The sequence below is a fragment of the Coregonus clupeaformis genome, unplaced genomic scaffold (genome assembly GCF_020615455.1).
Source record: "Coregonus clupeaformis isolate EN_2021a unplaced genomic scaffold, ASM2061545v1 scaf0393, whole genome shotgun sequence".
Taxonomy (NCBI): Eukaryota; Metazoa; Chordata; class Actinopteri; order Salmoniformes; family Salmonidae; genus Coregonus; species Coregonus clupeaformis.
This window is the reverse complement of record NW_025533848.1, coordinates 164421-236509: the sequence shown is the minus strand read 5'-3', so window position 1 is coordinate 236509 and position 72089 is coordinate 164421. Positions and strand designations below refer to the sequence as shown.

The following is a 72089-nucleotide window of genomic DNA, read 5'->3' as shown; positions in this document are numbered from 1 at the left end:
GCAGGCCTCCCTTCACCACCACCAGCAGCACCACTACTCCCCAGCCAGGCGAGACCCACGCTACCAGACCCAGCCAATCTCTGGACCAGTCCTCCCTCCAGATGCCCCCGACCCCAGTGACCCCGACCCAGGAGAGACGCCAGCTGGAGATGCATGTGAGGAGGACGTGTCTGGAGGCAAAGCTCAAACCCCTCCCTGGCATGGTGGCAACCAGCCAGACAACCCTTGCCTCGGCAACTAGCCAGCCAACTAGCCAGCCAACCAGCCAGCCAACTAGCCAGCCAACCAGCCAGCCAACCAGCCAGCCAACTAGCCAGCCAACCAGCCAGCCAACCAGCCAGCCAACTAGCCAGCCAACTAGCCAGCCAACCAGCCAGCCAACCAGCCAGCCAACTAGCCAGCCAACTAGCCAGCCAACCAGCCAGCCAACCAGCCAGCCAACTAGCCAGCCAACTAGCCAGCCAACCAGCCAGCCAACCAGCCAGCCAACCAGCCAGCCAACCAGCCAGCCAACCAGCCAGCCAGTTCTGGAGACCTCGACCGGCACCGACGCTGTCTCAGGACCCCACTCTGCCCCCAGCCCCATACGGCTGTTGTGTTATGACACTGACACTGACAGGCTTTTTGTGTTTACATCATAGATCTACATGGAGTATTTGTTTTGGTACCAGACTATTCAGAACTGATACATTTTCATTAACTAATAAAACATTTTGCATTTCACATGGTTGACTTTGACTTGTTCTCGTAATCCGTCAGATGTGTCTGTTGATCTATGAATTTAAGGTGCAATTATATTACGTTAAGGTATTTATTGGCATCTTAAGCCAATTCCATATTAAGCTACTAAGCTAACATATGGAATTGTTTTAAGATGGTTATACCATGGATCATTTAGCTATTTGATTTTGAATTTTAGGACTCCTGTAGGTATAAAATATATATATATACATACAAAGTACTTTAAACATATACAGTGTTATATAAAATATATACAGTGCTATAAAAAAGTATTTGCCCCCTTTCTAATTTTCTCTACTTTTGCATATTTGTGATACTGAATGTTATCAGATCTTCAACCAAAACCTAATATTAGATAAAGGGAACATAAGTGAACAAATAACACAACAATTACATATTTATTTCATAAACAAAGTTATGCAACACCCAATTCCCCTGTGTGAAAAAGTAATTGCCCCCTTACACTCAATAACTGGTTGTGCCACCTTTAGCTGCAATGACTCCAACCAAATGCTTCCTGTAGTTGTTGATCAGTCTCTCACGTCGCTGTGGAGAAATTTTGGCCCACTCTTCCATGCAGAACTGCTTTAACTCAGTGACGTGTGGGTTTTCAAGCATGCTCGCTCGTCGCCACAACATCTCAATTGGGATTAGGTCTGGACTTTGACTAGGCCATTCCAAAACGTCCAATTTGTTGCTTTTTAGCAATTTTCATGTAGACTTGATTGTGTGTTTTGGATCATTGTCTTGCTGCATGACCCAGCTGCGCTTCAGCTTCAGCTCACAGACGGATGGTCTGACATTCTCCTGTAGAATTCTCTGATACAGAGCAGAATTCATGGTTCCTCCTATTAAGGCAAGTCGTCCAGGTCCTGAGGCAGCAAAGCATCCCCAACAGGGACGGCTTGTTCAATAGGGCGATATGGGCGACGCACTGCCAAACGGGAAAAGGAAGGGATTTTTTTTCTAATCAATTATAAAAAAAATTATTAAAAAAAATTATAAAAAAAATATATAAATTTATAAAAAATTATATCACGGCAACAGCAGTTATCAGTGTTCACGTCTGATCTGCCAGCCACTAAATGTCAAATCAGGCTAAAGTCGTGCTTCAAATGGCCCCCGCCCGTTTTTTGGGCGATTTCAGTCAGGTTGAAAATCGCCCAGAAGTCTCTCATAGCCTGTCATGTAAAATCTATTTGTTTCACATTTCAAAGCTTTCAATACATTCTCTATGGGTGTCTGTGGGCTTGCACTTACGCGCTTTCGTCATACATAACGTAACCACGAATGAACGTAACTAAGAAAAGACCAGGTAGCAGCCTCAATCAATTCACTACTACTATCAAAATGGCTAGGCTTCAGTCCAACTCGATTGTGTCTTTGAAAGAAGTTCCTTTTTGTCGGCGAACAAATGAAGATAAATTGGCAACGAAACAATTAGGACCTCCCAGACCAAATTTAATAATTCAACAGGTTTCTACTAAAGGCGGAAAGTCCTACACCCGAGGATTTTCCAAAAATTGGTACTGAACGAAAAAGACATTGCCACTCACTCAACTGGATGACGAGGGATACAGGCTAGCTGTCCGCCGCCACAACGATGAGGTTAGTGTTGATAATCACAAGTTTACTGGATGTGGATATGGTGTAATAAAGGCAGTTTATTCAGAGGTAAATATATCTGGAATCGCGTTCACGGACCGTTCGTCAAACTCTTAGGGAGTTATAAATTAAGCCCCATTACTTACCATATCAGATAAGAGAAATTGCTGCAGCTACATATATTTTACATCCTGGCCCTACATAGTTCACTATTTGCATCACTTACCAAAATATTACATGTGGTCATATATGCTTGGAAAGTGGAGATGCCATAGAACGTCAAAAAAGTAAACATTGCTGGAGACACATTGTCGTTTTGGAGAAGACATCGCGTTTGCTAGCGAAGAGATTTGTTGTGGCAAATGAACTTGGGCTGGGAATTGCCAGGAACCTCACGATAAGATATATGCATCAGCATTGCGAGTCTCATGATTCTATACGTATTGCGATTCGATACTGTGATTTTATTGCGCACCATATGTCTGTTGCAGAGGGATCAGAAAGCCATGAGAACGAGTTTTGATCAGTCATGGAAATAAAAGTGCTGAAAACTAATTGGCTCCCAATGTGAAAAGATTGAGAACAAGCTATGAAGGAACAATAATGGTGTTTTGGTGCAGGTACAGCCAACTAGCGCTAAAATATTGCGATATTGTCAATACAGTATATCGTAAAGTATCACTATGTAACTCGATTTCTTTCACCCCAATCCCTCAAATTAACGGTAAATAACTGAATTGTTTGCCCCACATTTAGCTAAGATGATTAGCTAGCCAGCTAAAATGTTTTATTTAGTTAGCAGTCGCATCTACAATAGTTTACTGTCAATAACATGTCTCCAAAAATGACGTGGTGTCTCCAATTGTGTTGACATTTTACAATTGCAATGCGCATCCATGAGTATCCACTTTCTGTAGCTCAGCTGGTAGAGCATGGTGCTTGTAACGCCAAGGTAGTGGGTTCGATCCCCAGGACCACCCATACACAAAAATGTATGCACGCATGACTGTAAGTCGCTTTGGATAAAAGCGTCTGCTAAATGGCATATTATTATTATTATTATTATTATTATCTGAAGAGAGCCCCGAAACATTGTGTGCAGACATTTTATGCAATAAATGAAGTAGGTTCAATCTAGTAGTTCTGATCTTCTGATTGGTCCTGATGAGTTGGGCGAGGTCACCTCCAGGCTACTGTCACTGTTGCATTGGCTCTGAGTCGGGTTCTCTGTCTTCAAATGTTCAGCCTAAGAGAGGGGATTTTTGTGTGTGTGTGTGTGTGTGTTTAACAGTGATGATGTGTGTGTGTGTGTGTGTTTAACAGTGATGATGTGTGTGTGTGTGTTTAACAGTGATGATGTGTGTGTGTGTGTGTTTGTGTGTGTGTGTGTCCTCAGAGCAAGAACTCGTGAGTTGGAAGAACTGAGAGGCCTATGGCGTGGGTGTTGTCCTTGGCCACCTGCTGACAAGGCTGACAAGATAGGACCCTTTTGTCCATTGTTATTGGATAGGAACAGAACTTATAACCAGCTCCTGACCTAAATAGATCTTAGCACAACATTTTACTCAACATATCATATTCCATATTCACTATAACAAATATATTTACTACGACATTAGCAAGAACCGCCACATCCTCAGCCGGCTAATCCAGTGTGTGAAGTTTTGCGGAGTGTTTGAGTTAGCTTTGCGAGGCAAAGATGAAACTGAGGGCTCCACCAACCCTGGTAAGCCAACACTTTTGAGATCAGTCAATAAATGCTTCTGGTATTGACTTATATGCTGCCCCTGTCTTCATGTTGTTGCTGGACATATCTTTTTTTTAAATGTGTGTAGGTCACCTAAATCATCAGAAAAATTGCCCCTCCTGAGAATTTTTTCAGGAGCCGCCACTGATCCCCAAACCATCACACCACCACCACCATGCTTGACCTTTGGTATGAGGTTCTTACTGTGGAATGCAGTGTTTGGTTTTTGAGTGTAAGGGGGCAATTACACTGTACATTGTACAGATGAACGTGGTACCTTCAGGCGTTTGGAAATTGCTCCCAAGGATGAACCAGACTTGTAGAGGTCTACAATTTTTGTTCTGAGGTCTTGGCTGATTTCTTTTGATTTTCCCATGATGTCAAGCAAAGAGGCACTGAGTTTGAAGGTAGGCCTTGAAATACATCCACAGGTACACCTCCAATTGACTCAAATTATGTCAATTAGCCTATCAGAAGCTTCTAAAGCCATGACATCATTTCCTGGAATTTTCCAAGCTTTTAAAGGCACAGTCAACTTAGTGTATGTAAACTTCTGACCCACTGGAATTGTGATACAGTGAATTATAAGTGAAATAATCTGTCTGTAAACAATTGTTGGAAAAATGACTTGTGTCATTGTCACGATCGTTGAATGGAGTAGACCAAGGCGCAGCGTTATGAGCGAACATACTTTATTATCTTTAGTGATAATACGAACAAAACAATAAACGATGACGTGACGTCCTAGGTTAAACACAACCAACACGGAACAAACCAAACGGAACAAGATCCCACAACACCTGTGGGAACACAGCCTGTCTAAATATGGCTCCCAATCAGAGACAACCAGCAACAGCTGACACTCGTTGCCTCTGATTGAGAACCACTCTGGCCAACATAGAAATACAAAGCTAGACTGTGAACATAGAACAAAAACACATAGAATCTACACACCCTGGCTCAACATATAGAGTCCCAGAGCCAGGGTGTGACAGTACCCCCCCCCAAAGGCGCGGACTGCGACCGCGCCTCAACATAAACCAAACAGGGGAGTGCTGGGTGGGCATTCCTCCTCGGAGGCGGTTCCGGCTCCGGGCTTGCCCACCACCCTCCAATAATCACCCCGTAGCGCCCCTGGTCCGGTCTGGCCCCGCTGGCTGGAGCTGGACTGGACATCGTAGGAGCGGATTGCTTAAGCTCCGGTGTGGAGCAGCTGACCGGTACCTGACCAGGCACCGGTGACCCAGGCACGGGTTGTGCCGGACTGACGACGCACACCCCTGGCTTGGTGCGTGGAGCAGGAACGGGCCGGACCGGGCTGACGATGCGCACCCCTGGCTTGGTGCGTGGAGCAGCAACGGGCCGGACCAGGCTGACGATGTGCACCCCTGGCTTGGTGCGTGGAGCAGGAACGGGCCGGACCGGGCTGACGACGCGCACCCCTGGCTTGGTGCGTGGAGCAGCTACGGGCCGGACCGGGCTGACGATGCGCACCCCTGGCTTGGTGCGTGGAGCCGGAACGGGCCGTACCGGGCTGACGAGGCGCACCCCTGGCTTGGTGCGTGGAGCAGGAACGGGCCGGACCGGGCTGACGATGCGCACCCCTGGCTTGGTGCGTGGAGCAGCAACGGGCCGGACCGGGCTGACGATGCGCACCCCTGGCTTGGTGCGTGGAGCAGGAACGGGCCTTACCGGGCTGACGACTCGCACCCCTGGCTTGGTGCGTGGAGCAGGAACGGGCCTTACCGGGCTGACGACTCGCACCCCTGGCTTGGTGCGTGAAGCAGGAACGGGCCTTACCGGGCTGACGACTCGCACCCCTGGCTTGGTGCGAGTGGCAGGAACAGGCCGGGCCGGGCTGGCGACGCGCACCGTAGGCTTGGTGCGAGTGGCAGGAACAGGCCGGGCCGGGCTGGCGACGCGCACCGTAGGCTTGGTGCGAGTGGCAGGAACAGGCCGGGCCGGGCTGGCGACGCGCACCGTAGGCTTGGTGCGAGTGGCAGGAACAGGCCGGGCCGGGCTGGCAACGCACACCGTAGGCTTGGTGCGAGTGGCAAGAACAGGCCGGGCCGGGCTGGCAACGCGCACCATCAACTTAGTGCGGGGAGCAGGAACGGGCCGGACCGGACTGGTGACGCACACCACTTGCTTGGTGTGAGGAGCGGGACTGGGTTTCGTCATAACCCTCTGCTCCCTCAGCTGCCTACACAGTTCCTCTCGCCGTGCCTCTACTCTCACTCTCTCCCTTATCGCCTCCAGTAGCTCCACCCTCTGAACCACTAACTCCTGCTCCCTCTGGACCACTAGCCCCCTTAACCTGGTGGCCTCCTCACCCAACCTCCCAATACGCCCTGTAGCTGCCTCCTGCTGCCCCGTCGCCCATGCCGTGTGCCCCCCCCTAAAAATATTTTGGGGTTGCCTCTCGTCCGACCGACGACGACACTGTTTACGCCGTTGCTCCTCTCTCCGTCGCGCCTCTACCGTCTCCTTCCATGGACGGCGATCCATCCCGGCCTGGATTTCCTCCCAGGTCCAGGACCCCTGCCCGTCCATTATCTGCTCCCACGTCCAGGCTGCCTGCTCCTGGACACGCTGCTTGGTCCTGGTATGGTGGGATCTTCTGTCACGATCGTTGAATGGAGTAGACCAAGGCGCAGCGTTATGAGCGAACATACTTTATTATCTTTAGTGATAATACGAACAAAACAATAAACGATGACGTGACGTCCTAGGTTAAACACAACCAACACGGAACAAACCAAACGGAACAAGATCCCGCAACACCTGTGGGAACACAGCCTGTCTAAATATGGCTCCCAATCAGAGACAACCAGCAACAGCTGACACTCGTTGCCTCTGATTGGGAACCACTCTGGCCAACATAGAAATACAAAGCTAGACTGTGAACATAGAACAAAAACACATAGAATCTACACACCCTGGCTCAACATATAGAGTCCCCAGAGCCAGGGTGTGACAGTCATGCACCAAGTAGATGTCCTAACCAACTTGCCAAAACTATAGTTTGTTAACAAGACATTTGCGGAGTGGTTGAAAAAACTAGTTTTAATGACTCCAACCAAAGAGGATGTAAACATCCGACTTCAACTGTATATACCCTCAGCCATGGTTCTTTCCCTTTTTCCACAACTTGTTAAGTAACAGCCTTATTCTAAAATGGATTACAGTTTTAATCAATCTACACACAATACCCCGTAATGACAAAGCGAAAACAGGTTTTGAGAAATGTTTGCTAATTTATAAAAAATAAAAAATAAAAATAAATACCTTATTTACATAAGTATTCAGACCGTTTGCTATGAGACTCGAAATTGAGCTCAGGTGCATCCTGTTTCCATTGATCATCCTTGAGATGTTTCTACAACTTGATTGAAGTCCACCTGTGGTAAATTCAGTTGATTGGACATGATTTGGAAAAACACACACCTGTCTTTATATAGTCCCCTGTAGCTCAGTTGGTAGAGCATGGCGCTTGCAACGCCAGGGTTGTGGGTTCGTTTCCCACGGGGGCCAGTATGAAAATGTATGCACTCACTAACTGTAAGTCACTCTGGATAAGAGCGTCTGCTAAATGACTAAAATGTAAATGTAAAATAAGGTCACCCAGTTGACAGTGCATGTCAGAGCAAAAACCAAGCCATGAGGTCGAAGGAATTGTCTGTAGAGCTCCGAGACAGGATTGTGTCGAGGCACAGATATGGGGAAGGGTACCAAAACATTTCTGTAGCATTGAAGGTCCCCAAGAACACAGTGGCCTCCATCATTCTTAAATGGAAGAAGATTGGAACCACCAAGACTCTTCCTAGAGCTGGCCGCCCGGCCAAACTGAGCAATCGGGGGAGAAGGGCCTTGGTCAGGGAGGTGACCAAGAACCAGATGGTCACTCTGACAGAGCTCCAGAGTTCCTCTGTGGAGATGGGAGAATCTTCCAGAAGGACAACCATCTCTGCAGCTCTCCACCAATCAGGCCTTTATGGTAGAGTGGCAAGACGCAAGCCACTCCTCAGTAAAAGGCACATGACAGCCTGCTTGAAGTTTGCCAAAAGGCACCTAAAGGACTCTCAGACCATGAGAACAAGATTCTCTGGTCTGATGAAACCCAGATTGAACTCTTTGGCCTGAATGCCAAGCGTCACGTCTGGAGGAAACCTGGCACCATCCTTACGGTGAAGCATGGGGGTGGCAGCATCATACTGTGGGGATGTTTTTCAGCGGCAAGGACTGGGAGACTAGTCAGGATTGAGGGAAAGATTAACGGAGCAAATTACAGAGAGATCCTTGATGAAAACCTGCTCCAGAGAGCTCAGGACCTCAGACTTAGCCCAGCCAGAGCCCGGACTTGAACCCGATCAAACATCTCTGGAGAGACCTGAAAATAGCTGTGCAGCGATGCTCTCCATCCAGCCTGACAGAGCTTGAGAGGATCTGCAGAGAAGAATGGGAGAAACCCACCAAATACAGGTGTGCCAAGCTTGTAGCGTCATACCCAAGAAGACTGGAGGCTGTAATCCACTGCCAAAGGTGCTTCAACAAAGTACTGAGTATAGGGTCTCAATACTTATGTAAATGTGATATTTCAGTGTCTTATTTGTAAAACATTTTCAAACATTTCTAAAAACCTGTTTTTGCTTTGTCATTATGGGGTATTGTGTGTAGTTTGATGAGAAAAGACAAACAATTCTATCAATTTTAGAATAAGGCTGTAACGTAACAAAATGTGGAAAAGGTCAAATGTATGTGGACATCCCTTCAAATTAGTGGATTCGGCTATTTCAGCAACACCCGTTGCTGACAGGTGTATAAAATGGAGCACACCGCCATGCAATCTCCATAGACAAACATTGAATGGCCTTGTGGCAACATCATAGATAAATTAAGAAAAACCCTGGAATGAGTAGGTGTGTCCAAACTTTTGACTGGTAGTGTAGATATAAACATAAATTAACGTTGCACTTGGAGAAGGGAGGGAGGGTGCTTTTAACCATGACTCTTGCTCTATCCTAAATGGACACCTACCCCCTTAAAGTAGATATTCTCTAGTCCACTCATACAGTCACCTCTGAAATTACTGGCACCCTTGATAAATATTATTATAAAGTAGTGGTTAATTGACCACAAAATCAACATTTAGCAATGGCCATCTCAGTCTCCTGACTTTTATCCCCATTTCAGACCGGTGTGTGTAATAATCCACAGTCCACAGTAATAATAGGACAAAACAAGTATTTTTCCCCGTCTTGTAGCAGGCATAATATGGGCATCTTATGCTTTCCAATGTTAATGACAATAGATTGTTGATCTACCAGTGGCATGCATGTCACAGTGTTTACCTTCCGTTTTTTGTCACGATTCAGACAGACGACCAGAGGACCACAATTGCGTCACACCAGAAAGTTTATTAAACTTAAGGGAAAAGGGAAGTAGGGAGTGAATGAAGGCTCCAGGGGTAACAGGGATCCCGTCCAATGCGCTGGGTCTGTGCCCCCCAGTGGCAGCGATGCGTCCTATGAAGCCGGTGGTGGGTGGTCCAGAAGTCCTGGGGGAGACACAGACACAACAGGGCGGAATGAAACCAGGCAGCAGTACAGTTCAAGGGAAATCCAAAATACGTAGTAGCAAGGCAGAAGGCTGGTCAGAGTTACCGGGATTGAAGAGTAGTCAGGAGTCGTAATGGCAGAAGCAGGTCTGGATCTCCTGAGGCAGAAGAGTATCCAATAAACAGGCAGGTCCGGGGGTCACAAAACCAGGGTGAGCCAGAAGCGCGAGCAAACAGGTTCCGGGTGTGAGCTTTGCAGACGATCTGACACCGGAGAGCTGAAAGACAGGGCCTTAAATACTGGGAGAGGTAGTGGGTAATGCAGCGCAGCTGGCAGAGTAATTAGAGCAGAGCAGAGCAGGGACAGGTGGAGCTAGTTAGGCTGAGTAGAGAGAGTGGTGAGCAGAGTGGAAGAAAATTAAGGTGGTAACCCGGTGGAGTGAGAGGCCCATGACAGAACCCCCCCCAAGGGACGGCCCCAGAAGTCCCAAGAGCAACACCACGCCGGGCGGGAGGAGGGGAGCCGGAGGAGGGCTAGGAACTCCTCCGAACGGTCCGAGTGAACGTCCTCATCCTCGGAGGAAGCCGGAGGGCCGTGGTCGGGAGATGGGACAGGTCCCGAGACAGGATCAGGCACAGGACAGGAAGCCGAGCGGGCCGGACGGTTAGGGACCCCTCTGGGGCGGCCCCCTACGGATTGCAGGTTGATCAGGATGCCGTTGGTGGAAAGCGGTGATGAGAGTCCTATCCACAATCCGACTAGCTGGCACCCAGGTCCTTTCTTCAGGTCCATAGCCCTCCCAGTCAATGAGGTACTGGAGACCCCTACCCCTCCGTCTGGACCGAAGCAGGCGGCGGACGGTGTAAACCAGACCACCATCGACGAGCCGTGGAGGAGGAGGACCAGGCGCAGCAGGGACCAGCGGACTCTCATGGATGGGCTTAATCTTAGACACATGGAAAGTGGGGTGCACCCTCAGGGAATTAGGCAGTTGGAGCCGGACAGCAGTTGGGCTAATCACTCTTATGATAGGGAATGGGCCAATGAACCGAGGTGCCAGCTTCTGCGACTCCACCCTGAGTGGCAGGTTCTTCGATGACAACCACACCCTTTGACCAACATGGTAGGTGGGAGCAGGAATTCTCCGACCGGTTGGCCCGGTAGTGTAGCTGGCAACGGACCTGAGGAGTGTGGCTCGGGCTTGTGACCAGGTGCGGCGACATCGACGGGCAAAAGCAAGTGCAGATGGGCAAGTAACCTCCTCCTCCTGGCTGGCAAACAGAGGAGGCTGGTATCCATAAACACATTGGAAAGGGGACATACCGATGGCAGAGCAGGTCAGAGAATTGTGTGCGTACTCCACCCATGTCAATTGCTGCGACCAGGAGTGGGGGGTTGCGTGAAGTCATGCATCGCAGTGCCTTCTCGAGCTCCTGATTAGCCCGCTCTGACTGCCCATTGGATTGGGGATGGAATCCGGAAGTCAGACTGACTGTGGCTCCCAGCAGGTGACAGAACTCCTTCCAAAAAGCGGAGGAGAATTGTGGACCACGGTCAGAAACAACATCCCTTGGCAGTCCGTGGATCCGGAAGACGTGTTCCAGGACCACCTGGGCGGTCTCCTTGGCGGTTGGGAGCTTGGGGAGGGGAATGAAGTGTGCCATCTTGCTGAAACGGTCAACGATGGTGAGAATGACGGTCATGCCACTTGAAGGGGGCAGCCCCGTGACAAAGTCAAGGGCGATGTGAGACCAGGGACGTCTGGGCACAGGCAGGGGCTGCAGCAATCCGGCTGGGGGCTGGCAGGACGACTTGTGTTGGTTGCAGATGGGGCAGGCTTGGACGAATTCCCGTACATCCTTCCTCAGAGAGGGCCACCAGAACCTCTGGGCGAGCAGGTTGTAAGTGCGGGTGGAGCCAGGGTGACAAGCTAGGCGGGAGTCATGTCCCCACTGAATGACCTGGGACCTCAGGTCTTCGGGGACAAAAGGCGGTCAGCTGGGCAAGTGCTGGGACCTGGCTGGTTACGGAGAGCCTCCAGCACCTGTTCCTCAACAGCCCAGGTCAGAGCTGCAACGATGCAGGGACTTGGCAGAATCGACACAGGGTCCTTGGAGGGGGTGTCATCCTTCTGGAATTGACGGGAGAGGGCGTCTGGCTTGGTGTTGCGTGATCCAGGCCGGTATGACAGAGTGAAATTAAACCTGGTGAAGAACAGGGCCCAGCGGGACTGCCTGGAGTTCAACCGTTTGGCCGTGCGGATGTACTCCAAGTTCTTATGATCGGTCCAAACGAAAATGGAATGGTGGACCCCTCCAGCCAGTGACGCCACTCCTCCAAGGCAAGCTTCACAGCCAGCAGCTCACGGTTCCCTATGTCGTAATTGCACTCAGAGGGGGACAACCGACGTGAGAAAAAGGCACAGGGATGGAGCTTCCTATCCTCCGCAGCCCACTGAGAAATCACAGCACCAACTCCCACATCCGAGGCGTCCACCTCCACAATGAATTGCCGGTCCACATCAGGCATCTGGAGGATGGGAGCGGAGGTGAACCTCACCTTGAGGGTACTGAAGGCTTTGTCGGCTGCTGGGGTCCAGGTGAAGGGTTGCTTGGTGCTGGTTAGAGCAGTGAGAGGGGCAGCAACGGTACTGTAGTTCCCGGATAAACTTCCTATAGAAGTTAGCAAACCCCAGAAACTGTTGCAGCTTCTTTCTGTTCTCCGGAACTGGCCATGAAGTGACTGCTGATACTTTGGCAGGATCCATTTGGATACTTCCCTCTGCCACTATGTACCCCAGGAAGGCCACTGTCTTGACGTGAAACTCACATTTCTCTGCCTTGGCGTAGAGGGAATTCTCCAGAAGACGATGAAGGACTTGCTGGACATGGCGGGTGTGTTCAGACAGGTTTCTGGAGTAAATTAAGATGTCATCCAGGTAAACGAAGACAAACTTGTTTAACATGTCCCGCAGTACATCATTCACTAGAGCCTGGAACACAGCAGGAGCATTGGTGAGGCCAAAAGGCATAACCAGATACTCGTAGTGGCCTGTTGGTGTATTGAATGCGGTTTTCCATTCATCTCCCTCCCGGATCCGCACTAGGTGGTAAGCGTTTCTGAGATCCAACTTGGTAAAAACAGTGGCTCCCTGGAGCAACTCAAAAGCAGAGGTGAGCAGAGGCAGAGGGTAACGGTTTTTCACTGTGATGTCGTTGAGTCCCCTGTAGTCGATGCAGGGGCGAAGAGATCCGTCCTTCTTCCCCACAAAGAAGAAGCCAGCACCAGCAGGAGATGAAGATGAACGGATTAATCCTGCGGACAGCGAGCCATTGATGTAGTCCTCCATGGACTTTCTTTCAGGAGCAGACAACGAATAAAGACGACCCCCTTGGAGGAGCTGTTCCAGGGAGGAGGTCGATGGCACAGTCGTACGGTCGGTGAGGGGGCAGAGATGTGGCTCTTGCTTTGTTAAACACCTCCCTGAGACCATGGTAGCATTCTGGGACATTGGAGAGGTCAGGAGCGGAGTTAGTAGGTACTGGCCGAGGGGGTAGTGCGGCAGCAAGCAGGCAGGTTCGGTGGCAGTCCTCTCCCCACTCCTGATCACCCCCGGTCACCCAGTCGAGCTGAGGGTTGTGCCGGGCGGAGCCATGGGTAACCCAGGATGAGGGGTTGGCCTGGAGAGGGGAGCAGGTGAAACTGGATAGTTTCTTGATGGTTTCCGGACAGACCCATCGAGACCGGGGCCGTGACATGAGTGACCGATCCGAGTAAGTGTCCGTCCAGTGCCCGGGCAGGAATAGGAGGTGTCAAACGGAGGTTCTCCAGTCCCAGTTGGCGTGCCAGCTTGATGTCCATTATGTTGGCTTCGGCGCCAGAATCCACCAGAGCAGCCAGGGTGTGAGTTGAGTCAGAGAGGCGGAGGTGAACTTGCAGCAGGGGTTTGCGGTCGGAGGACTGGATGGTCATTGAACTCAACCGGACTCCCCCTACGCCCGGTGAGCTTCGGCCCTTTAAAGGGCAGGTTACCACACGATGTCCATCACCTCCACAATAGAGGCAGAGGTTTGAGGTGAGCGGCGCTGGCGCTCTGCAGGAGTGAGGGAGGCTCGCCCAATCTCCATAGGCTCAGACTGATCAAGCTGACCTGGGTGAGTGGCAGTAGATGACAGGAGCCCAGTCGGATCTCTCCGAATGCCGGTAGTAGGTGGACCTTGGCGCCCCCTCTCACGACGACGGGTCTGTATCCTTCTGTCGATCCTGACAGTCAGTGCGATGGCTTCATCAAGAGTGGAAGGCAGTTCATGGGAGACCAACTCGTCCTTGATATAGTCAGCCAAACTATGGAAGAACGCGTCCACCAACGATGGTGTGTTCCAAGAACTTCGTCTAGCCAGGGTTCGGAAGTCGATGGAATGGTCTGCGACTGTACGTCTGCCTTGTCGAATACTGAACAGTTCACGAGACGCCTCTGCGGTGGGTGAATCCAGGTCAAACACCTTCAGCATCTCCTCAGCAAACAGGTCGAAGGTTGCACATGCGGGGGTTTGACGTTCGAACTCTGCTGTTCCCCAGAGTCGAGCTCGGCCCGTCAGGTGAGTGATGGCATACCCAACTTTAGCCCCCTCCGTGGCGAAGGTCCTTGGCTGCAAGGAGAACTGAAGTCGGCAGCTAGTCAGGAATGGCCGGACCTGGGTTGAATCGCCGTTGAACCGCTCGGGGTTTCCAATCTTGGGTTCCGGAGCAGCGGCTGCAATGACCGGGGCAGGTAACTCGGGGGCTGGGCTGGTGGGCAGACTGGCTGGGGTAAGGTTGGTGAGGAGTTGAATGATCATGGCGAGTTGTTGTTGCTGCTGCTGGAACTGCTGCTCATGCTCATCGGTTTCCATGTCGGGAAAGTGTGCGCTGAGTCCATAATGGTCAGATCGTACTGTCACGATTCAGACAGACGACCAGAGGACCACAATTGCGTCACACCAGAAAGTTTATTAAACTTAAGGGAAAAGGGAAGTAGGGAGTGAATGAAGGCTCCAGGGGTAACAGGGATCCCGTCCAATGCGCTGGGTCTGTGCCCCCCCAGTGGCAGCGATGCGTCCTATGAAGCCGGTGGTGGGTGGTCCAGAAGTCCTGGGGGGAGACACAGACACAACAGGGCGGAATGAAACCAGGCAGCAGTACAGTTCAAGGGAAATCCAAAATACGTAGTAGCAAGGCAGAAGGCTGGTCAGAGTTACCGGGATTGAAGAGTAGTCAGGAGTCGTAATGGCAGAAGCAGGTCTGGATCTCCTGAGGCAGAAGAGTATCCAATAAACAGGCAGGTCCGGGGTCACAAAACCAGGGTGAGCCAGAAGCGCGAGCAAACAGGTTCCGGGTGTGAGCTTTGCAGACGATCTGACACCGGAGAGCTGAAAGACAGGGCCTTAAATACTGGGAGAGGTAGTGGGTAATGCAGCGCAGCTGGCAGAGTAATTAGAGCAGAGCAGAGCAGGGACAGGTGGAGCTAGTTAGGCTGAGTAGAGAGAGTGGTGAGCAGAGTGGAAGAAAATTAAGGTGGTAACCCGGTGGAGTGAGAGGCCCATGACAGTTTTTACTGTGTTAAAATTGAATAAGAATCCCTCAAAGTTCACTATAATAGGACGAAACTATTATTTTCCCCATCTTCGAGCTGGCATAATATGGGCATGTTATGCTTTACAACCTTCATGACAATGGAGTATCGATCTACTAGTGTTGCACATATGTCACAAAACATCTTTAATCTGTCATAAAATGGGCACCCTCAAAGTTCACTGTAATATAGAAAACAATTTTATTACCCCATATTTTAAGATGCTCATCACACTGGATTAATGATCTACTACATTGTAGTCATTTAGCAGACGCTCTTATCCAGAGCGATTTACGAGTGCATACATAATTGTTTTCATACTGTCCACCCGTGGGAATCGAACCCACAACCCTGGCGTTGCAAGCGCCATGCTCTACCAACTGAGCTACACGTCTGCCAGACATTTTCACTGTCAATTCTTTTGACATGGGGTCATCAAAGTTCAGTGTAATATAACTATTTAAAACGATGAAGACAAAGAATGTGGGGATAGACCAAGTAAAAGGTAGTTATTCAACACTCTTAAATGTATAATCTCTAATGAAATACAAAAAAGAAAAACCTATCAAGCTCACTTAGATCCTGCTGTGAAGCTGTGTGTGTTTGTATGTCATGACCGTAAACACATCTTGCTTTCGCAATTTAACATGTGCTAAACAGCACCCACGGTAGGCTACTGCAGCCTCACTCTACCCTTGATATTGCTAAACAGCACCCACGGTAGGCTACTGCAGCCTCACTCTACCCTTGATATTGCTAAACAGCACCCACGGTAGGCTACTGCAGCCTCACTCTACCCTTGATATTGCTAAACAGCACCCACGGTAGGCTACTGCAGCCTCACTCTACCCTTGATATTGCTAAACAGCACCCACGGTAGGCTACTGCAGCCTCACTCTACCCTTGATAGTGCTAAACAGCACCCACGGTAGGCTACTGCAGCCTCACTCTACCCTTGATATTGCTAAACAGCACCACGGTAGGCTACTGCAGCCTCACTCTACCCTTGATATTGCTAAACAGCACCCACGGTAGGCTACTGCAGCCTCACTCTACCCTTGATATCGAAGTAATTTTTGATGAGACACGAAAATAAAATAAATGATTTGGTATAATTTTGATTATGGAAGATTGAATAAGTGTGCTTCAAACTGTTTCAATGATTTGTAGCCATCGTCTCTATCTGCATGAGAGCATCAGACTCAGTTACCCAGAAAACACATGATACCTTAAAGAGTTGTGTATTCAGGAGGGAAACTGAAGAGCGGATGGCTTGACCGCAGTAAAACTGGTGCCTGCTCATTTGGAACTTGTTAGCAAACGTGTAACATTGGCAACTGTAAATCGTTTTACTAGCTAGCTGTGTAACGAGGGTTGACATTGGTTATGATTATGACAGTGGCTGCATTTCAGGCATGACGCAAGATAGGATTCCAAACAGATGTAAATAACAATGATTGGCTATCCAGCAAGCTAACTTTACTAACAACAATACAACCATTTACTGTTGTACGGGCCTCCCGAGTGGCGCCGCAGTCTAACTTTTTCACCGCCCTCTCCGCTTCTCACCGCTTTCCTTCCATTGAAAATGAATGGGAAGCGGTGTTTCACCGCGCGGTACCGCGTGCTTCCCTTCAAAATAAAAGTCCCGCAATGAAGATTGTTAAATTCGTTACATTTTATTAGGAAATGTTAGCAGACTTAGAATTTTGTTTAACAAAATCAAAAAGGAAAATAGTTATAGCCTTAATAGCACAAATAATATTATAGCATTGACAATATTGTTAACAGCATTAAAAGTAATTATTACTAGATAGTTATTATGGTAACAACAGTAATACAAATAACAAAACATTATTTACATTTACATTTACATTTTAGTCATTTAGCAGAAGGATTCCTTTATCCTATCCCAGGTATTCCTTAAAGAGGTGGGGTTTCAAATGTCTCCGGAAGGTGGTGAGTGACTCCGCTGTCCTGGCGTCGTGAGGGAGCTTGTTCCACCATTGGGGTGCCAGAGCAGCGAACAGTTTTGACTGGGCTGAGCGGGAACTATGCTTCCGCAGAGGTAGGGGGGCCAGCAGGCCAGAGGTGGATGAGCGCAATGCCCTCGTTTGGGTGTAGGGACTGATCAGAGCCTGAAGGTACAGAGGTGCCGTTCCCCTCACTGCTCCATAGGCAAGCACCATGGTCTTGTAGCGGATGCGAGCTTCAACTGGAAGCCAGTGGAGTGTGCGGAGGAGGGGGGTGACGTGAGAGAACTTGGGAAGGTTGAACACCAGACGGGCTGCGGCATTCTGGATGAGTTGTAGGGGTTTAATGGCACAGGCAGGGAGGCCAGCCAACAGCGAGTTGCAGTAGTCCAGACGGGAGATGACAAGTGCCTGGATTAGGACCTGTGCCGCTTCCTGTGTAAGGCAGGGTCGTACTCTCCGAATTTATAATGCTACTATTAATAATAATAGTAATAACAATAGTATTATTATTATTACTAGATAGTTATTATGGTAACAACAGTATGACAAATAACAAAACATTATTTATAACGCTACTATTAATAATATTAGTAATAACAATATTAATAATAATATCATTATAATTATAATAATCAACTTTAGAAAACACATTTAAAACCCATAGTTTTTTTTGCCTGTTCATATTGCATGTTCCGTACGTTTTCATATTGGACATACGTGTTGCACTGTACACAATTTCCTAAAGTATGTGTCGAAGTAAAATAATTTACACCCCAAGCAGCGTCCCTGCACATTTTGCATCCCTTAAATAGCAAGTTTTGCAGATATAGAGTACCACAGTACGAGTCATAATACCCATAAAACCTAGCGGTCAAACAGGGAAATGGTTCCGATCGTTTTTCCACCATTCATCCCCTATGGAAAAAATGAATGGTGGAAAAACGATTGGAACCATTTCCCTGTTTGACCGCTAGGTTTTTGGGTGTTATGACACCTCGACTGTGGGGCTCTATAGCGCCATACACTATTTCCTGTGTCTCAATGTGTCGCAATGAAAGTGGAGTCCAATGCAAATGTCACTTAAATATTAACAAATATGGATCATTATTAATGTTTAGACCATTTTTCATATATCATGAATAAATATAGGTCAATGACACTAACCTAGCATGCCTAGCTAACTACATGTCCGTTACAATGTTTTTTCCCCTCAAAGTAAGAATTTTGTTTTGAACGGGTTCCGCAATTCCGTGACCCGGAAGTACTTTTTTGTATGTTGCTGACGAGAAGCTGGTAAAGAAACCTATCTTAACGTTTTCCTCTCTTGCTCGCTAAATGGTCAACGATTTAAATTGATAATCCTAATTACAAATGTGCTATGGTAAGAGTTATTTGTCTGCTTACATAGCTAGCTAATCATTTCCTTAGCGAAAATTTTTTTTGTTCTGTTTATCTAATACGCTAGCTACCGAAAAGTGTCTGCGACTGTTCTGAATGGATAGCTGGCCAAGGAATGAATATAGCTAACTAACCTAGCATGCCTAGCTAACTACATGTCCGTTACATTGATATGACAGCGTGGATTCATTTGTTTTAGGTAGTCTGAACTAGTGAGACTGCTGTCGACTTCTCCCATACCGCCAGTTGACCGCTCTTCCCCCACCAACACCACCATGTCTACGGGGATGGCCTCAGCACCACTACCGCAGCCTACAAGCAACACAACACAAGGTTTTATGCAACAACAACACCGTTTTTACTAATAGCTAACTGTACTCATTAGTGATGGGACGATTGATAACGGAGCTCCGGCGCTAGTCATGGGAAGTTAGGCTATTTTTACTGACTCGGATCTTTTTGAGTCGTTCAGTCAAAAGAACGAATCGTTTGACTCGTTTCGTTAATTTGTTGTCCAGAGTACATCTCCCCTACCGGCGAACTGTAAAGAGTCATGGATATACAAGCCTCTCGTTCACATGTCCTTCGCAATAGGGGAGATATTGGAGCTGTCATTTGCGACTAAGACTTAAGCAATGTTTACCATTTTCTACATTTGTTGAATGCTAGGCATACAAATTAGATTATTTCATGATACATTTGAAAGGAGCCCTGGGGGGTGGCAGGTAGCTTAGTGGTTAAGAGCGTTGTGGCAGTAACCGAAAGGTCGCTGGTTCTAATCCCCGAGCCAACTAGGTGAAAAATCTGTCGATGTGCCCTTGAGCAAGGCACTTAACCCTAATTGCTCCAGAAAGTCGCTCTGGATAAGAGCGTCTGCTAAATGACGTAAATGTAAATGTCTAGTTGTGGCCATAGCCGTGGAAAGTATGGGGGCTGAGGGTGCAGCACCATCCCCTGATAAATCAACATTTTAAAAATTATTAAAATGTAACATTATTTTAAAAAATTGACCCCCCCCCTCCCCCCCAAATTAAAAATATAAAATAATTATAACAATATACCTTTATTACTCCTGTATGAGCGGAGCAAAACACTTGTCAGCAGAGCCGGGAGTCTGTGTATTGGTTGGACTCCCGGAGTTGTGAATCGTTCTGGTGGGTGGCAACGGAAAATAACCCTGCCACAATATAGCCGGCTACACCCAAAAAAAAACGTTTCACTTTACATCTGGTAAGAAGAGTTCCGATTAGACATATGCCTTTGTTGACAGGAAACGTTTGATTTGGTGTAGCCGGCTATATTGTGGTAGGGTTATTTTCCGTCGCCGGCCACCAGAACGATTCACAATTCAGGGAGTCTAACCCATACACACACTCCCGATGTTGTGTCCCAAAGCTAGATTCATCCTGCTGTAGAATTATTTGCTGCCAGCAGGTCAAACTTTTGACTGGTAGTGTATATCACCAGTAGTACATTTACCATTAATTCCTATAATTTGTAATCTACGATGTTTGTTACTTTGGTTACGGTAATTTCTGTTAATGCATCAATATTATTATTATTATTATTATTATAATTATTACAGTTTTACCTTTCTCATTGTCGGAGTGGACACATTGTTTGCAGAGTGCACAACCTATGCTACACTTGTGAGAAACAAGTTTTGGTTTATTTCATTCCATCTACGAGTTTTGTCAATTTAGTCAATGTCTTTTGTTTGGAGCGCTCCTGTGAATGTTGAGTAAGGACACGCACCTGATTACGCTTAGAAGTCGGCCTATAGGCTACCTGGCCTGATTATTCATAGAAGTCGGCCTATAGGCTACCTGGCCTGATTATTCATAGAAGTCGTCCTATAGGCTACCTGGCCTGTGCCCAAATGTAGGCATATAAATGTGCCCATTTGGGGATCTGATAGTATTTATGATTGGCTTAACGCACCACCACTAATGAGCTGTGGAGCTTCTCAAAGTAATGTTTTCTTCACCTCAAACAGCAAGCAAACAAAGTCTGTTTCTACATCCATTGAGAATTACAATAGTTCCTCAATGTATTTGAAAAATCTTCCCAGCTCTCGTTCAATAACCACTCAGCGTGAAAGGAAAAAATGTCATGCTCTGATCCAGTGGAAACGTCATAAAATAGGCCTACCTGATTACTTCTTATCAGTGCTTGACTTGGACTGAAATAGGTTCCGGTTCTCATTTTGGGTGCTGGTACTGTTTATATTTAGGTGCAGGAGCTCCACAATACTGTTGAGCTGATATTCTATAAGAGGAACAGGAGCTCAAGCAGTAGAACATTTGAGGTGCCGGTACTCCGCTACGGTGAGCTCCTGCCCAAGTCAAGCACTGCTTATACCTTGCGCAAATAGGATGTGTCTGTCCCGAGCTCACTGGCACAGGAAACTCTGAGGACCCAGAATATTTTATACAATGTTGCAAATTCGCTGGGCCAGACCCAAGTTAATAGTTGATACAATGTTTCTTGTTCGTTGCAGACAGGCCATGCATAGCCAATGTGATTTATAGGATATTTATTTTTATCAGGATCATTTCTACCTGCAGACTGCGATGTTTGTGTTTGTTGGCTTTATGTAGGCAATTTTTACATATAGTTGGCAATGGCAATCAAAGTTACTTTTTAGGTTTGTATCATTTTCATTTAGATTTGGATACAATTTTGATTTTATCGGCAACTTCAGGAGAGTAACGGCAGAATCTGCGAAAGCCAGCAGGAGAGGGAGGAGAATGGTTGGTTATCTAGATCTCTGGCTCCCTCTTGAGTCATTTGTGTCTTATTTTATCAAACAGTAAGCTTAAAGCATCAGACAAGCTCAATGTATATAGTTGATTGTATTAAAACGGATAGGGTGTGTCTATGGAAAAATACACGTTTAAAAATGTCAACCAATTGATTGGTCGAAAGAACAGACGACTTTAGGTCGACTAAGATCTTTATTGACAGGGACAGCCCTAAAGTGCTGTTATTGTGAAGTGGAAACGTCTAGGAGCAACAACGGCTCAGCCGCGAAGTGGTAGGCCACACAAGCTCACAGAACGGGACCGCCGAGTGCTGTAGCCCGTAGCGCGTAAACATTGTCTGTCCTTGGTTGCAACACTCACTACCGAGTTCCAAACTGCTTCTGGAAGCAACTTCAGCACAATAACTTTTAGTCGGGAGCTTCATGAAATGGGTTTCCATGGCCAAGCAGCCGCACACAAGCCTAAGATCACCATGTGCAATGCCAAGCGTCGGCTGGAGTGGTTTAAAGCTCGCCGCCATTGGTCTCTTGAGCAGTGGAAACACGTTCTCTGGAGTGATGAATCACGCTTCACCATCTGGCAGTCCGACGGACTAATCTTGGTTTGGTGGATGCCAGTAGAACGCTACCTGCCCAAATGCATTGTGCCAACTGTAAAGTTTGGTGCAAGGAGGAATAATGGTCTGGGGCTGTTGTTCATGGTTCGGGCTAGGCCCCTTAGTTCCAGTGAAGGGGAATCTGAATGCTACAGCATACAATGACATTCTAGACGATTCTGTGCTTCCAACTTTGTGGCAACAGTTTGGGGAAGGCCATTTCCTGTTTCAGCATGACAATGCCCTCGTGCACAAACTGAGGTCCATATAGAAATGGTTTGTCGAGATCGGTGTGGAAAAACTTGACTGGCCTGCACAGAGCCCTGACCTCAACCCCATCGAACAACTTTGGGATGAATTGGAACGCCGACTGCGAGCCAGGCCTAATTGTCGCTGAACAATATTATCGGCTGCAACTGTGTTAAAACAGTATACAGTAAGTGTGTATTTAGCGTTTTGTGAAATTATTTTGATGTGGTATGAAAGTAGAGGGCTTTGTGTTTCTAGAGCCGTACCTTAATTGAGAATCGATTCACGTTTTAGATGGGAGTATTTGGCTGTTTTGGCTTTCAGAGCCAGTTCGCCTCGACAGAACAAGGTCCTTGGACTGTAAGGAGTAACGTTAAGACTCCTTCAGTCCATTATTGGGCTACCACACTATATGAGCAGGTGGCAACAGATTGTCTCACTCCTGTAGCTACATAGTATCCATAGGTGGACTGGTTGCCTCCTACATTAACAATGTTCCTAGGTCTGGGATTTCTGAGACTAGTAGCTACAGGATGACTTGTGTTGTGTGTTTCCTCTCTCCATAGGTCAGAGATTAACCTGCACATTATATGGCTGCCAACGAGTCTACACGGACCCAGACAGCCTGGCCAGACACATCAAGGACCATCAGAATCACATTCCCACTCAGTCCCTCCCAGGTAAGCTCATAGAGTACAACACACCTGTGTCTTACAAAACACCTCCTGGATCCTGGAGGAGACACGTTTTTATTGGATCCTGGAGGAGACATGTTTTTTTTAGGGAGTGGAAGAAGGGAGTGGAAGAGGAGTGGAAACTAGGAATCGGGGAAGGTCTTGTGAGATCCGTCGCCCCATATTATAAAACTGCTGCGTGTGTAAAGAGGATCACAGTTACTATTATAAGTCAGATTAAAGCTGCACTATGCAGAAATCGCTCCGCCGTTTCCTGGTTGCTGAAATTCTAATAGTTAGCCTAATTTCAGTTAATGTGACAGAACAACCAAGTATAGTGTGTAGAATCATTGTACCATCTAAACCGCTGTGAAATATATTTTCAATAACCAACAATATTGTATTTTCATCTGTTTGAAGCTGGTGTACAAAACCTAAAGTAAAAGACGCAAAAACAAAACTTGAACGGGAAGCATAGAAATAGATCAGATAGAACAGATCTACCGCTTCCTAGACTTCCTTTCAGTTAGAATGACAGATCTAGAACACACATTTCTATGTTAATTTCGTTGGGTCGCCCAAAAAGTAACATATTGCAGCTTTTAATATAATAGTTTGTTTAAAAAGTTTACATGCTTTGCAAGATGCACGATTTCCCTAATAATCCTGTTTACATGGACACATCTGAAATCAGGCTACCTGGTGAGGCTTAAATTAATGCAGAAAAAAAAGCCTATGAAAATGAATAATGTTCTATCACAGTGACCATGTTATTTTTGCGAAGCCTGTTTGATTCTGAGTTTGGACATATAACGTTTTTATTATTATTTTTTTTTTATTGAACATTTATTTTGACAGGGAAGAGATCTTGAGACCTACGTCTCTTTTCCAAATTTTTTATTTTATTTTATTTAACCTTTATTTAAAAAAAGTTTTATTTACAATGACGGCCTACCCCGGCCAAACCCGGACGACGTTGGGCCAATTGTGCGCCGCCCTGTGGGACTCCCAATCACGGCCGGATTGTGATACAGCCTGGAATTGAACCAGGGGATCTGTAGTGACGCCTCAAGCACTGAGATGCAGTGCCTTAGACCGCTGCGCCACTCAGGAGCCCAAATGAGGTCCCCAAGAACAGAGTGGCCTCCATCATATTTGGTAGGCCGTCATTGTAAATAAGAATTAGTTCTTAACTGACTTGCCAAGTTAAATAATACATGGAAGAAGTTTGTAACCACCAAGACTCTTCCTAGAGCTGGCCGCCCGGCCAAACTGAGCAATCGGGGGAGAAGGGCCTTGGTCAGAGAAGTAATAGTAGTAATATGCCATTTAGCAGACGCTTTTATCCAAAGCGACTTACAGTCATGTGCGCATACATTTTTTTTTGGTGTATGGGTGGTCCCGGGGATCGAACCCACTACCCTGGCTTACAAGCGCCGTGCTCTACCAGCTGAGCTACAGAGGACCAAGAACCTGATGGTCACTCTGACAGAGCTCCAGAGTTCCTCTGTGGAGATGGGAGAACCTTCCAGAAGGACAAACATCTCTGCAGCACTCCACCAATCAGGCCTTTATGGTAGACGGAAGCCACTCCTCAGTAAAATGCACATGACAGCCTGCTTGAAGTTTGCCAAAAGGCACCTAAAGGACTCTCAGACCATGAGAACAAGATTCTCTGGTCTGATGAAACCCAGATTGAACTCTTTGGCCTGAATGCCAAGCGTCACGTCTGGAGGAAACCTGGCACCATCCTTACGGTGAAGCATGGGGGTGGCAGCATCATACTGTGGAGATGTTTTTCAGAGGCAGGGACTGGGAGACTAGTCAGGATCGAGGGAAAGATTAATGGAGCAAAGTACAAAGAGATCCTTGATGAAAACCTGCTCCAGAGCGCTCAGGACCTCCGACTGGGGCGAAGGTTCACCTTCCAACAGGACAATGACCCTAAGCACACAGCCAAGACAATGCAGGAGTGGCTTTGGGACAAGTCTCTGAATGTCCTTGAGTGGCCCAGCCAGAGCCTGGACTTGAACCCGGTCGAACATCTCTGGAGAGACCTGAAAATAGCTGTGCAGTGACGCTCCCCATCCAACCTGACAGAGCTTGAGAGGATCTGCAGAGAAGTATAGGAGAAACTCCCCAAATACAGGTGTGCCAAGCTTGTAGCATCATACCCAAGACAACTTGAGGCTGTAATCGCTGCCAACGGTGCTTCAACAAAGTACTGACTAAAGATTCTGAATACTTATGTAGATGTGATATTTCAAATTTTTATTTTTAATACATTTGCAAAAATGTATAAAAACCTGTTTTTGCTTTGTCATTATGTGGTATTGTGTGAAGATTGATAAGGGGGGAAAAAACTATTTAATCCATTTTAGAATAAGGCTGTAACGTAACAAAGGGGAAGGGGTCTGAATACTTTCCGAAGGCACTGTAGCTATAAAATCTGACTGTAGTTTTGGCACAGCCAGATCAACAGCATACATAATAGTATCATCCGCATATAGATGAAGTTAAACATTTTTTTTTACAGATTGACCGATGGTGTTTATATAAATAGTGAAGAGAACAGGTCCCAAAATCGACCCCTGTGGTACACCTTTATGTACTTCAAGAAATTCAGACTTAACCCCAAACGTCACAATGGCCTGACATTTCTTACACAAACAACTGGGCAATGGTCACAAATGTCTTGGGCGAAGACACCAGTAGAAACATATTTCTCTGGTGTATTTCGATAAGATAAGATCAATCCGAGAGGACTTTAAAGGATCTCACCAGCTGGGTTAGGTTTAGATCAGTACACATGTCTTTTTAGATTGTCTGAAACCTGCATTTCCCATTTCATAATTGAGGTCACCCAGGATAATAACTTCTGATTTAGTAAAAGAAGACATCAAACTACTTAACTCCTCGAGGTTAGCTGAGGGAGGACGGTATACCCCTGTAACAGTTCTGAATACATTTTTCCCCCAGACAAAGCCTTAAAGAATAGTAGCTCACATTTTTTGGCAAGATAAATGATTTTTTATAAAAGTGGCCAGTCCACCACCTCTACCCTTTTCTGTCAGCTCTGAACACATGATAACCCTCAATATTAAGAGAGTCCAGAATGTCCTCAGAGATCCAAGTTTCAGTCAATACCAGAATATCCGGATTCGTCTGCATAGCCCAGATCTTGATGTAATCCAGTTTAGGAAATAAGCTCCTAATGTTCAGATGCATCAACCCAAGACCTTTACGATTTTTTTAAGTCACATGCAAACTCAAACAAGCTATGTTCAATAGGTGGTTGCAGGCCCTGTCTGATGGTTGATATAGTTGGTATGGCTATAAGATTGCATTGAACTGCACCATTTGGTCCCTATTGGTAATAGAGGAAGGAGAAGAAATTGGAATTACTTTTCCAAGGTTGGCACCACAGGGTCTGAGGCTGCAGCCAATGGCAATATGAGGAACTCTCAGAGTAACCAATGATGGGATGTTATAAACTGACTTACATGGGTTTTGGTTGCTATGGTGCAGTAGTCCAAGCACACTACGTGATTTGAAAACTGAGGGGGTATTCAAAGTTTATGGAATTCACATTTGAACTAAAAGCACTGGGTGAGCAGACCACAGTGGGTTCCTGTTTTGAGCTAACAATAGCAGATCTAAGAGTGGAGTTCAAATGAATGGGTACAAGATTACAACTGACAACACCCCTGGCAGTATAGACGACAGCCCTGGCAGTATAGACACAGTATGACGATAACGCTTAGAGAGGATGGGAGGTATTACCTGAGCGAGGCTTGGTCTGTCTCTGAGTCAATATCTTAACGCAGCCTTGAAATATGAAGAGGGGGTCCAGGTTCCCAGATGGTTTGGGTGGAGTCAATCATCCCTGTAGAGCGTCTTTTGTTTTCCAAAAAGTGTCTAAATTGTCAATAAAAGTTATGCCAACAGAGCGGCAGTAGTCGTTAAGCCAGATATGAAGAGCTAAGAGCCTGTTGAACCTTTAGCTGCCGTGAACCAGCGACGGCACGGGACCAGAGATAATCGGCTGTTTTTCAGAGCCTTTTAGGGTGTTGATCAGCTCAATAAAATCCTGTTTCATTAGCTCTGATTGATCCTTTTTGATATCATTTGATCCCACGTGCACTACGACAGCAGCAGCCCTTGTCTGCTGATGTAGGATGGAAGAAATCCTGTGATATCCTCCACCGTAGCCCCAGTGTAGCACAGGGTTTTTGCTCCACGAACCAAGATGTGCCTCACCATGGAACTACCAATGATGATGGCTTACGAGAGGTGAGTGGTCGTGGACGTCTGGCATTTTCTGAGCCTCCTTGAGATGAGGGAGAGAGGACCCACATCAATAGACCTCTGAGCAGGTGGGTGGGGGGGAGTTGCTGGAGCCTCAGACACCCTCGAGGCCTGATGTGTGAGGGAGCCAGGGTGGTACAGGCCTGTGGTAGAGACCCCCTGAGCAGGACCCTCAGGAGAATGGGTAGAGGATGGAGGAGCAGGACCCTCAGGAGACAGGGTAGAGGATGGAGGAGCAGAAATCTCTGGAAGGAGGTGGGCGAAACTGTTGGTCAGCAGGATGGAATCCCCCAAAGAGTGGCAACACAGGTCCTCAACTGGCAGCTTCATTAAATAGTACCCGCAAAACACCAGTCTCAACGTCAACAGTGAAGAGGCGACTCCGGGATGCTGACCTTCTAGGCAGAGTTGCAAAGAAAAAACCATATCTCAGACTGGCCAATAAAAATAAAAGATTTAAGATGGGCAGTCTGAGATATGGTTTTTTCTTTGCAACTCTGCCTAGAAGGTCATTTTGCATTTCTTTCGAAAACAAGGACATTTCTAAGTGAACCCAAACTTTTCAACGGTAGTGTATATTCCTCAATAAGCTGACAGTTTCCACAATGGAAATTTGTCTGGTCAATATTATTCCCGGAACTGTGCAAACTAGGTGCAGCTCCTACATGGGATGAAACGTTCACCGTCGTCTCTGAAGGTGGTTGCTGATAGTCTGGGAAAAGTCAGTTTCCCCGTATGGCGGAAAGTGGTAGACGCCATTTTTTGAAAAATTCAGTTAAAATCCAGGTTGGCGAGGAATCAGAGCAGAGTAGGGTGCCCAGGTATATCACAGGAGGCAGGTGTAGTCTGATCAGATAATGCCCCAGAGCAGAGTAGGGTGCCCAGGTATATCCAAGTAGGCCTCAAACGTTTCAGCTGAACTGTTTTGTATGTCTCCTTAATAAAATACTGCACTATTGTCCAATGTGTTCACAGCCAGATGAAACAAAGGTAAATGAAGAGAAAAAAAGCGTTTTCAGCTACAAACACTGATCAGACAAAACAATACGTGCTTGCCGCCATCTTGAAAAGTGGGTGTGAAAACTATTTGTATGTGAACTATTTATAAGATACATACTTTATTTTCCCCAAACTCACTTCACTCGCACATAAGAGGGAGGCTTGTGCTTCCGTTGCTGGAATACCGATTTTTAAGCTGTTTACACGTCCTAATAATTTGAAAGATTGCTCAGAAAACGAGGTGTTTTAATCAGCGTACGCTCACGTCGATTTTGACCTCACGCTGATTTAAGATAAGCAGAGGAAGGTGATTACATGACTATTTCATACTCTGCCTACTGCCATAATCAGTTTAATATCTAATGAAATGTACTCGCTGTCGCTCTCCCTCCTCTCAGGGAAAGTGTTCCTCTGCTCCTCGACCGGCTGCAACGGCTCCTTCGCCAGCATGCTGCTCCTGATGGAGCATATGAGGCAGCACCACAAACCCAACACATACTTCCTGTAGGTATTTGTGTTTGTGTGTGTACATGGAGATACTCCCATTCTCCAGAAGTTCCTCTGCCAGGTGTTTGATGATTATCTTGTTCCCAATCCATAGATTATTCCCCTCTCTCTCTCTCTCTCTCTCTCTCTCTCTCTCTGTCAGGTGTCAGAGTTGTCGGTCCAAGCTACGTTCCTATCGTGCCCTCCTCAAACACCTCCACACCTGTGCCAAGGTGGCCAGGGGCAAGGCCAAGGCTGGCGAGCAGGCAGAGGTCAAGCCTGACCCTGATGCTGACCCTGATGCTGCTGTTCCCATGGCTACAGACCCCTCCAGTACAGACCAGGAGACCCCACAGCAGCAGGAGCCCATGGAGTCCGAACCCTCCCACCTTGTCCCTGGGTCCGCTGGGTCTGACCCCCTCTCTGCCCTGGCTCCCTCCCCTTACCATCCCCCAGAGGATGGATCTCTCCTGGGCCTGGACCCCAACTCGGCCCTGCTCCCTGGGGCTTTCTCCCTCCAGGAGCCTGGTGGTGGGGGGTTGTCAGCCACCCAGCTCACCCAGCCCCCAGGCCTCACAGACCAGCCCCAGCTCCCTGAGGGATCCTTTGGCTCCTTCTCTCAGTACCTCCAATCTCCACTGGAAGTGTCTGGGCCTGAGCTACAACAACAGCAGAGGCCCCCCATGCCAGCCCCTCCTGCCCTGCCTTCCTCTCCACCACCCCAGACCTCCACTCCGCCCGGCTCTAACGCTCGCTGGAGGAAGAAAGGTGATCTTATAACAATCAGCTTCTTTGGTTGAATCTCAGGGTTAACTTTGGGGGTTTGGAAATGTTGTCTTTGGGTCGTTCCATTTTGATTTCAATCACTTTTTGACCGCATCCCTTTTGAGGAGCTAGGGGTGCTCAAAGTTGACCCATTTGGATCTCCCACCCTACCTCCCACCCACCCTACCTCCCACCCTACCTCCCACCCACCCTACCTCCCACCCACCCTACCTCCCACCCACCCTACCTCCCACCCTACCTCCCACCCACCCTACCTCCCACCCTACCTCCCACCCACCCTACCTCCCACCCACCCTACCTCCCACCCACCCTACCTCCCACCCTACCTCCCACCCACCCTACCTCCACCCACCCTACCTCCCACCCACGCTACCTCCCACCCACCTCCCTCCCACCCTACCTCCCACCCACCCTACCTCCCACCCACCCTCCCTCCCACCCTACCTTCCACCCACCCTACCTCCCACCCACCCTACCTCCCACCCTACCTCCCTCCCACCCTACCTCCCACCCACCCTACCTCCCGCCCACCCTACCTCCCACCCTACCTCCCACCCACCCTACCTCCCCACCCTACCTCCCGCCCCACCCTACCTCCCACCCACCTCCCACCCACCTTCCACCCTACCTACCACCCACCCACGCTACCTCCCACCCACCCTACCACCCACCCACCCTACCTTCTCCTGAATACAGGCTGGGTGTCAGCATTCTCCTGAATACAGGCTGGGTGTCAGCATTCTCCTGAATACAGGCTGGGTGTCAGCATTCTCCTGAATACAGGCTGGGTGTCAGCATTCTCCTGAATACAGGCTGGGTGTCAGCATTCTCCTGAATACAGGCTGGGTGTCAGCATTCTCCTGAATACAGGCTGGGTGTCAGCATTCTCCTGAATACAGGCTGGGTGTCAGCATTCTCCTGAATACAGGCTGGGTGTCAGCATTCTCCTGAATACAGGCTGGGTGTCAGCGTTCTCCTGAATACAGGCTGGGTGTCAGCATTCTCCTGAATACAGGCTGGGTGTCAGCATTCTCCTGAATACAGGCTGGGTGTCAGCATTCTCCTGAATACAGGCTGGGTGTCAGCATTCTCCTGAATACAGGCTGGGTGTCAGCATTCTCCTGAATACAGGCTGGGTGTCAGCATTCTCCCTGAATACAGGCTGGGTGTCAGCATTCTCCCGAATACAGGCTGGGTGTCAGCATTCTCCCGAATACAGGCTGGGTGTCAGCATTCTCCCGAATACAGGCTGGGTGTCAGCATTCTCCCGAATACAGGCTGGGTGTCAGCATTCTCCCGAATACAGGCTGGGTGTCAGCATTCTCCCGAATACAGGCTGGGTGTCAGCATTCTCCCGAATACAGGCTGGGTGTCAGCATTCTCCCGAATACAGGCTGGGTGTCAGCATTCTCCTGAATACAGGCTGGGTGTCAGCATTCTCCTGAATACAGGCTGGGTGTCAGCATTCTCCTGAATACAGGCTGGGTGTCAGCATTCTCCTGAATACAGGCTGGGTGTCATTTCAATCATTAGAAATGTAATTCATAGAATGGACATATCCCTTCAGACCACCGCATTTTAGCTGCTACATCATTTACATTTCAATTGAATTACATTTTTAACTTCTAATCACTACCGCAATGATGGCCGCCGGTCAACCGACCATTGAATGTCAACTTAAATAGGAATGTCTATTGTATTTAACTATATTTAATATAATATATATATTATTTACATTAACTATATTTCTATGATTTCAATAGGTTTCTTACGGAGGATTGACAGTATAAATTAAAGCAACTGATATTCCCATTCAAGTCAACATCTTTATGGTACCATTTGAAAGTTGAAATTTCAATTTTATTCCTGTTTTAGTACATTTATCTGCCTGTACTCTAGAGAATGCTGTGTCTCATCCGATGGTGGGAACAACACAAAAACCTCAGATGACGTACAATAGGGTCTAAGCTACATTGTATTTGAAAATGAACAAAAATGTTTTTAGATAATTGACGTTAAAGGTATAAAAAAATATATATATATATATACAGTACCAGTCAAAAGTTTGGACACACCTACTCATTAAAGGGTTTTTCTTTATTTTTACTATTTTCTACATTGTAGAATAATAGTGAAGACATCAAAACTATGAAATACCACATATGGAATCATGTAGTAACCAAAAAAGTGTTAAACAAATATTTTATATTTGAGATTCTTCAAGTAGCCACCCTTTGCCTTGATGACAGCTTTGCACACTCTTGGCATTCTCTCAACCAGCTTCACCTGGAATGCTTTTCCAACAGTCTTGAAGGAGTTCCCACATATGCTGAGCACTTGTTGGCTGCTTTTCCTTCACTCTGCCGTCCGACTCATCCCAAACCATCTCAACTGTGTTGAGGTCGGGTGATTGTGGAGGCCAGGTCATCTGATGCAGCACTCCATCACTCTCCTTCTTGGTCAAATAGCCCTTACACAGCCTGGAGGTGTGTTGGGTCATTGTCCTGTTGAAAAACAAATGATAGTCCCACTAAGCGCAAACCAGATGGGATGGCGTATCGCTGCAGAATGCTGTGGTAGCCATGCTGGTTAAGTGTGCCTTGAATTCTAAATAAATCCCAGACGGTGTCACCAGCAAAGCACCCCCACAGCATAACACCTCCTCCTCCATGCTTTACGGTGGGAAATACACATGTGGAGATCATCCGTTCACCTACTCAGTGTCTCACAAAGACACGGCGTTTGGAACCAAAAATCTCAAATTTGGACTCATCAGACCAAAGGACACATTTCCACCGGTCTAATGTCCATTGCTTATGTTTCTTGGCCCAAGCAAGTCTCTTCTTCTTATTGGTGTCCTTTAGTAGTGGTTTCTTTGCAGCAATTCGACGATGAAGGCCTGATTCACACAGTCCCCTCTGAACAGTTGATGTTGAGATGTGTCTGTTACTTGAACTCTGTGAAGCATTTATTTGGGCTGCAATCTGAGGCTGGTAACTCTAATGAACTTATCCTCTGCAGCAGAGGTAACTCTGGGTCTTCCATTCCTGTGGTGGTCCTCATGAGAGCCAGTTTCATCATAGTGCTTGATGGTTTTCACGACTGCACTTGAAGAAACTTTCAAAGTGCTTGAAATGTTCCGTATTGACTGACCTTGTGTCTTAAAGTAATGCTGGACTGTCGTTTCTCTTTGCTTATTTGAGCTGTTCTTGCCATAATATGGACTTGGTCTTTTACCAAATACGGCTATCTTCTGTATACCCCCCCGACCTTGTCACAACACAACTGATTGGCTCAAAAGCATTAAGAAGGAAAGAAATTCCACAAATTATTTTTTAACAAGGTACACCTGTTAATTGAAATGCGTTCTAGGTGACTACCTCATGAAGATGGTTGAGAGAATGCCAAGAGTGTGCAAAGCTGTCATCAAGGCAAAGGGTGGCTACTTTGAAGAATCGCAAATATATTTTGATTTGTTTAACACTGTTTTGGTTACTACATGATTCAATATGTGTTATTTCATAGTTTTGATGTCTTCACTATTATTCTACAATGTAGAAAATTGTAAAAAAATTTTTAGAAAAACCCTTGAATGAATAGGTGTGTCCAAACTTTTGACTGGTAGTGTATATATTAAATGACTCAATAGTCGACTGCAACGACCATAGGAGTTGGGCTATACAGCACAAGCAGAGCTGGGACCACCAGGCTAGTCCTGTTGTCCTGTTGGACATCCCTGGATGAAACAGACAGACACACACGTGCTGATTGCAGTCAGGAGTCTCTAGCCAGACAGACGTGCTGATTGCAGTGAGGAGTCTCTAGCCAGACAGACGGCTGATGCAGCAAGCCAGACGACGTGCTGATTGCAGTGAGGAGTCTCTAGCCAGACAGACGTGCTGATTGCGCCAACAGAGTGCTGATTGCAGTCAGGAGTCTCTAGCCAGACAGACGTGCTGATTGCAGTCAGGAGTCTCTAGCCAGACAGACGTGCTGATTGCAGTCAGGAGTCTCTAGCCAGACAGACGTGCTGATTGCAGTCAGGAGTCTCTGCCAGACAGACGTGCTGATTGCAGTCAGGAGTCTCTAGCCAGACAGACGTGCTGATTGCAGTGAGGAGTCTCTAGCCAGACAGACGTGCTGATTGCAGTCAGGAGTCTCTAGCCAGACAGACGTGCTGATTGCAGTCAGGAGTCTCTAGCCAGACAGACGTGCTGATTGCAGTGAGGAGTCTCTAGCCAGACAGACGTGCTGATTGCAGTGAGGAGTCTCTAGCCAGACAGACGTGCTGATTGCAGCAATGAGTGAGTGAACTGTGTTTTGTCATGTTGCACTGTCCTGCCAGAAGCTCAGAGGTCTCTAAGTCACAGATGGACCTCTCCTCCAGCCAGTCACAGGTTAACTAGAGATGGAGCACAGGTGAGACCTGGAGAAACCACTAACCACACAACTAGAGGGAGAAACCACTAACCACACAACTAGAGGGAGAAACCACTAACCACACAACTAGAGGGAGAAACCACTAACCACACAACTAGAGGGAGAAACCACTAACCACACAACTAGAGGGAGAAACCACTAACCACACAACTAGAGGGAGAAACCACTAACCACACAACTAGAGGGAGAAACCACTAACCACACAACTAGAGGGAGAAACCACTAACCACACAACTAGAGGGAGAAACCACTAACCACACAACTAGAGGGAGAAACCACTAACCACACAACTAGAGGGAGAAACCACTAACCACACAACTAGAGGGAGAAACCACTAACCACACAACTAGAGGGAGAAACCGCTAACCACACACACAACTAGAGGGAGAAACCGCTAACCACACAACTAGAGGGAGAAACCACTAACCACACAACTAGAGGGGGAAACCACTAACCACACAACTAGAGGGAGAAACCACTAACCACACAACTAGAGGGAGAAACCACTAACCACACAACTAGAGGGAGAAACCACTAACCACACAACTAGAGGGAGAAACCACTAACCACACAACTAGAGGGAGAAACCACTAACCACACAACTAGAGGGAGAAACCACTAACCACACAACTAGAGGGAGAAACCACTAACCACACAACTAGAGGGAGAAACCACTAACCACACAACTAGAGGGAGAAACCACTAACCACACAACTAGAGGGAGAAACCACTAACCACACAACTAGAGGGAGAAACCACTAACCACACACACTAGAGGGAGAAACCACTAACCACACACACAACTAGAGGGAGAAACCACTAACCACACACACAACTAGAGGGAGAAACCACTACCCACACAACTAGAGGGAGAAACCACTAACCACACAACTAGAGGGAGAAACCACTAACCACACAACTAGAGGGAGAAACCACTAACCACACAACTAGAGGGAGAAACCACTAACCACACAACTAGAGGGAGAAACCACTAACCACACAACTAGAGGGAGAAACCACTAACCACACAACACTAGAGGGAGAAACCACTAACCACACAAACTAGAGGGAGAAACCACTAACCACACAACTAGAGGGAGAAACCACTAACCACACACACACTAGAGGGAGAAACCACTAACCACACACAACTAGAGGGAGAAACCACTAACCACACAACAACTAGAGGGAGAAACCACTAACCACACACACACTAGAGGGAGAAACCACTAACCACACAACACTAGAGGGAGAAACCACTAACCACACAACTAGAGGGAGAAACCACTAACCACACACCACTAGAGGGAGAAACCACTAACCACACAACTAGAGGGAGAAACCACTAACCACACACACAACTAGAGGGAGAAACCACTAACCACACAACTAGAGGGGAGAAACCACTAACCACACAACTAGAGGGAGAAACCACTAACCACACACACAACTAGAGGGGAGAAACCACTAACCACACAACTAGAGGGAGAAACCACTACACACAACTGAGAGGAGAAACCACTAACCACACAACTAGAGGGAGAAACCACTAACCACACAACTAGAGGGAGAAACCACTAACCACACAACTAGAGGGAGAAACCACTAACCCACACAACTAGAGGGAGAAACCACTAACCACACAACTAGAGGGAGAAACCACTAACCACACACAACTAGAGGGAGAAACCACTAACCACACAACTAGAGGGAGAAACCACTAACCACACAACTAGAGGGAGAAACCACTAACCACACAACTAGAGGGAGAAACCACTAACCACACAACTAGAGGGAGAAACCACTAACCACACAACTAGAGGGAGAAACCACTAACCACACAACTAGAGGGAGAAACCACTAACCACACACACAACTAGAGGGAGAAACCACTAACCACACAACTAGAGGGAGAAACCACTAACCACACAACTAGAGGGAGAAACCACTAACCACACAACTAGAGGGAGAAACCACTAACCACACACACAACTAGAGGGAGAAACCACTAACCACACACACAACTAGAGGGAGAAACCACTAACCACACAACTAGAGGGAGAAACCACTAACCACACAACTAGAGGGAGAAACCACTAACCACACAACTAGAGGGAGAAACCACTAACCACACACACAACTAGAGGGAGAAACCACTAACCACACACACTAGAGGGAGAAACCACTAACCACACAACTAGAGGGAGAAACCACTAACCACACAACTAGAGGGAGAAACCACTAACCACACAACTAGAGGGAGAAACCACTAACCACACACACAACTAGAGGGAGAAACCACTAACCACACAACTAGAGGGAGAAACCACTAACCACACACACAACTAGAGGGAGAAACCACTAACCACACAACTAGAGGGAGAAACCACTAACCACACAACTAGAGGGAGAAACCACTAACCACACACACTAGAGGGAGAAACCACTAACCACACAACTAGAGGGAGAAACCACTAACCACACAACTAGAGGGAGAAACCACTAAACACACAAATGGAGGGAGAAACCACTAACCACACAACTAGAGGGAGAAACCACTAACCACACACACAACTAGAGGGAGAAACCACTAACCACACACACAACTAGAGGGAGAAACCACTAACCACACAACTAGAGGGAGAAACCACTAACCACACAACTAGAGGGAGAAACCACTAACCACACAACTAGAGGGAGAAACCACTAACCACACAACTAGAGGGAGAAACCACTAACCACACAACTAGAGGGAGAAACCACTAACCACACAACTAGAGGGGAGAAACCACTAACCACACACAACTAGAGGGAGAAACCACTAACCACACACACAACTAGAGGGAGAAACCACTAACCACACACACAACTAGAGGGAGAAACCACTAACCACACACACAACTAGAGGGAGAAACCACTAACCACACACACTAGAGGGAGAAACCACTAACCACACACACAACTAGAGGGAGAAACCACTAACCACACACACAACTAGAGGGAGAAACCACTAACCACACACACAACTAGAGGGAGAAACCACTAACCACACACACAACTAGAGGGAGAAACCACTAACCACACAACTAGAGGGAGAAACCACTAACCACACAACTAGAGGGAGAAACCACTAACCACACACACTAGAGGGAGAAACCACTAACCACACACACTAGAGGGAGAAACCACTAACCACACAACTAGAGGGAGAAACCACTAACCACACAACTAGAGGGAGAAACCACTAACCACACAACTAGAGGGAGAAACCACTAACCACACACACTAGAGGGAGAAACCACTAACCACACAACTAGAGGGAGAAACCACTAACCACACACACAACTAGAGGGAGAAACCACTAACCACACAACTAGAGGGAGAAACCACTAACCACACAACTAGAGGGAGAAACCACTAACCACACACACAACTAGAGGGAGAAACCACTAACCACACACACAACTAGAGGGAGAAACCACTAACCACACAACTAGAGGGAGAAACCACTAACCACACAACTAGAGGGAGAAACCACTAACCACACAACTAGAGGGAGAAACCACTAACCACACAACTAGAGGGAGAAACCACTAACCACACAACTAGAGGGAGAAACCACTAACCACACAACTAGAGGGAGAAACCACTAACCACACACACTAGAGGGAGAAACCACTAACCACACAACTAGAGGGAGAAACCACTAACCACACAACTAGAGGGAGAAACCACTAACCACACAACTAGAGGGAGAAACCACTAACCACACAACTAGAGGGAGAAACCACTAACCACACAACTAGAGGGAGAAACCACTAACCTTACACACAACTAGAGGGAGAAACCACTAACCTTACACACAACTAGAGGGAGAAACCACTAACCACACACACAACTAGAGGGAGAAACCACTAACCACACAACTAGAGGGAGAAACCACTAACCACACACACTAGAGGGAGAAACCACTAACCACACACACAACTAGAGGGAGAAACCACTAACCACACACACAACTAGAGGGAGAAACCACTAACCACACAACTAGAGGGAGAAACCACTAACCACACACAACTAGAGGGAGAAACCACTAACCACACAACTAGAGGGAGAAACCACTAACCACACACACAACTAGAGGGAGAAACCACTAACCACACACAACTAGAGGGAGAAACCACTAACCACACACACAACTAGAGGGAGAAACCACTAACCACACAACTAGAGGGAGAAACCACTAACCACACAACTAGAGGGAGAAACCACTAACCACACAACTAGAGGGAGAAACCACTAACCACACAACTAGAGGGAGAAACCACTAACCACACAACTAGAGGGAGAAACCACTAACCACACACACTAGAGGGAGAAACCACTAACCACACAACTAGAGGGAGAAACCACTAACCACACAACTAGAGGGAGAAACCACTAACCACACAACTAGAGGGAGAAACCACTAACCACACAACTAGAGGGAGAAACCACTAACCACACACACAACTAGAGGGAGAAACCACTAACCACACAACTAGAGGGAGAAACCACTAACCACACACACAACTAGAGGGAGAAACCACTAACCACACACACAACTAGAGGGAGAAACCACTAACCACACAACTAGAGGGAGAAACCACTAACCACACAACTAGAGGGAGAAACCACTAACCACACAACTAGAGGGAGAAACCACTAACCACACACACAACTAGAGGGAGAAACCACTAACCACACACACAACTAGAGGGAGAAACCACTAACCACACAACTAGAGGGAGAAACCACTAACCACACAACTAGAGGGAGAAACCACTAACCACACAACTAGAGGGAGAAACCACTAACCACACAACTAGAGGGAGAAACCACTAACCACACACACACTAGAGGGAGAAACCACTAACCACACACACAACTAGAGGGAGAAACCACTAACCACACACACAACTAGAGGGAGAAACCACTAACCACACACACAACTAGAGGGAGAAACCACTAACCACACACACAACTAGAGGGAGAAACCACTAACCACACAACTAGAGGGAGAAACCACTAACCACACAACTAGAGGGAGAAACCACTAACCACACAACTAGAGGGAGAAACCACTAACCACACACAACTAGAGGGAGAAACCACTAACCACACACACACTAGAGGGAGAAACCACTAACCACACACACTAGAGGGAGAAACCACTAACCACACACACAACTAGAGGGAGAAACCACTAACCACACAACTAGAGGGAGAAACCACTAACCACACAACTAGAGGGAGAAACCACTAACCACACAACTAGAGGGAGAAACCACTAACCACACACAACTAGAGGGAGAAACCACTAACCACACACACAACTAGAGGGAGAAACCACTAACCACACAACTAGAGGGAGAAACCACTAACCACACACACTAGAGGGAGAAACCACTAACCACACAACTAGAGGGGAGAAACCACTAACCACACAACTAGAGGGAGAAACCACTAACCACACACACAACTAGAGGGAGAAACCACTAACCACACAACTAGAGGGAGAAACCACTAACCACACACACAACTAGAGGGAGAAACCACTAACCACACACACTAGAGGGAGAAACCACTAACCACACAACTAGAGGGAGAAACCACTAACCACACACACTAGAGGGAGAAACCACTAACCACACAACTAGAGGGAGAAACCACTAACCACACACACTAGAGGGAGAAACCACTAACCACACAACTAGAGGGGAGAAACCACTAACCACACAACTAGAGGGAGAAACCACTAACCACACAACAACTAGAGGGAGAAACCACTAACCACACAACTAGAGGGAGAAACCACTAACCACACAACTAGAGGGAGAAACCACTAACCACACAACTAGAGGGAGAAACCACTAACCACACACACAACTAGAGGGAGAAACCACTAACCACACACACAACTAGAGGGAGAAACCACTAACCACACACACAACTAGAGGGAGAAACCACTAACCACACACACAACTAGAGGGAGAAACCACTAACCACACAACTAGAGGGAGAAACCACTAACCACACAACTAGAGGGAGAAACCACTAACCACACAACTAGAGGGAGAAACCACTAACCACACAACTAGAGGGAGAAACCACTAACCACACAACTAGAGGGAGAAACCACTAACCACACAACTAGAGGGAGAAACCACTAACCACACACACAACTAGAGGGAGAAACCACTAACCACACAACTAGAGGGAGAAACCACTAACCACACACAACTAGAGGGAGAAACCACTAACCACACACACACTAGAGGGAGAAACCACTAACCACACAACTAGAGGGAGAAACCACTAACCACACAACTAGAGGGAGAAACCACTAACCACACACACACTAGAGGGAGAAACCACTAACCACACACACAACTAGAGGGAGAAACCACTAACCACACACACAACTAGAGGGAGAAACCACTAACCACACACACAACTAGAGGGAGAAACCACTAACCACACAACTAGAGGGAGAAACCACTAACCACACAACTAGAGGGAGAAACCACTAACCACACACACAACTAGAGGGAGAAACCACTAACCACACAACTAGAGAGAGAAACCACTAACCACACACACAACTAGAGAGAGAAACCACTAACCACACACACAACTAGAGAGAGAAACCACTAACCACACACACAACTAGAGGGAGAAACCACTAACCACACAACTAGAGGGAGAAACCACTAACCACACAACTAGAGGGAGAAACCACTAACCACACAACTAGAGGGAGAAACCACTAACCACACAACTAGAGGGAGAAACCACTAACCACACACACTAGAGGGAGAAACCACTAACCACACAACTAGAGGGAGAAACCACTAACCACACAACTAGAGGGAGAAACCACTAACCACACAACTAGAGGGAGAAACCACTAACCACACACACAACTAGAGGGAGAAACCACTAACCACACACACAACTAGAGGGAGAAACCACTAACCACACAACTAGAGGGAGAAACCACTAACCACACACACAACTAGAGGGAGAAACCACTAACCACACAACTAGAGGGAGAAACCACTAACCACACAACTAGAGGGAGAAACCACTAACCACACACACAACTAGAGGGAGAAACCACTAACCACACACAACTAGAGGGGAGAAACCACTAACCACACACACAACTAGAGGGAGAAACCACTAACCACACAACTAGAGGGAGAAACCACTAACCACACAACTAGAGGGAGAAACCACTAACCACACAACTAGAGGGAGAAACCACTAACCACACACACAACTAGAGGGAGAAACCACTAACCACACACACAACTAGAGGGAGAAACCACTAACCACACAACTAGAGGGAGAAACCACTAACCACACAACTAGAGGGAGAAACCACTAACCACACAACTAGAGGGAGAAACCACTAACCACACACACAACTAGAGGGAGAAACCACTAACCACACACACAACTAGAGGGAGAAACCACTAACCACACACACAACTAGAGGAGAAACCACTAACCACACACACACTAGAGGGAGAAACCACTAACCACACACACAACTAGAGGGAGAAACCACTAACCACACACACAACTAGAGGGAGAAACCACTAACCACACACACAACTAGAGGGAGAAACCACTAACCACACACACAACTAGAGGGAGAAACCACTAACCACACAACTAGAGGGAGAAACCACTAACCACACAACTAGAGGGAGAAACCACTAACCACACAACTAGAGGGAGAAACCACTAACCACACAACTAGAGGGAGAAACCACTAACCACACAACTAGAGGGAGAAACCACTAACCACACAACTAGAGGGAGAAACCACTAACCACACAACTAGAGGGAGAAACCACTAACCACACAACTAGAGGGAGAAACCACTAACCACACACATAACTAGAGGGAGAAACCACTAACCACACAACTAGAGGGAGAAACCACTAACCACACAACTAGAGGGAGAAACCACTAACCACACAACTAGAGGGAGAAACCACTAACCACACACACAACTAGAGGGAGAAACCACTAACCACACACACAACTAGAGGGAGAAACCACTAACCACACACACAACTAGAGGGAGAAACCACTAACCACACACACAACTAGAGGGAGAAACCACTAACCACACAACTAGAGGGAGAAACCACTAACCACACACACAACTAGAGGGAGAAACCACTAACCACACAACTAGAGGGAGAAACCACTAAACTAAACTGCCCTTGGGTCATGTCCAATGGAATTATCCTGCTTCTTTCTCCAATGCTAACCTTCTGCATTATTGGCTTCCTCCTCCTCCCCTTCCTGCTAACCTGGCTTCCCTCCCTCTTCCCCGGGCTAACCAATCACCTAATAACCAATCACCTAATAACCAATCACCTAATCGATCCATCATGTGGCTGATTGTTCAACCTGTCCAACTCCCAGATTCACTCAAACAGCCAGGTATTTGACGCTTTCACCAGCAGGGTTATTAACCTCTAAAAGTATAAGACTATATACAACTATAGCCTATATAAACATTATAACACATTCAGAAATGGCAAAAAAGTAAGTAAAAAAAATGAATCATAAGGAATAAGGTTTTGAAGTGTCTGTCCTAAATCTAGGAGATATAAGAAAATCTCAGGATATTTTTTGGGGGGTTTTTTGGACACATAATTAAGCCCTTATTTTTGTTGGCACAAAACTACCTCAATTCTTCTATTTGTTAGTATGGGTTACCTTCAGACGAGTCCTGTGACACTTGTGGGTTTGTAGGCCAAACCGTTCGGACCCTACAGACGTTTTTATGAGAAGACAGGGTCTGACAAACTCCACTCTAGCCCTTCCACCTTCCACCGCAGATGCGGAAGGCCGGGTTGGGGTTCCCTCTCACAGTCAGGTCTTGATGCTTTCACCAGCAGAGAGAGAGTTAACTACCATTCAGATGACTGGGTGGGGTTCAGTAGGGCAAAACGTAGCAAAACCTTTTCCTACAAAACATGCAGATGAGTGTTCTTCACCATATCATAGTACTACCTCCCGTTCCAAGATCAAATCAAATTGTATTTGTCACATGGTCCGAATACAACAGGTGGAGACCTTACCTTGAAATGCTTACTTACAAGCCCTTAACCAATTATGCAGTTCAAGAAATAGAGTTAAGAAAATATTTACTAAATAAACGAAAGTAAAAAATAAAATAAAAAGTAACACAAAATACAAAAGAGGCTATAAACAGGGGGTACTGTTCCCGAGTCAATGTGCGGGGGGTACAGGTTAGTCCAGGTAATTTGTACATGCTCTCGATGGTGCAGTTGTATAACTTTTTGAGGATCTGGGGACCCATGCCCAATCTTTTCAGTCTCCTGAGGGGGAAAAGGTGTTGTCGTGCCCTCTTCACGACTGTCTTGGTGTGTTTGGACCATGATAGTTTGTTGGTGATGTGGACACCAAGGAACTTGAAACTCGACCCGCTCCACTACAGCCCCGTCGATGTTAAATGGGGGCGTGTTCGGCCCTCCTTTTCCTGTAGTCCACGATCAGCTCCTTTGTCTTGCTCACATTGAGGGAGAGGTTGTTATCCTGGCACCACACTGCCAGGTCTCTGACCTCCTCCCTATAGGCTGTCTCATCGTTGTCGGTGATCATGCCTACCACTGTTGGGTCGTCAGCAAACATAATGATGGTGTTGGAGTCGTGCTTGGCCACGCAGTCGTGGGTGAACAGGGAGTACAGGAGGGGACTAAGCAGTTGGTCGGCGCATGCTCTGAGTACACGTCCTGGTAATCCGTCTGGCCCCGCGGCCTTGTTAATGTTGACCTGTTTAAAGGTTTTGCTCACATCGGCTACGGAGAGCGTGATCACAGAGTCGTCCGGAACAACTGGTGCTCTCATGCATGCTTCAGTGTTGCTTGCCTCGAAGCGAGCATAAAAGGCATTTAGCCCGTCTGGTAGGCTCACATCACTGGGCAGCTCGCGGCTGGGTTTCCCTTTGTAGTCCGTAATAATTTGCAAGCCCTGCCACATCCGACGAGCGTCAGAGCCGGTGTAGTACGATTCAATCTTAGTCCTGTATTGACTCTTTGCCTGTTTGATGGTTAATCTGAGGGCATAGCGGGATTTCTTATAAGCGTCCGGGTTAGAGTCCCGCTCCTCTAGCCTTTAGCTCGGTGCGGATGTTGCCTGTAATCCATGGCTTCTGGTTGGGATATGTACGTACGGTCACTGTGGGGACGACATCATCGATGCACTTATTGATGTAGCCGGTGACTGAGGTGGTATACTCCTCAAAGCCATTGGATGAATCCCGGAACATATTCCAGTCTGTGCTAGCAAAACAGTCCTGTAGCGTAGCACTAGCATCATCTGACCACTTCTGTATTGAGCGAGTCACTGGTACTTCCTGCTTTAGTTTTTGCTTGTAAGCAGGAATCAGGAGGAGAGAATTATGGTCAGATTTGCCAAATGGAGGGTGAGGGAGAGCTTTGTACGTGTCTCTGTGTGTGGAGTAAAGGTGATCTAGAGTTTTTTTTCCTCTGGTTGCACATGTGACATGCTGGTAGAAATGAGGTAAAGCGGATTTAAGTTTCCCTGCATTAAAGTCCCCGGCCACTAGGAGCGCCGCCTCTGGATGAGCATTTTCTTGTTTGCTTATGGCCTTATACAGCTCGTTGAGTGCGGTCTTAGTGCCAGCATCGGTTTGTGGTGGTAAATAGACAGCTAGGAATAATATAGATGAGAACTCTCTTGGTAGATAGTGGGTCTACAGCTTATCATGAGATACTCTACCTCAGGCGAGCAATATCTCGAGACTTCCTTAATATTAGACATCGCACACCAGCTGTTATTCACAAATAGACACACACCCCCGCCCCATGTCTTACCGGACGTAGCTGCTCTGTCCGGCCGATGCACAGAAAACCCAGCCAGCTCTATATTATCCGTGTTGTCGTTCAGCCACGACTCGGTGAAACACAAGATATTACAGTTTTCTCCCGTTGGTAGGATAGTCTCGAGCGGAGCTCATCCAGTTTATTCTCCAGTGATTGCACGTTGGCCAATAGAACGGATGGTAGAGGCGGGTTACCCACTCGCCGACGAATTCTCACAAGGCACCCCGATCTCCGCCCCCTGTATTTCCGTCTTTCACGCGAATGACGGGGATTTGGGCCTGGTCTCGGAGAAGCAGTATATCCTTTGCGTCGGACTCATTAAATAAAAAATATTTTTGTCCAGTTCGAGGTGAGTAATCGCTGTTCTGATGTCCAGAAGCTCTTTTTGGTCATAAGAGACGGTAGCAGCAACATTATATACAAAATAAGTAACAAACAATGCGAAAAAAACACACAAAATAGCACAGTTGGTTTGGAGCCCGTAAAACGGCAGTCATTCCCTCCGGCGCCATTATCAGTTTCCTTCATCTGGTGCTTACTGAACAGGACCCGGTCTGTGCACAAGCTCCAACTTCCTTTAGTAGAGGTCTGTGGTGTGAAGAGCTGTCGGTTCATTATGGCTTTCAGTAATACAGGGCTGAGGGCTTGTGGCTTTGCTGTGTCTGGCTGCCTTCACTTCTATGTTGATTCACCAGCTTCCACTTGGTCCATAATCTTGTGCTGGGTATACATGCTTTGACCCTACATCAATCTGAAACCACTAGCCAATGTATTAATGATATGGGCCCAATCCCAAATGGACCCCTAGACCCTACCCCTTATGCACTTGCGGAGATGTGAGAGGATTTGATTGGTGTAAGCAATATGGTGAAACTGTCAAGAGGGCATATTGGAGCCATTATCAGATTGCTTACACCTTTCACACCCTCAGATCTCCACAAGTGCGTAGGGTCTAGGAGTCGATTTGGGATTGGACCATGGCGAAAGTACTGTGAGTAACCCCTGCTCCTCCCCCCTCCAGGTCAGTCCTTCAACAGCCGTATTCTATGGAAACACACCAGGGGGCGCTACAGCTGTGTCCAGTGTGGCCACGCCACCCCCAACAGGAAGGAGATGACCGCCCACATCAAGGGCCAACACAAGAGCCCTGCAGCTAAGCCTGGTAATGACACAGGTACCAATGTCTATATTATAGCCTGGTAACGACACAGGTACCAATGTCAATATTATAGCCTGGTAACGACACAGGTACCAATGTCAATATTATAGCCTGGTAACGACACAGGTACCAATGTCAATATTATAGCCTGGTAACGACACAGGTACCAATGTCAATATTATAGCCTGGTAACGACACAGGTACCAATGTCAATATTATAGCCTGGTAACGACACAGGTACCAATGTCTATATTATAGCCTCTGTATTGTCTAGTAAATCCCACTAATGTCTATGCTGTAACATTGATTTAAGGGTTAATAAGGACTCAATATGATTGGTCGGTCTCACTGAATCCTCTCTTGATTCTAGATGTCCATGAGGCCTCTCCGTCATCAGATAGAGGCCACACCCACCTCTGATTCTACCCCCACCCACCTCTGATTCTACCCCCACCGCAGTGGAAACGCCAGAGGACAGTTTCATAATACGATGTTATACTATAGTGGAACTAGCTTCATAGAAATGTAAACTATTGAGAAATCAGCTTTTATTTTTACTGTGAAAGTGATGCATTTCAATAAAACATATTCAAAACAAATATAACTTGACCAAAGGTAATGGTATTCGAGTTTATGTGCAGAAAATGTTTTGACAAGGATTTAGAAAACATGATCACACACACACACACCTTCATAACAACCACCTCGGTGCGTACACAAATTATAGTTCCGACGTTGATTGTTGAAAATTCACACGCCAAGTTGTCAACTAACAGTATCTGCTGCAGCAAGCTAAAGCAATGGTGATATTAGATAAGCCTCAACTGAAGACAACATGACCATCAGAACCTCGTTCCACTTCCCCTAAAAGCAGAGTTCTAGTCCTGATATTAACTCAATCCCACAGGGCTCTGGTCAAAAGTAGTGTACTCAGTCGACTTCAACTACCGCTCCTTACAAGTAGCATAAAGCAGCCGTTAGAAAATAAAATATACACTTTTTATATTGACAATATCGTGTTAAATAAAGGGTAATATGCATTATACTACAGACGCCCCACTGCTAATATCCAACGACGGGGAGGCAGAGTGAGTCTTCAAATGTCTCTTCAGGTGATTTAGACAGGTGTACGTCTTAGAACAGAGATGACAGGGGTACGGTCTCACCCCAGTGTGGTTCAGGACGTGTTTCTTCAGCTCCGCACCGCGAGAGAACGCCTTTCCACACTCGTGGCAGACGTAGGGCCGTACCCCCGTATGAACCCGCATGTGGAGAGTCACCTTGCTAGCCATGGTGAAGCCTTTCTCGCAGACGGTGCACTTGTACGGTCTCTCCCCAGTGTGTGTTCTCCTGTGGATCTGCAGCTCTCCCGCAGAGCAGAAAGTCTTGCCGCAGTCGGAGCAGAGGAAAGGTTTCTCCCCCGTGTGTGTTCTGATGTGGATAGTCAGGTTTCCGTTCACAGAGAACCGCTTGGCACAGTAGGTGCACTGGTACGGCCTCTCGCCGGTGTGGGTCCGCATGTGGAGCTTCAGGTCTCCTTTGCATCTGAAGGCCTTTCCACAGCTGGGGCAGATCTTGGACCTCTCTTGGGAGTGACGCTGCTCGTGGTTATTTAGCCAGACCTAAAATGAAATGAACTCATTTTATTAGCCATTAAAAAAATACATAGTGGTCTCAGACATCTTAGTACAACAATACACACACATCATTTTGTTTTGTCTGTAGAATCGGGGACCATGGAAACATGTTATCCCCTGGATTATACCAATCAATACAGCACCTGGGAGCTGAAGCCCTTTCCACACTGTTTACACTTGTAGGGCTTCTCTTCTCCATCATGGGCCTTCTGGTGGGCCCTGAGCTCGGCCACGCCTGGGAACGGCCCCTCACCACAGCACCTGACAATACATTAGGGTTAGCAGATTGTCTGTGTGCGAAATGACAGCCTATTCTCTATATAGGGCTCTGGTCAAAACTAGTGCACTGAATAGGGTGTGATTTGGGACGCAGGTGGAGGGCAGGGGGACTGTGGAAGTGATTGAAAAACATTGACATTGTGATCACAGATAGGGCATCCCAAATGGCTCTCTATACAGTGCACTTTTGACCAAAACCCTATTGGCCCCGGTCAAAACCAGTGCACTATATAGGGAATAGGGTGCCATTTGGGATGCAACTACAGTGGGGGAAAAAAGTATTTAGTCAGCCACCAATTGTGCAAGTTCTCCCACTTAAAAAGATGAGAGAGGCCTGTCATTTTCATCATAGGTACACGTCAACTATGACAGACAAATTGAGGAAAAAATCCAGAAAATCACATTGTAGGATTTTTAATGAATTTATTTGCAAATTATGGTGGAAAATAAGTATTTGGTCACCTACAAACAAGCAAGATTTCTGGCTCTCACAGACCTGTAACTTCTTCTTTAAGAGGCTCCTCTGTCCTCCACTCGTTACCTGTATTAATGGCACCTGTTTGAACTTGTTATCAGTATAAAAGACACCTGTCCACAACCTCAAACAGTCACACTCCAAACTCCACTATGGTCAAGACCAAAGAGCTGTCAAAGGACACCAGAAACAAAATTGTAGACCTGCACCAGGCTGGGAAGACTGAATCTGCAATAGGTAAGCAGCTTGGTTTGAAGAAATCAACTGTGGGAGCAATTATTAGGAAATGGAAGACATACAAGACCACTGATAATCTCCCTCGATCTGGGGCTCCACGCAAGATCTCACCCCGTGGGGTCAAAATGATCACAAGAACGGTGAGCAAAAATCCCAGAACCACACGGGGGGACCTAGTGAATGACCTGCAGAGAGCTGGGACCAAAGTAACAAAGCCTACCATCAGTAACACACTACGCCGCCAGGGACTCAAATCCTGCAGTGCGAGACGTGTCCCCCTGCTTAAGCCAGTACATGTCCAGGCCCGTCTGAAGTTTGCTAGAGTGCTTTTGGATGATCCAGAAGAGGATTGGGAGAATGTCATATGGTCAGATGAAACCAAAATATAACTTTCTGGTAAAAACTCAACTCATCGTGTTTGGAGGACAAAGAATGCTGAGTTGCATCCAAAGAACACCATACCTACTGTGAAGCATGGGGGTGGAAACTTCATGCTTTGGGGCTGTTTTTCTGCAAAGGGACCAGGACGACTGATCCGTGTAAAGGAAAGAAAGAATGGGGCCATGTATCGTGAGATTTTGAGTGAAAACCTCCTTCCATCAGCAAGGGCATTGAAGATGAAACGTGGCTGGGTCTTTCAGCATGACAATGATCCCAAACACACCGCCCGGGCAACGAAGGAGTGGCTTCGTAAGAAGCATTTCAAGGTCCTGGAGTGGCCTAGCCAGTCTCCAGATCTCAACCCCATAGAAAATCTTTGGAGGGAGTTGAAAGTCTGTGTTGCCCAGCGACAGCCCCAAAACATCACTGCTCTAGAGGAGATCTGCATGGAGGAATGGGCCAAAATACCAGCAACAGTGTGTGAAAACCTTGTGAAGACTTACAGAAAACGTTTGACCTGTGTCATTGCCAACAAAGGGTATATAACAAAGTATTGAGAAACTTTTGTTATTGACCAAATACTTATTTTCCACCATAATTTGCAAATAAATTCATTAAAAATCCTACAATGTGATTTTCTGGAATTTCTTTTCTCATTTTGTCTGTCATAGTTGACATGTACCTATGATGAAAATTACAGGCCTCTCTCATCTTTTTAAGTGGGAGAACTTGCACAATTGGTGGCTGACTAAATACTTTTTTTCCCCCACTGTACATACAGCAATAGTGTAGCAGTATAATATACCTGCAATTGAAGACCTTGTCACTGGTGTGGGTTACCAGGTGTTTCTTTAACGAGTTGTGCCACTTGAAGATCTTCCCACACTGTGGACACTCAAACTGACCTGCCTGACCCAAACTGCTGGCCCGCCTGCTACCACTACAGCGGTGGCTGACCCGCTCCCTGATCGACCCAAAACTGCTCCCACATTTGATACAGACGTAGGCCGCGTTGGAGCACTGTGTCCGGCGGTGGGTGGACATCTCCGAGGACCTTCTGAAGGTCTTGCCACACTGGGAACACTTGTAAGGGTTCTCCCCTGTATGGAGTCTCTGGTGCTCGAGCATCTCGTAGAGGTAGATGAAACAACGGCCACACTGGGGGCACTTATGGGCAACGCGGCGCCGAGGCTGCTCCGACGATACGCTGGAGGCGGCAGGGCTGGATGTTGTGGAGGACGATGCAGCAGCTTGTTGGCTGGCTGATGGGGCCGTGTCTTGTTCAGCAGTCTGGGGAGCAGTGTTGGAGATCAGGGAGTATTGGTGCTCAGAGACTGATGCTTTTCTTTCTTCCTCAGACTTCGATCGTACACTTTGTCTCTCCACACAGACCTTCTGGTTAGCCTTTCTTTCAGATCCTTGGTTTTCTACTGAATCTGTTCCAATCTTGTTATCCATACTTGCTTCTGTCTCAGCCCATTGGCCACTCAAACTGTCAGTCATAATCTCCTGGTAGTCTCTGACCTGCAGGGGCGGGCTGTCACAGTCAGGGAAAGCTTCTGATTTGCTGGCGCTGGGGCGCGAGTCATTGGCCAGTCTCAGAGAGGGAGGGAAGGATAAGGAGATGAGGAGGCGGTCCTCTGTCCGCGAGGGAGCTGAACAGTGACAACCAGGACCAATGGAAAGAAGATGGTTATTGGATTATTAAAGTTATATTTCATCTACAGAGTGTCAGACAGAAGATGCATCCCAAACAGCACCCTTTTCCCTATATAGTGCACTACTTCAAACCGGAACCCCATGGGCCCTGGTCTAAAGTAGAGCATTCTAAAGGGAATAGGGTACCATTTGGGATGCTGACAGAGGCTTACCGCTCTTGGGCAGCTTCCCGTGGCAGTGTTGGTTCTGTAGCAGAGACTTCAGGTCCTCTCCGTGAGAGACACAGCGCATGTACTCCTCCAGAACAGAGGGGGCAGCACTGATCAACGACGCAGTCTGAACACAGAACGGTGGTGAAAATGACACTAATATTACGAAGAAATACACCAGTAGTCATTCTACCACCTACACCAGTAGTCATTCTACCACCTACACCAGTAGTCATTCTTCTACCACCTACACCAGTAGTCATTCTTCTACCACCTACACCAGTAGTCATTCTTCTACCACCTACACCAGTAGTCATTCTACCACCTACACCAGTAGTCATTCTACCACCTACACCAGTAGTCATTCTTCTACCTACACCAGTAGTCATTCTCATCACCTACACCAGTAGTCATTCTTCTACCACCTACACCAGTAGTCATTCTTCTACCACCTACACCAGTAGTCATTCTTCTACCTACACCAGTAGTCATTCTACCACCTACACCAGTAGTCATTCTACCACCTACACCAGTAGTCATTCTACCACCTACACCAGTAGTCATTCTCCTCCTCCTGAGAATATCATCATACTAGGCTCCTCCTCCTGAGAATATAATCATACTAGGCTCCTCCTCCTGAGAATATCATCATACTAGGCTCCTCCTCCTGAGAATATCATCATACTAGGCTCCTCCTCCTGAGAATATCATCATACTAGGCTCCTCCTCCTGATAATATCATCATACTAGGCTCCTCCTACTGAGAATGCGTAATTGCGTTGATTCCTGCCATTTGTTCATTTTGGTACAGCGCCTCCCCTTATCTCATTATCAGTCTGGAAAGATGTATGTTCCTCAGTAGTGAATTCTAGTGGATGAAGAGCAGCATTTAAACCATACTCGATTTTAGAAAATGCACATACTATAAAAAACGTTCTATTTTCGCATACCTAAAATGCCTACTATTTAGAACACAAGTATGGGTATTCTGACCGTCACAGTGCTGTCTGACTGCGTACCTGTTTGAAGTCTGGGACCGGCAGCAGCTCCTCCAGTCTAGACAGGAAGTGGCACACCAGAGTCTGCAGCGATGAGTCAAAGCTAGGACCGTACTCCACCGGGAACACAACCTGTTGTAGAAGACAGTCAAAGTTAGGACCGTACTTCACCAGGAACACAGCCTGTTGTAGAAGACAGTCAACGTTAGGACCGTACTCCACCGGGAACACAGCCTGTTGTAGAAGACAGTCAAAGTTAGGACCGTACTCCACCGGGAACACAGCCTGTTGTAGAAGACAGTCAAAGTTAGGACCGTACTCCACCGGGAACACAGCCTGTTGTAGAAGACAGTCAAAGTTAGGACCGTACTCCACCGGGAACACAACCTGTTGTAGAAGACAGTCAAAGTTAGGACCGTACTCCACCGGGAACACAACCTGTTGTAGAAGACAGTCAAAGTTAGGACCGTACTCCACCGGGAACACAGCCTGTTGTAGAAGACAGTCAAAGTTAGGACCTCAGTTAGAGATACTTTAAAGATCCCCAAGGGGAAATAAGTCTCAACCCAACACAACCATAGTGAAGGGGAAGAGAGTCTTGATCTCTGTTCCAATACTTTAAAACTGCATCCTGCCTTGAGATTAAAACACTCATCTCTAGCTACATGATCTGAGAAGTCCATCCTGATAAGTCAACATGGAAGTTAGGAGCCCTGTTAGAGTTGAGCCGCCTTGCGTTTCCTCCTATCTGGGTCTTCCACTAGGCTCCATCTTACCTTGAAGAAGTGTTTCCTCCTATCTGGGTCTTCCACTAGGCTCTGGATCAGGTTCAGGAAGTTGGCTTCAGCAAATTCAATCGCTGCATCGTTTGACTGCAACACATAAGGGTCCAGACAAACATCACAAGCTGAACACAGTGGTGGTTCCCTGGACACAGACTGAGCCTAGCCCTGGACTACAAAGCTCAAAATGGAGGATCTCATTTGATAAATAGCTTTTTAGTCCAGGGCTTTCTGTGTCCAGGGAACTGACCCTTACTGTTCAAGAGAATGGGCTTGTCAGAATATTATGAACATCTTGGGAGAAAAAAATCTGGCCTTAATGGCCATGTACTCTTATAATCTCCACCCAGCACAGCCAGAAGAGGACTGGCCACCCCTCAGAGCCTGGTTCCTCTCTAGGTTTCTGCCTTTCTAGGGAGTTTTTCCTAGCCACGTGCTTCTACATCTGCATTACTTGCTGTTTGGGGTTTTAGTCTGGGTTTCTGTAGAGCACTTTGTGACATCTGCTGATGTAAAAAGGGCTTTATAAATACACTGCTCAAAAAAATAAAGGGAACACTTAAATAACACACTGAATGAAATAATCTTACTAAATACTTTTTTTCTTTACATAGTTGAATGTGCTGACAACAAACTCACACAAAAATTATCAATAGAAATCAAATTTATCAACCCATGGAGGTCTGGATTTGGAGTCACCCTCAAAATTAAAGTGGAAAACCACACTACAGGCTGATCCAACTTTGATGTAATGTCCTTAAAACAAGTCAAAATGAGGCTCAGTAGTGTGTGTGGCCTCCACATGCCTGTATGACCTCCCTACAACGCCTGGGCATGCTCCTGATGAGGTGGCGGATGGTCTCCTGAGGGATCTCCTCCCAGACCTGGACTAAAGCATCCGCCAACTCCTGGACAGTCTGTGGTGCAACGTGGCGTTGGTGGATGGAGCGAGACATGATGTCCCAGATGTGCTCAATTGGATTCAGGTCAGGGGAACGGGCGGGCCAGTCCATAGCATCAATGCCTTCCTCTTGCAGGAACTGCTGACACACTCCAGCCACATGAGGTCTAGCATTGTCTTGCATTAGGAGGAACCCAGGGCCAACCGCAGCAGCATATGGTCTCACAAGGGGTCTGAGGATCTCATCTCGGTACCTAATGGCAGTCAGGCTACCTCTGGCGAGCACATGGAGGGCTGTGCGGCCCCCCAAAGAAATGCCTCCCCACACCATGACTGACCCACCGCCAAACCGGTCATGCTGGAGGATGTTGCAGGCAGCAGAACGTTCTCCACGGCGTCTCCAGACTCTGTCAAGTCTGTCACATATGCTCAGTGTGAACCTGCTTTCATCTGTGAAGAGCACAGGGCGCCAGTGGCGAATTTGCCAATCTTGGTGTTCTCTGGCAAATGCCAAACGTCCTGCACGGTGTTGGGCTGTAAGCACAACCTCCACCTGTGGACGTCGGGCCCTCATACCACCCTCATGGAGTCTGTTTCTGACCGTTTGAGCAGACACATGCACATTTGTGGCCTGCTGGAGGTCATTTTGCAGGGCTCTGGCAGTGCTCCTCCTGCTCCTCCTTGCACAAAGGCGGAGGTAGCAGTCCTGCTGCTGGGTTGTTGCCCTCCTACGGCCTCCTCCACGTCTCCTGATGTACTGGCCTGTCTCCTGGTAGCGCCTCCATGCTCTGGACACTACGCTGACAGACACAGCAAACCTTCTTGCCATAGCTCGCATTGATGTGCCATCCTGGATGAGCTGCACTACCTGAGCCACTTGTGTGGGTTGTAGACTCCATCTCATGCTACCACTAGAGTGAAAGCATCGCCAGCATTCAAAAGTGACCAAAACATCAGCCAGGAAGCATAGGAACTGAGAAGTGGTCTGTGGTCACCCCCTGCAAAACCAGTCCTTTATTGGGGGGTGTTTTTTTTGAGCAGTGTACATTTGATTGATTGAATATCTCACCTGTTTGAGACCAGATGCTGTGATTCTATCCAAGTGGCTTTCAACAGCCTTGAGGTCATCAGGATGTCCAGATCGGAACAGTTCCAGAGTCACCTGAGAAGAGAACCAACCAGTTACCAACTGCCATGTGCATTCACCCCATCTGTGTTACCAACTGCCATGTGCATTCAACCCATCCGAGTTACCAACTGCCATGTGCATTCACCCCATCTGTGTTACCAACTGCCATGTGCATTCAACCCATCCGAGTTACCAACTGCCATGTGCATTCACCCCATCTGAGTTACCAACTGCCATGTGCATTCACCCCATCTGAGTTACCAACTGCCATGTGCATTCACCCCATCTAAGTTACCAACTGCCATGTGCATTCAACCCATGTTAGTTACCAACTGCCATGTGCATTCACCCCATCTGAGTTACCAACTGCCATGTGCATTCAACCCATGTTAGTTACCAACTGCCATGTGCATTCAACCCATCCGAGTTACCAACTGCCATGGGCATTCAACCCATCTGTGTTACCAACTGCCATGTGCATTCAACCCATCTGTGTTACCAACTGCCATGTGCATTCAACCCATCCGAGTTACCAACTGCCATGGGCATTCAACCCATCTGTGTTACCAACTGCCATGTCCATTCAACCCATCTGTGTTACCAACTGCCATGTGCATTCAACCCATCTAAGTTACCAACTGCCATGTGCATTCAACCCATCCGAGTTACCAACTGCCATGTGCATTCAACCCATCCGAGTTACCAACTGCCATGTGCATTCAACCCATCTGAGTTACCAACTGCCATGTGCATTCACCCCATCTGTGTTACCAACTGCCATGTGCATTCACCCCATCTGTGTTACCAACTGCCATGTGCATTCAACCCATCTGTGTTACCAACTGCCATGTGCATTCAACCCATCTGTGTTACCAACTGCCATGTGCATTCAACCCATCTGTGTTACCAACTGCCATGTGCATTCACCCCATCTGTGTTACCAACTGCCATGTGCATTCAACCCATCTGTGTTACCAACTGCCATGTGCATTCAACCCATCTGTGTTACCAACTGCCATGTGCATTCAACCCATCCGAGTTACCAACTGCCATGTGCATTCAACCCATCCGGGTTACCAACTGCCATGTGCATTCACCCCATCTAAGTTACCAACTGCCATGTGCATTCACCCCATGTTAGTTACCAACTGCCATGTGCATTCACCCCATCTGAGTTACCAACTGCCATGTGCATTCAACCCATGTTAGTTACCAACTGCCATGTGCATTCAACCCATCTAAGTTACCAACTGCCATGTGCATTCAACCCATCCGAGTTACCAACTGCCATGTGCATTCAACCCATCCGAGTTACCAACTGCCATGTGCATTCACCCCATCTGTGTTACCAACTGCCATGTGCATTCAACCCATGTTAGTTACCAACTGCCATGTGCATTCAACCCATGTTAGTTACCAACTGCCATGTGCATTCAACCCATGTTAGTTACCAACTGCCATGTGCATTCAACCCATGTTAGTTACCAACTGCCATGTGCATTCAACCCATGTTAGTTACCAACTGCCATGTGCATTCACCCCATCTTAGTTACCAACTGCCATGTGCATTCAACCCATGTTAGTTACCAACTGCCATGTGCATTCAACCCATCTGAGTTACCAACTGCCATGTGCATTCAACCCATCCGAGTTACCAACTGCCATGTGCATTCAACCCATCCGAGTTACCAACTGCCATGTGCATTCACCCCATCTGTGTTACCAACTGCCATGTGCATTCAACCCATCTGTGTTACCAACTGCCATGTGCATTCAACCCATCTGTGTTACCAACTGCCATGTGCATTCAACCCATCTGTGTTACCAACTGCCATGTCCATTCAACCCATCTGTGTTACCAACTGCCATGTGCATTCAACCCATCCAAGTTACCAACTGCCATGTGCATTCAACCCATCCGAGTTACCAACTGCCATGTGCATTCAACCCATCCGAAAGTTACCAACTGCCATGTGCACTCAACCCATCTGAGTTACCAACTGCCATGTGCATTCACCCCATCTGTGTTACCAACTGCCATGTGCATTCACCCCATCTGTGTTACCAACTGCCATGTGCATTCACCCCATCTGTGTTACCAACTGCCATGTGCATTCAACCCATCTGTGTTACCAACTGCCATGTGCATTCAACCCATGTTAGTTACCAACTGCCATGTGCATTCAACCCATCCGAGTTACCAACTGCCATGTGCATTCAACCCATCCGAGTTACCAACTGCCATGTGCATTCAACCCATCTAAGTTACCAACTGCCATGTGCATTCAACCCATCCGAGTTACCAACTGCCATGTGCATTCAACCCATCCGAGTTACCAACTGCCATGTGCATTCACCCCATCTGTGTTACCAACTGCCATGTGCATTCAACCCATGTTAGTTACCAACTGCCATGGGCATTCAACCCATGTTAGTTACCAACTGCCATGTGCATTCAACCCATGTTAGTTACCAACTGCCATGTGCATTCAACCCATGTTAGTTACCAACTGCCATGTGCATTCAACCCATGTTAGTTACCAACTGCCATGTGCATTCAACCCATGTTAGTTACCAACTGCCATGTGCATTCAACCCATGTTAGTTACCAACTGCCATGTGCATTCACCCATGTTAGTTACCAACTGCCATGTGCATTCAACCCATCCGAGTTACCAACTGCCATGTGCATTCAACCCATCCGAGTTACCAACTGCCATGTGCATTCACCCCATCTGTGTTACCAACTGCCATGTGCATTCAACCCATCTGTGTTACCAACTGCCATGTGCATTCAACCCATCTGTGTTACCAACTGCCATGTGCATTCAACCCATCTGTGTTACCAACTGCCATGTCCATTCAACCCATCTGTGTTACCAACTGCCATGTGCATTCAACCCATCTAAGTTACCAACTGCCATGTGCATTCAACCCATCCGAGTTACCAACTGCCATGTGCATTCAACCCATCCGAGTTACCAACTGCCATGTGCATTCAACCCATCTGAGTTACCAACTGCCATGTGCATTCACCCCATCTGTGTTACCAACTGCCATGTGCATTCACCCCATCTGTGTTACCAACTGCCATGTGCATTCACCCCATCTGTGTTACCAACTGCCATGTGCATTCAACCCATCTGTGTTACCAACTGCCATGTGCATTCAACCCATGTTAGTTACCAACTGCCATGTGCATTCAACCCATGTTAGTTACCAACTGCCATGTGCATTCAACCCATGTTAGTTACCAACTGCCATGTGCATTCAACCCATGTTAGTTACCAACTGCCATGTGCATTCAACCCATGTTAGTTACCAACTGCCATGTGCATTCAACCCATGTTAGTTACCAACTGCCATGTGCATTCACCCATGTTAGTTACCAACTGCCATGTGCATTCAACCCATCCGAGTTACCAACTGCCATGTGCATTCAACCCATCCGAGTTACCAACTGCCATGTGCATTCACCCCATCTGTGTTACCAACTGCCATGTGCATTCAACCCATCTGTGTTACCAACTGCCATGTGCATTCAACCCATCTGTGTTACCAACTGCCATGTGCATTCAACCCATGTTAGTTACCAACTGCCATGGGCATTCAACCCATGTTAGTTACCAACTGCCATGTGCATTCAACCCATGTTAGTTACCAACTGCCATGTGCATTCAACCCATGTTAGTTACCAACTGCCATGTGCATTCAACCCATGTTAGTTACCAACTGCCATGTGCATTCAACCCATGTTAGTTACCAACTGCCATGTGCATTCAACCCATGTTAGTTACCAACTGCCATGTGCATTCACCCATGTTAGTTACCAACTGCCATGTGCATTCAACCCATCCGAGTTACCAACTGCCATGTGCATTCAACCCATCCGAGTTACCAACTGCCATGTGCATTCACCCCATCTGTGTTACCAACTGCCATGTGCATTCAACCCATCTGTGTTACCAACTGCCATGTGCATTCAACCCATCTGTGTTACCAACTGCCATGTGCATTCACCCCATCTGTGTTACCAACTGCCATGTGCATTCAACCCATCTGTGTTACCAACTGCCATGTGCATTCAACCCATCTGTGTTACCAACTGCCATGTGCATTCAACCCATCCGAGTTACCAACTGCCATGTGCATTCAACCCATCCGGGTTACCAACTGCCATGTGCATTCACCCCATCTAAGTTACCAACTGCCATGTGCATTCACCCCATGTTAGTTACCAACTGCCATGTGCATTCACCCCATCTGAGTTACCAACTGCCATGTGCATTCAACCCATGTTAGTTACCAACTGCCATGTGCATTCAACCCATCCAAGTTACCAACTGCCATGTGCATTCAACCCATCCGAGTTACCAACTGCCATGTGCATTCAACCCATCCGAGTTACCAACTGCCATGCATTCACCCCATCTGTGTTACCAACTGCCATGTGCATTCAACCCATGTTAGTTACCAACTGCCATGGGCATTCAACCCATGTTAGTTACCAACTGCCATGTGCATTCAACCCATGTTAGTTACCAACTGCCATGTGCATTCAACCCATGTTAGTTACCAACTGCCATGTGCATTCAACCCATGTTAGTTACCAACTGCCATGTGCATTCAACCCATGTTAGTTACCAACTGCCATGTGCATTCAACCCATGTTAGTTACCAACTGCCATGTGCATTCACCCATGTTAGTTACCAACTGCCATGTGCATTCAACCCATCCGAGTTACCAACTGCCATGTGCATTCAACCCATCCGAGTTACCAACTGCCATGTGCATTCACCCCATCTGTGTTACCAACTGCCATGTGCATTCAACCCATCTGTGTTACCAACTGCCATGTGCATTCAACCCATCCGAGTTACCAACTGCCATGGGCATTCAACCCATCTGTGTTACCAACTGCCATGTGCATTCAACCCATCTGTGTTACCAACTGCCATGTGCATTCAACCCATCCGAGTTACCAACTGCCATGTGCATTCAACCCATCCGAGTTACCAACTGCCATGTGCATTCAACCCATCCGAGTTACCAACTGCCATGTGCATTCAACCCATCCTAGTTACCAACTGCCATGTGCATTCACCCCATCTGTGTTACCAACTGCCATGTGCATTCACCCCATCTGTGTTACCAACTGCCATGTGCATTCAACCCATCTAAGTTACCAACTGCCATGTGCATTCAACCCATGTTAGTTACCAACTGCCATGGGCATTCAACCCATGTTAGTTACCAACTGCCATGTGCATTCAACCCATGTTAGTTACCAACTGCCATGTGCATTCAACCCATGTTAGTTACCAACTGCCATGTGCATTCAACCCATGTTAGTTACCAAATGCCATGTGCATTCAACCCATGTTAGTTACCAACTGCCATGTGCATTCACCCATGTTAGTTACCAACTGCCATGTGCATTCAACCCATCTGTGTTACCAACTGCCATGTGCATTCAACCCATGTTAGTTACCAACTGCCATGTGCATTCAACCCATCTGTGTTAGCAACTGCCATGTGCATTCAACCCATCTGTGTTAGCAACTGCCATGGGCATTCAACCCATCTGTGTTAGCAACTGCCATGTGCATTCAACCCATCTGTGTTAGCAACTGCCATGTGCATTCACCCCATGTTAGTTACCAACTGCCATGTGCATTCAACCCATGTTAGTTACCAACTGCCATGTGCATTCAACCCATCTGTGTTAGCAACTGCCATGTGCATTCAACCCATCGTTAGTTACCAACTGCCATGTGCATTCAACCCATCTGTGTTACCAACTGCCATGTGCATTCAACCCATGTTAGTTACCAACTGCCATGTGCATTCAACCCATCTGTGTTAGCAACTGCCATGTGCATTCAACCCATCTGTGTTAGCAACTGCCATGGGCATTCAACCCATCTGAGTTACCAACTGCCATGGGCATTCAACCCATCTGTGTTAGCAACTGCCATGGGCATTCAACCCATCTGTGTTAGCAACTGCCATGGGCATTCAACCCATCTGAGTTACCAACTGCCATGTGCATTCAACCCATCTGTGTTCAAATCAAATCAAATTTTATTGGTCACATGCGCCGAATACAACAGGTGCAGGCATTGCAGTGAAATGCTTACTTACAGCCCTTAACCAACAGTGCATTTATTTTAAACAAAAAAAGTAAGAATAAAACAAAAAAAGTGTTGAGAAAAAAGAGCAGAAGTAAAATAAAGTGACAGTAGGGAGGCTATATATACAGGGGGGTACCGTTGCAGAGTCAATGTGCGGGGCACCGGCTAGTTGAGGTAGTTGAGGTAATATGTACATGTGGGTAGAGTTAAAGTGACTATGCATAAATAATTAACAGAGTAGCAGCAGCGTAAAGAGGATGGGGTGGGGGGGCAGTGCAAATAGTCCGGGTAGCCATGATTAGCTGTTCAGAGTCTTATGGCTTGGGGGTAGAAGCTGTTGAGAAGTCTTTTGGACCTAGACTTGGCACTCCGGTACCGCTTGCCGTGCGGTAGCAGAGAGAACAGTCTATGACTAGGGTGGCTGGAGTCTTTGACAATTTTGAGGGCCTTCCTCTGACACCGCCTGGTATAGAGGTCCTGGATGGCAGGGAGCTTTGCCCCAGTGATGTACTGGGCCGTACGCACTACCCTCTGTAGTGCCTTGCGGTCAGAGGCCAAGCAGTTGCCATACCAGGCGGTGATGCAACCAGTCAGGATGCTCTCGATGGTGCAGCTGTAGAATTTTTTGAGGATCTGAGGACCCATGCCAAATCTTTTTAGTCTCCTGAGGGGGAATAGGCTTTGTCGTGCCCTCTTCACGACTGTCTTGGTGTGTTTGGACCATGATAGTTCGTTGGTGATGTGGACACCAAGGAACTTGAAGCTCTCAACCTGTTCCACTACAGCCCCGTCGATGAGAATGGGGGCGTGCTCAGTCCTCTTTTTTTTCCTGTAGTCCACAATCATCTCCTTTGTCTTGGTCACGTTGAGGGAGAGGTTGTTGTCCTGGCACCACACGGCCAGATCTCTGACCTCCTCCCTATAGGCTGTCTCATCGTTGTCGGTGATCAGGCCTACCACTGTTGTGTCGTCGGCAAACTTAATGATGGTGTTGGAGTCGTGCCTGGCCATGCAGTCATGGGTGAACAGAGAGTACAGGAGGGGACTGAGCACGCACCCCTGAGGGGCCCCCCCGTGTTGAGGATCAGTGTGGCAGATGTGTTGTTACCTACCCTTACCACCTGGGGCGGCCCGTCAGGAAGTCCAGGATCCAGTTGCAGAGGGAGGTGTTTAGTCCCAGGATCCTTAGCTTAGTGATGAGCTTAGAGGGCACTATGGTGTTGAATGCTGAGCTGTAGTCAATGAATAGCATTCTCACGTAGGTGTTCCTCTTGTCCAGGTGGGAAAGGGCAGTGTGGAGTGCGATAGAGATTGCATCATCTGTGGATCTGTTGGGGCGGTATGCAAATTGGAGTGGGTCTAGGGTTTCTGGGATTATGCTGTTGATGTGAGCCATGACCAGTCTTTCAAAGCACTTCATGGCTACAGACGTCAGTGCTACGGGTCGGTAGTCATTTAGGCAGGTTATCTTAGAGTTCTTGGGCACGGGGACTATGGTGGTCTGCTTGAAACATGTTGGTATTACAGACTCAGTCAGGGACATGTTGAAAATGTCAGTGAAGACACTTGCCAGTTGGTCAGCACATGCTCGGAGTACACGTCCTGATAATCCGTCTGGCCCTGCGGCCTTGTGAATGTTGACCTGCTTAAAAGTCTTACTCACATCGGCTACGGAGAGCGTGATCACATAGTCGTCCGGAACAGCTGGTGCTCTCATGCATGCTTCAGTGTTGCTTGCCTCGAGCGAGCATAGAAGTGGTTTAGCTCGTCTGGTAGGCTTGTGTCACTGGGCAGCTCGCGGCTGTGCTTCCCTTTGTAGTCTGTAATAGTTTTCAAGCCCTGCCACATCCGACGAGCGTCAGAGCCAGTGTAGTATGATTCAATCTTAGACCTGTATTGACTCTTTGCCTGTTTGATGGTTCGTCGGAGGTCATAGCGGGATTTCTTATAAGCGTCCGGGTTAGAGTCCCGTTCCTTGAAAGCGGCAGCTCTACCCTTTAGCTCAGTGCGGATGTTTCCTGTAATCCATGGCTTCTGGTTGGGGGTATGTACGTACGGTCACTGTGGGGACGACATCATCGATGCACTTATTGATGAAGCCAGTGACTGATGTGGTGTACTCCTCAATGCTGTCTGAAGAATCCCGGAACATGTTCCAGTCTGTGCTAGCAAAACAGTCCTGTAGCTTAGCATCTGCGTCATCTGACCACTTTTTTATTAACCGAATAACTGGTGCTTCCTGCTTCAGTTTTTGCTTATAAGCAGGAATCAGGAGGATAGAGTTATGGTCAGATTTGCCAAATGGAGGGCGAGGAGAGCTTTGTATGCGTCTCTGTGTGTGGAGTAAAGGTGGTCTAGAGTTTTTTTCCCTCTGGTTGCACATTTGACATGCTGGTAGAAATTAGGTAGAACGGATTTAAGTTTCCCTGCATTAAAGTCCCCGGCTACTAGGAGCGCTGCATCTGGATGAGCGTTTTCCTGTTGATTAATGGCCTTGTACAACTCATTCAGTGCAATCTTAATGCCAGCATTGGTTTGTGGTGGTAAATAGACAGCTATGAAAAATATAGATGAAAACTCTCTTGGTAAATAGTGTGGTCTACAGCTTATCATAAGATACTCTACCTCAGGCGAGCAAAACCTCGAGACTTCCTTGGTATTTGATTTTGTGCACCAGCTGTTGTTTACAAATATACAGAGACCGCCACCCCTTGTCTTACCAGAGTCTGCAGTTCTGTCCTGTCGATGTAGCGTATAGCCTGCTAGCTGAATGTTATCATTGTTGTCGTTCAGCCACGACTCCGTGAAACATAAGATATTACAGTTTTTAATGTCCCGTTGGTAGGATAACCGTAATCTTAAATCGTCAATTTTATTCTCAAAAGATTGAACGTTGGCTAATAGGATTGATGGGAGAGGCAGTTTACTCGCTCGCCGTCGGATCTCTACGAGGCACCCGGATCTGCGTCCGCGATATCTCCGTCTCTTCCTCACGCGAATGACGGGGATCTGGGCCTTGTCGGGTGTCTGTATGATATCCTTCGCGAACGCCTCGTTGAAGAAAAAATATTCGTCCAATGCGAGGTGAGTAATCGCTGTCCTGATATCCAGAAGCTCTCTTTGGTTATAAGAGACGATGGCAGAAACATTATGTACAAAATAAATTACAAATAACGCGGAAAAACACACATAATAGTACAATTGGTTAGAGGGCTGTAAAACTTACCAACTGCCATGTGCATTCAACCCATGTTAGTTACCAACTGCCATGTGCATTCAACCCATGTTAGTTACCAACTGCCATGTGCATTCAACCCATCTGTGTTACCAACTGCCATGTGCATTCAACCCATGTTAGTTACCAACTGCCATGTGCATTCAACCCATGTTAGTTACCAACTGCCATGTGCATTCAACCCATCTGTGTTAGCAACTGCCATGTGCATTCAACCCATCTGTGTTAGCAACTGCCATGTGCATTCAACCCATCTGTGTTAGCAACTGCCATGTGCATTCAACCCATCTGAGTTACCAACTGCCATGTGCATTCAACCCATCCGAGTTACCAACTGCCATGGGCATTCAACCCATCTGCAGCCGCCAATCACAGAAGCTTAAATGGATACCTCAGAATTTTGGCAATGAGGCCCTTAATCTACTTTCCCAGAGTCAATTTTTAGCGCAATGACTGGAAGTCTATGGTATCTACTAGCATGCTAGATCCAGCGGCTAGCGAGGCTAACCCCAGCGCTGCCCATCTCTGCTTTGTCAACAATACAAAAACAATAACAGCCGTGGGGCAGACACAGGGCTGGGCGATGTGTGTTTTAACGAGATGTTACAAATGCCTGCATCGTAAGAATCAAGGTTATTTCTTCATGAGTTTGTCTTTTGGGTCTTGTCTCCTTCTGTGCACCTTCCCACACAGACGCCAAGCCCCTCCCCCAGACACTCACAACAACAACGTCGAGATGAAAGATCACTTCCTCCTCTCTGACAACAAGCAGTTTCAACTCCCCATTTGCATTTGAGGTTTGGTCCGACAGTCGGTCATATGAAACAGACATTTACTGCAATAGAGAACCTAACCTTTGTAACGATAGCCCCGGTATGTCTCAACGTAGAACAGAGCTGATCCTACGAAGACTGGAGTATCAATTAACATGATTTTGGAAATTTAAAATGCTCAGTTACGGTACAGCTAGCAGCATTTTAGCCACAGACTTGTGCTAGCTGTCTAGTCTGTGTTTTATAGAATGTGCGATGAGCATTATATAAGGAATTGGCAACTGGTTCTCATTCTTATCCAGGGAGCCCAGTTGACTTCAACATCTAAAAACAAAGTGAACAGGCTGTTATTCAAACAGTGGGAGACAGACAGGAGGGGGTGTATTCATAACAGTTCAACTGTTCTACCTTGTGACCAAAGGTGGCTAGACTTTAAATATACAGATTAGCTGGCTCCTCACTAGCACGTGGGAGAGGGCTTGAGAGACCTGTGTTAAATTATTCCATAATGCCTGCTACCAGAAGTTGGTCAGTATTAGTGGATGTGCATGGTTGTGGTTACATTTGTAACAAAAAGGGCATTTTCATAGACTTGAAAGCCAGATCAGTCCTCATTGCAAAAAAGCAGGTTAAACTATTTTGATAAAATTATTAACTTAGTGGGTCTTATGGTTGAAGGCTTGTATTTAGCGTATGTATAATTTCACAAGCCCTGAATTTCATTAGATTATTCCCAACTGTTTGAAATGCAGTGTATTGTCGTGGTGACTAGTACGGTCCGTCTCTTTGCCTTTGGCCGTTTTCTTGACCACACAGGGCGGGTCAACTCCCACCGTGCTTTGTAGGCCTGTAGAATCTCGTGGTATGAGCCTCTTTCCCAGTGAGGGGGGGTCTTCCCTGTCTTCCTACCCTAGGCTGAGTTAGCAGTGAAGCCCTGGTCTCCACTCTATCATCCCGGGCCATCCCCTCTTGGACTATCTCTGCTTGCCACAGAGGTTAGCGCACTCCTTCCTACTGTTAACACTTCACGGGTAGTTTGTTACACGGTATACTACGCGTCAGCGGGGGCTATTTTTAGTCCACTCTGCACTATTTTTGCTTGGGCCAGCTCTTATTACGTGTTACCTCACCTTTTACACAGGATACGTTCAACCACGGGGCCTAGTCTCACTCCTGCTGGCGGCTGGTCCTCCCTTTCTAGTTGACCGGACAACACCCTCACGGGTAAATCCCACTCGCTAAGTCCTGCGTATTAGGGTTTCAGTGAAGACTAAATTCTTGAAATGAATTCTTATCTGAAAGCATGGGTTAAGCACTTTGTTTGAGTAAGGATGAACTATAGATACTCAGTAATCCTTTTTTGTGTGGTTTTTACACAGTTACCCTCGAGCTCCCCTGTGGTTTCCTGCTCAAGCCCACAATATGGTCCGTGGGATAGCTAAGGTGAACCCCATGAGCCTGTGGTTATAAAATATACTTTTCTTCTTTAGCACTTTAAACTAGTTCAATTATTTGTTGAATAATGAAAACCAGTAACATGTCTACACAGAGTCAGGTAACACTTGTGGCTCACTTGGTGGTAGAGCAAATTTAGATATCAATTGTTTGAAAAAAATAGATATGATTTTTAGGCCATACCGCCCAGCCCTAGGCAGACCGTGGCGCTGTTTCCCTCTACTGCGGATTCCATCTTTAATCCTTTTCTTCAAAAGATCCTCATTATTCTCACACCGTCGACTCAGATGTGTAAGTTATTTTCCTGTTTTAAGCCTCCAATCACAGACCGCACCTTTGAGGCCATAGACACACTAATGTTGACCCATTTGCAGTGCAATATGTTTTGTAGATCAGTAATCTGTCCAGAGCCTTGTTCAAGACGATCCTCTCGAACATGCTGGTAATCTCTTCAAACCAGATTCAGGGTTTTTTTCTAAATCAAAAAGGGGCTTAGGTGGTGGACGAAAGGGTAAAACTGTCGGTGTGGCGATAAAATATCTACATCGGCGTACAGAGGCCCATTATCAGCAACCATCAGTCCTGTGTTCCAATGGCACGTTGTGTTTGCTAATCCAAGTTTATCGTTTTAAAAAAGGCTAATTGATCATTAGAAAACCCTTTTGCAATTATGTTAGCACAGCTGAAAACTGTTGTGCTGCTTAAAGAAGCAATAAAACTGGCCTTCTTGAGACTAGTTGAGTATCTGGAGCATCAGCAATTGTGGGTTCGATTAGAGGTTCAAAATGGCCAGAAACAAATAACTTTCTTCTGAAACTCGTCAGTCTATTTTTGTTCTGAGAAATGAAGGCTATTCCATGCGAGAAATTGCCAAGAAACTGAAGATCTCGTACAACGCTGTGTACTACTCCCTTCACAGAACAGCGCAAACTGGCTCTAACCAGAATAGAAAGAGGAGTGGGAGGCCCCGGTGCACAACTGAGCAAGAGGACACATACATTAGAGTGTCTAGTTTGAGAAACAGACACCTCACAGGTTCTCAACTGGCAGCTTCATTAAATAGTACCCGCAAAACACCAGTCTCAACGTCAACAGTGAAGAGGCGACTCCGGGATGCTGACCTTCTAGGCAGAGTTGCAAAGAAAAAGCAATTTCTCAGACTGGCCAATAAAAATAAAAGATTAAGATGGGCAAAAGAACACAGACACTGGACAGAGGACGATTGGAAAAAAGTGTTATGGACAGACGAATCGAAGTTTGAGGTGTTTGGGTCACAAAGAAGAACATTTGTGAGACAGACCAAATGAAAAGATTTTGGAGGAGTGCTTGATGCCATCTGTCAAGCATGGTGGAGGCAATGTGATGGTCTGGGGGTGCTTTGGTGGTGGTAAAGTGGGAGATTTGTACAGGGTAAAAGGGATCTTGAAGAAGGAAGGCTATCACTCCATTTTGCAACGCCATTCCATACCCTGTGGACGGTGCTTGATTGGAGCCAATTTCCTCCTACAACAGGACAATGACCCAAAGCACAGCTCCAAACTATGCAATAACTATTTAGGGAAGAAGCAGTCAGCTGCTTTTCTGTCTATAATGGAGTGGCCAGCACAGTCACCGGATCTCAACCCTATTGAGCTGTTGTGGGAGCAGCTTGACTGTATGGTACGTAAGAAGTGCCCATCAAGCCAATCCAACTTGTGGGAGGTGCTTCAGGAAGCATGGGGTGAAATCTCTTCAGATTACCTCAACAAATTGACAACTAGAATGCGAACGGTCTGCAAAGCTGTAATTGCTGCAAATGGAGGATTCTTTGACGAAAGCAAAGTTTGAAGGACACAATTATTATTTTCAATTAATAATCATTATTTCTAACCTTGTCAATGACTACATTTCCTATTCATTTTGCTATATTTCCTATTCAAACTAATTTCATGTATGTTTTCATGGAAAACAAGGACATTTCTAAGTGACCCCAAACCTTTGAAAATGATATATAATTTATTTGTACACTGTTTGGACGCCTAATCCCTGAGATTGATTGATTGATTGATTGATTGAGGAATCTCTTACCCGTCCTCTGAGAGCCAGGGTCAGCAGCCACCTCTGTCTGTTGGACAGGAGTTCTGGAACCACCTCCGTTACCATGGACACAAACTCCTCCAGCTTCCCATAATGCTTTGTGTTGCCCTGGCGCACCACCTGCCACATGACCGCTGACATCATCCGGAGAGGAGGGACCAGCAGGCCCAGGGAGGGCAGAGGAAAGGGGGTTTCTGCTGGGAGGAGAGGATCCATTAGGAGAGGGAGGTAGAGAGGAGAGGTTGGGAGGAGAGAGGGGAGGAGAGGATACATTAGGAGAGGGAGGTAGAGAGGAGAGGTTGGGAGGAGAGAGGGGAGGAGAGGATCCATTAGGAGAGGGAGGTAGAGAGGAGAGGTTGGGAGGAGAGAGGGGAGGAGAGGATCCATTAGGAGAGGGAGGTAGAGAGGAGAGGTTGGGAGGAGAGAGGGGAGGAGAGGATCCATTAGGAGAGGGAGGTAGAGAGGAGAGGTTGGGAGGAGAGAGGGGAGGAGAGGATCCATTAGGAGAGGGAGGTAGAGAGGAGAGGTTGGGAGGAGAGAGGGGAGGAGAGGATCCATTAGGAGAGGGAGGTAGAGAGGAGAGGTTGGGAGGAGAGAGGGGAGGAGAGGATCCATTAGGAGAGGGAGGTAGAGAGGAGAGGTTGGGAGGAGAGAGGGGAGGAGAGGATCCATTAGGAGAGGGAGGTAGAGAGGAGAGGTTGGGAGGAGAGAGGGGAGGAGAGGATCCATTAGGAGAGGGAGGTAGAGAGGAGAGGTTGGGAGGAGAGAGGGGAGGAGAGGATCCATTAGGAGAGGGAGGTAGAGAGGAGAGGTTGGGAGGAGAGAGGGGAGGAGAGGATCCATTAGGAGAGGGAGGTAGAGAGGAGAGGTTGGGAGGAGAGAGGGGAGGAGAGGATCCATTAGGAGAGGGAGGTAGAGAGGAGAGGTTGAGTCACCATAGTGAGGCATAGTTAATTGTCTGAATAAGAAACCCGCAAGCAAAAGGCCCTCCCCTCTCCCCCCTTTCTGCAAATCAGATCATGACTCTATACTCCTGCTTCCTGTTTACAAACAGAAGCTCACAACAGGAAGTACCCCTTGCCATAGAGAAATGGTTATCCGAAGCGGAGGCTATGCTGCAGGACTGCTTTGATAGCGCTGACTGGAATGTTCTGGGACTCAGACGATAGCTGCTTCCCCAATCAAAAGCACTGGATTAACGCCAAGGTATGCACTAAACTAAAGGACAGAGCTACCGCTCACAGGGCGTGGTGACAGGTGAACCCTGAGGCTATAGCTGAGGACACGTCCCGCTACGAACTCCTCAGAGCCATCAAACAGGCAAAATGACAATATAGAAACAAGGTGGAATCCTATTGTGGCAGGGCTTGCAAACTATTACGGACTACAAAGGGAAACCCAGCTGCGAGCTGCTCACTGACGAGGGCCTACCAGACGGGCTAAATGCCTTTTATGCTCGCTTCGAGGCAAGCAACACTGAAGCATGCATGAGAGCACCAGATGTTTTGGACGACTGTGTGATCACGCTCTCTGTAGCCGATGTGTGCAACATTTAAACAGGTCAACATTCACGAGGCCGCGGGGCCAGACGGATTACTAGGACGTGTACTCAGAGCATGTGCGGACCAACTGGCAAGTGTCTTCACTGACATTTTCAACCTCTCCCTGACCGAGTCTGTAATACCTACATGTTTCAAGCAGACCACCATAGTCCCTGTGCCCAAGAACACTAAGGTAACCTGCCTAAATGACTACCGCCCCGTAGCACTCACGTCAGTAGCCATGAAGTGCTTTGAAAGGCTGGTCACGGCTCACATCAACAACATTATCCCGGAAACCCTAGACCCACTCCAATTCGCATACCGCCAACAGATCCACAGATGACGCAATCTCAGTTGCACTCCAAACTACCCTTTCCCACCTGGACAAAAGGAACACCTATGTGAGAATGCTGTTCATTCAGAAATGACTTGGCATGGCCCCTCAGATCCTCTGGAATATATATATATATATATATATATATTATTCTATCCACATATTCTTCAGATATACTATATAGTCTAGCCACACTGTCCATAATGTCTATACATCCCATCACAGACATTGCTCATCCGAATATTTCTTAATTACATTATTTTACATGTGTGCTTTGTTGTGTATTGTTAGATAGTACTGCGCTGTTGGAGCTAGAAACGCAAGCATTTCGCTACACCCGCAGTAACATCTGATAAATGTGTTTTTGACCAGATTTGATTTGAAATAAAGGGGAGAGGAGACTTAAAAATAATGTAGAAATGGCTTTTAAACTTCGGCATTTCTGCAGCAGAACATCTGGAAAACACTGTATAAATAGCATGAACACACGGTACGGTTTTGGAAGCATAAGGACCTTATCTTTCATATCAGCGATAAATAGTTTTCAAAAAAACAAAATGTTAAATTGATACACACCTTTATAGGGTTAGGGCTCCCACACTGCCACATTTCCATGTTACTACGCTTGTTTATGGAAAACAGAGGAAAGACAGTGGACTACCTGTGTTAATTACCTACCTGCTTCTCAGAACACCTTGGTGTCCACATGTTGTCACTGAAAAACACTTAAAACACTGCAGTACAGCAAGTGTGGATTTTGCACTGGTACCCCGTGTGTATCCGATTTGCACTGGTACCCCGTGTGTATAGTAGACACGTTGTCGTTACTCATTGTGGACGCATTATTACTTTCATTATTACGTGTCACTTTTTTTATTATTCCGCTACTTTCTTTCTGTCGGCGTTGTCGGGAAGGGCCCGTAATCATGTGACGAATACAATCTGATATGGTTTAGGCTACAGCCGGATAAAACGGTCATGGAGGGCCGAAGCGAGATAGCTTGCTAGATATAGAAGCATGCTAGCTAAGCTACAAACAATCTATACGACTTTAGCTAATACGTACCCATGTTGCCCCTCTAAGCAACTTGATGCTTCGGATTGTTATAAAGACAAAATTAAATGAGAGTTGTATTTATATATATATATATATATATACTTTTTTTTTTTACGCTAGTTAGCACAGAAGCACCTTTTTGGCGTCTTCTTTGTTGGTGATAAAAGCGTAGCAAAAGTACTTCCGGAAACAGTCCTTATGGTTGGTTCGTGCATAGAGATAGATAGAGGTCTCTACTTTATATCTGTGCCATTATAGCGTCTGTGACAGCATGGGCAGCTCATTGAGGCTACAGCCCATAGGAACCCCCACCCAGCTGACTACTTAAAAATGGACGGCGGAAGCATGGTGGAAGCCCCCAACGGCGCCTCCCCATGGTGAAATGGCTTTTTGGCCACTAGAGGCTCTATCATTCTCTATGGGTCCGTGCTATCTCAGCGTCTCCTCAGCAACACTAAAATAGGGCTGCATTACAGATGGAGATGGGGGGATATGCCATTGCAGATTAGGAGACAGCAACTGGCAATTAATTATTGGGTCAACCTACAAGGTTTTACAGGCATGCTGGGAACATGAGCGAAGACCGAACACGAGCTTTGGGTGGGTGGGTAATACCCAGGCGAAGGACATGGGACTGCATGGAAGGGAGTTTAGTCCAACGGTAGCTATTCCTGTAAATCCACCATGGCTACTCCCGCCTCCAGTAGTTGATCTAGAAGTGTTGGAGAGACTACAGAAAGATAGGGAGGGGGTTGATCCATC

The 72089-nt window shown here is 47.1% G+C and overlaps 2 protein-coding genes across 12 annotated transcripts; one reads left to right on the top strand and one right to left on the bottom strand.

Moving 5' to 3' along the window:
- Positions 1-18476: 18476 nt before the first annotated feature.
- znf414 (zinc finger protein 414) lies at positions 18477-46994 on the top strand. 8 transcript variants are annotated; one of them, XR_006003076.2, is made up of 8 exons: positions 18503-18619; positions 18840-18969; positions 22812-22925; positions 28625-28730; positions 28876-29480; positions 33847-33917; positions 45897-46049; positions 46405-46994. XR_006003076.2 is itself a non-coding variant. In XM_041895471.2 (8 exons), the coding sequence occupies exons 1-7, from the start codon at positions 18617-18619 to the stop codon at positions 45990-45992; spliced, it is 1128 nt and encodes a 375-aa protein (XP_041751405.2). In that variant the 5' UTR covers positions 18503-18616; the 3' UTR covers positions 45993-46037; positions 46405-46994. The 8 variants fall into 8 exon arrangements, 6 of the variants coding, with proteins under 6 accessions (XP_041751407.2, XP_041751409.2, XP_041751405.2 ...); XR_006003075.2 differs by having other exon boundaries at positions 33844-33917; XM_041895471.2 differs by having other exon boundaries at positions 33844-33917; positions 45897-46037.
- On the bottom strand, positions 46651-71509 carry LOC121580535 (zinc finger protein ZFMSA12A). 4 transcript variants are annotated; one of them, XM_041895465.2, is made up of 9 exons: positions 71337-71509; positions 68387-68592; positions 54662-54754; positions 52686-52781; positions 51931-52041; positions 50915-51038; positions 49849-50698; positions 47815-47932; positions 46651-47656 (listed from the first exon to the last, which is right to left on the bottom strand). In XM_041895465.2, exons 1-9 carry the CDS (start codon positions 71338-71340, stop codon positions 47075-47077), a joined length of 2184 nt encoding a protein of 727 aa, XP_041751399.1. In that variant the 5' UTR covers positions 71341-71509; the 3' UTR covers positions 46651-47074. The 4 variants fall into 4 exon arrangements, with proteins under 4 accessions (XP_041751399.1, XP_041751400.1, XP_041751401.1 ...); XM_041895466.2 differs by having other exon boundaries at positions 68387-68589; XM_041895467.2 differs by lacking the exon at positions 71337-71509 and adding an exon at positions 70949-71279.
- Positions 71510-72089: the final 580 nt, after the last annotated feature.

What these genes read in the sequence shown, in the direction of transcription:
- znf414 (XM_041895469.2), top strand. An exon ending in AAACCCAACACATACTTCCT is followed by an intron (nt 28,731 to 28,875) that starts GTAGGTATTTGT and finishes TCTCTCTGTCAG; the next exon opens with GTGTCAGAGTTGTCGGTCCA. An exon ending in CGCTCGCTGGAGGAAGAAAG is followed by an intron (nt 29,481 to 45,896) that starts GTGATCTTATAA and finishes TCCCCCCTCCAG; the next exon opens with GTCAGTCCTTCAACAGCCGT.
- LOC121580535 (XM_041895465.2), bottom strand. An exon ending in CAGCATCTGGTCTCAAACAG is followed by an intron (nt 52,782 to 54,661) that starts GTGAGATATTCA and finishes TATGTGTTGCAG; the next exon opens with TCAAACGATGCAGCGATTGA. An exon ending in GACAAGGTCTTCAATTGCAG is followed by an intron (nt 47,933 to 49,848) that starts GTATATTATACT and finishes ATGTATTGTCAG; the next exon opens with GTGCTGTGGTGAGGGGCCGT.